Source organism: Desmodus rotundus, chromosome 9 (assembly GCF_022682495.2).
Source record: "Desmodus rotundus isolate HL8 chromosome 9, HLdesRot8A.1, whole genome shotgun sequence".
NCBI classification, from domain to species: domain Eukaryota; kingdom Metazoa; phylum Chordata; class Mammalia; order Chiroptera; family Phyllostomidae; genus Desmodus; species Desmodus rotundus.
This window is the reverse complement of record NC_071395.1, coordinates 97,804,946-97,859,732: the sequence shown is the minus strand read 5'-3', so window position 1 is coordinate 97,859,732 and position 54,787 is coordinate 97,804,946. Positions and strand designations below refer to the sequence as shown.

Below are 54,787 nucleotides of genomic sequence, written 5' to 3'. Positions count from 1 at the left end.
GCAAAGAAGCCAGCATCTTGGAGGCACATGACCGGTGCCAACCGCAACTAAGCCTAACTACGTAATTCAGTGTGATCGTCATTCTTTCATGTGCTTTTGTATTTCGTATTCTTTTTGCAAAGATGAGAAAAACAAAGGAAGGACCTAATCTTGGAACACTGAGTCAGGGCAGCCTGCCTCCACGCAGACCCTTCCCGTAAACAATGACACCTCCGCCAGGAAGCCCCCAGGGACAGACACACACCCAGGCCTGGAGGCAATATGGGTATGCACTGCCTAAAGGGACTTTTAAAACGGTAACATCAATGTTCTCTGTTATTCAGCCATTTTCTCTGTTTTTGCTGAAGAAGAAAATTGTCGAAGTTTTTACCAATACAATAGAAATACGAGGGATTTTTCTGCTGAAAGTATTTTAATAGACATTTTCAACTTTGGAGACTTTGCCATGGTGGATCCTGAAGGGCAAATAGGCATGGGCGGCATTGCGAGCCCCGGGCGTTACCGAGAGGTGGGATGTTTCATGTATCTCTGCCGAACTTGCCCTCACGCAGGTGTTGGAATTCCTATTTGTAAACCTGCTGCTTTGTGTGAAAGAAAACTTCAAAAGTAAAATTAGGAAAAAATTCCCCCCCCCAACTCTGAGTGAAGATAAGTTGACGAACCTGGCTGCGTTGTCTACTGAGTATGCAAAGAACGCCGATTTCCACAGTCATTGCCAAGTTTGCCGTAGTTCAAGCACAGACATAGAATCTGTAATACTATTCATTATTCCAACAGACCAATAGGCAAGTATACATTTTCCTTCATGAAAGAACATACATTAACATAATTAAAAAGTATTACTCTATTACTTTTTTCCTTTTTCACTCTACTTAATTTCTGTTATTTATATGATGATGTATACGATGTTCTATAGAAGAAAAATTTCATAGTTTGCCGGCTGTTGTTATTTGGTTTAATTTATGATACTGCGAATAATTGTGCTGTATATAGGAAAGGAGTTTAAAAATTACCCACTCCGCATACACCCGTGGGTGCCGCCCCCCTCCCCACTCAGGGGTGAGCACCATTTCCCCTCAATCATCCCAGGAGGGCTGTGACTCATTCCCCGCCCCCACCCCCACAGCATTTTAGAAACGAATCTTTTATGCGGCTCTGTCTCTGGCAAGTTACGCTTTATTGGTTGTGTCTTCCTTATTAAATTCTAATCACCTTGCCTCTGGGTCCTTATCCATTTTTACAGGCGTGAAAGGAGAGATATAATTTCCTCCCCTAGAATCCTCTGTAATATATCAAAGGGTTTTTCCACCTCGGCACTACAGAGTTTTAAGCCAGATAATTCTTTGCTGTGAGGGCCGTCCTATGCAACACAGGACGTTTTGCAGCATCTCTGGCCTCCACTCATCAGATGCCAGGGACAGCCACACCCCCCAGGTGTGACAACCAAAAGTGTCTCCAAAGATGGCCCCGAGAGAGAACCACTATGTTAAGCTGAAATTCAGCAGCTTGCATTAAGGCGGACTGGGAGGAAACCCTCTTCTAAGTCGTGGAGCGGGCCTTCCTGTCGTCACCGAGTCTCTGTTCCTGCATCTGTAAAGTTGGAATAAGAACATCTACTTTAATCTGAGGCGAAGTTCAAACAAGATAACGTGTGGCCGAATGCCTTGTCTGCTCTAAATCTATTTACATGTGTAAGGTCATCGTAACCAAGAGGTCAGATTTTTAGACCGCAATTCAGTCATGGAAAAAAAAATATATAGCTCGTAAAAGTACCTATAATTGATTTCATCTTTCTTTGAGTCCCCAGGAAACTCAATTGACCAATTAAAAGTAATTTCTTTTTTTCCCCGTTTCAAACAGGCTTTTTCATTCGGTGACCTCTTTGGGTTTAGAAAACACAGCTGTGCAGGGCAGATTCTCTCTCCACCTTGTCCTTCTCCAGACTCTGTCTCGTTCACAAGTCCTATGAGAGTAGGGGCTGGCTCCGTTCTGCGTGCTAACGTTTGGGTCGGGTTCCTGGGTCTTTCCCTGGGGAGGGAATCCCACTTTGTCCTTGGGAGCTTTGTGTGTGGTCCCCGACTTGGCCTCCAGAGGTGAGTCCCCACTCCCTGCAGCCACCTTATCTACCACCTGAGTCTTCTTCCAGCCTCTGCATCTCTCTGTGGCCCCAGGGGCTCCCATATGTGTTGCCTGCAGCAGGCTGGCGTCTGCAAGTCTCTGCCATCGGACTTCCAGCCCCCTCACCAGACGCCTTCCTCAGCCCTGGTACCTGCTGCTCTGGAGCCATACTGGGTGTGTGCTGGGCCCACCTAGGGCTGTCTAAACATTTGCATTTCCCAGGGGAGAGTTACCATATTTCCCTATCTGGGTGCTCCTAAACCTGCCAATCATCTTTCCCCCCTCCCATCCCAACAACCCTGGTCTTGACCTTGATTTTGAGGAGCAGAAATACCCACACCTCCTACCTCTTGCCCTGTCTTCTGTCTCTTCTGAGCCCCCTCTCAGACCTGCAAATGCTTTTCCTCCCCTTTCCTGCTGGGTGTGAGCTGAGTTCCCTTAACATCATGTCTTCCTTCTTCCCTTCTTCCATAGCTTTCCTCTGCTCCTTCCCTGGGGCAATATCGCTGAAGGATTGTGGGGAAAGAAACAAATTTATCAGCAAGAGAAATACAGTGAGATGTATTTAACAAATACTAGCAGTGGCCGAGAAGGCTCAGGGCCAGGTGACCCTCTGGAAATGAAAAGCACGCCACGAACTGTCTTCATCGTTCAGCCCACTGTCTCCCCGCAGAGACCGACGCCTGCCCTGGAACAGCAAAACCTGCCCTCAGAGAGGATGTCTCTTAAACCTTTTAAAACAACGTGTGCTTCTTAGTTTCCCTGCCTTCTTTTCCTCCTTGCTTTCCCACTGTCTTCTCTCTGTCTGGACTTGGTTTCCTGTGTCGTTTGCTCAGGGTCATTGTCCTGGAAAGAGGCGCCTGGGTGAGCAGAGGGCGTCCCACTTGCTGTTCTGTCTTGCTGTCCTGGGGAAGCTGGGTGGACACAGCTGCCCTGGAGACCAGTTTCCAAGGAGCCGCCAAGCACGCGAGCCTCCCCGGCTGGGCTGGGCCTGCACCTCCCTGTGGGAAAGCCATTCCAGTGGGTTTCTTCGGAACCACCTGCAAAGACCAAGGCCCAGTGCAGCCCGAGGCGCCTCCGGAAGCTATTTCCAGATGGTTCCATCAACAGTTTCTTTTGAAAACTCATGTCCTCCCACCTGCCTGGGGCCAACTGTGCATTCTTGGTGGCATTCCCTGAACTTACGTTACACGCAATGCACACATGCATATAATCACACGCACACACACCCGCACCTCCCCTTGGGCTCCGTGGAGAAGCCTGAATTAATATAATGGAACTTCCGTGGCCACATGGACTAAAATAACTCTGGCATCCCCTTCTGGATAGATTTTAATGAGGAAAGACACAGCATTTAAATTATGCTTATTACTTTCAGTTGCTTGGACAGGCCGTGGAGTTAGGAAAAGGCGATGAGAGTCACGTGTGCTGAATCCGTTCCTAGGATGCTCTGGAAGGGAAACAATGCGGAGGTCATCTGAACTCTCTCTCTCCCCTGCTAGGCAGCCTGGCTGAGAAAGGAGGTGCAGGCCCTATCACCATCATCACCACCATCATCATTGTCGTCACTAACATTCTTTGAGTGCCTCCTCTGTGCCAGAACCCTGGCTAGTAAGCACTTTATATGCATTATCGTATTTAATTAAATAATTAGAATTTGGCCAGTAGAACTTATTAGGAACCATGTGCTTCTAGGGGAGACCAGGGATGAACAGTCCCTTAGCAAAAATCAGGGGGTCTTCCCTGGAGCTGTCCAGTGCCTATCATCGTGCCTGACTGTTAATGGTACACGCGTGGTGAATCGATGTGTAAATAAATGAATGGCTGAGTGTAGTGGACATGCTCAGAATGAGCCGACGCAGAATAATTACATGTGGGAATGTGGCCTGTTACCCACTGGGCTGAGTCTGGGCCTCGGATTTTGCTTTTGGCTGGATCAGGTAGGTAGCAGCTTATTCCAATGGATGGGTAACTTCTTGGTGGGATTTAAAATTTGGAAGAATGGAGAGATTTTCTCTCCCCTGTTTCTCTCCCCCAAATCTCTGTTGGTATCTAAAGAAGAATATACTTCCAGGCCACCATTATGACATTAGGCAAATTATTGAACTCATGTGACTTTTCCTCAACTGTAAAGTAGCATCTGCCTCAGAGAGTTTTTTAGGGTCATCCCAGATCAGACACATAGTTGGGGGACTTGGGACTCAAATATGTTAAATGACTTTACCACCATTACTCAGTCAGTCGTTCAACAAATATTTGATTATCTATTACGAGCCGCACCTTATTCTAGATGCTGAGAATACAACCGAGACTGGGACAGACAAGGCCCATTAGTGGGGAAGAGGAGACAGACAATAAGCAGATAAACAATCATTTCCAATGACAATAAACACCACAACAGAGTAAAAGAAAGAGAGTGAAGGAGCTGGGATGGAGGTGGGGTGGGGAAATTTTAGAGGAGATCCTCAAGGAAGACCTTTCACCAAAAAAAGAAAAAGAAAAAGAAAAAGAAAAAAAAGCTGAGATCTGAATCATAAGAAGAAGCCAAGCCTAGATGGGTAAAGAGCCGCCTGGCCCACAAAAGCAGCAAATGCAAAGGCCCCGAGACAAAACCGAGACAGACAGAAGGTGAGCGAACCCATCGAGTGAGGAGGAGTGGGTCCAGCTGAGGCAGATGCCAAGTCATGGAAGGTGTTACAGGACGTGGTGAGGAGTCCGGATTGTATTCTAAGTGCAGTGAAAGTATGTGGCAAGCTTGAGGAGAGAAGTGGCATGTTCTGATTTACATTTCTAAAAGATCCCCCTGGCTGCCATGTGGAGGATGAATTATAGGGGGCGCACAGGACAGTGAGGTGGAGTAGCTGAGGGCAGAAGGGAGGGCAGCCTGGACTAGGGGTCCCATCATGGTGGGAAGACTTGGACCCAGGTGCTAAATGAGGGAACTGGGACTGGAACGCGGGCCTCCCGCAGTGTCTGCCCCTCTGGATCGCCATGTGCTCATTGATACACACATTCCTGCTCTTCTGTTCTGAAAAAAATAGATTTACCATCGAGCAGTGTTTCCGGCAGAGCCACGAGGCCGCTGGGAACTGCTCGGTCTACAGGTGAGCAAGAATGCATGCCCCTGGGTCTGCAAGATTCACTCTCCTGGAGTGCTGGATGTGACGGGGGCCTGGGGGAGCCCAGGAAGTTGCAGGAAGAGGGGCTGCTGCAGGGTATGGGACTTCCTGTCCAGAAGGAGGAGGCCTGGGGACTACATAGTAGGGGCTACAGCCAGGAAGGAGCAGGCCCATTTCTACTTAACTTCAACAAGCTTGCTGGCCGTGTAAGACAAGAGATACTGTGTGGAGGGTGTCGGGAGGGACAGGTTCTATGGGAGCCTGCAGCCTTCAGAACTATTGGGTGGGAACAAGCCCTCCACTTTGCAAACCAGAAGGGGAGCCTTAAGAAGCCCCTCCCTCTTTCCACCAACTCACGTCCCCTTTGGAGGCAAAAAGGAAATGTTGCCAGCACCTCCAGGCATTCCGTGTTCCTCCAGGGCTCTGTGTCTCCATCATTATACTTCGGACATCTCATCATAACCCTTTGTTTGCGGGTCTGTCTCTCCCATGGGAGAGTGGTCTCCTTGGAAACTGTCTTATTTCCTTTTGCATCCTTGGGCCATATCAAAGGACCGGATACACAGTAGGCAGCCAGCAAAAACTTGCTGAACAGTTCGATGTATGACCTTCCTGGACACACACAGCCAAAGGATTGCTCTGAGGTGCATAAGAATTTATAAATCAACCCAACATCTGAGAAAGTAATGAAAGCTGTGGATCCTTTCCTCAGGAAAAAAAAATCTACTATAAAAAATTATATTCAGTATACAAATTCTTTTTTTTTCTTTTTCACAGATGGGAAATTCAAGGACCAGGAAACAGAAATGACTTATCCAAAGCCACCCAACTTGTCTGTGATAGTCACACCAGGAACCCTGATGTCCTGACCTGCTGTGCCCCCTCCACCAGGCCTGGGCAGAGCTGGTGAAAATGTGGGCTCTCTCACACGTGTTCACAGAGGGGGCAAAAATAGCCATCACGACCGTGGCAGGAACTGACCCCAGGGAGAATTCTTAGAAAGCAGACAGTTGCAGAGATAATAAGATACCCTCCTCCCTCAGTGATGGAACAGCCTGGAAGGTATTTAAGTCCTGAGAATGAGTGACTACTCAATTGTTGCTGAGTATGAGGCAATAATACCAAGTGTGTGTTCAGGAATCCAAACCTAATTGTAATTGCTAATTAGTTCATTTTCAACCTCCTGGGCACAAACACCTCAGAAGCAGCAAAGCACTGTCTTTGCATAAAAGTTTATTCAGGAAAAAGTCTCAAGGGGATGCAAGGACTTGGATGCTCCTCAGAGCCTGTCCTCTCTGGATGGCTACAGCAAAAGGAACCACACATTTTTGACTGGTTAATCCCACTGTGTTCAGCAGATGGAGAAGGAGGGAGAGAGGAAGAGAGGGGGAGGGGAAGGGTCAAGCAAGGGGGGAGAGGTGGAGAGGAGGAGGAGGAAGATGAGGGAGGGGAGGGAAAGGTGGAAGGAGAGGGAGGAAGAAGGACGGAGGAGAAAGAAGGAGCAGGGACTGTGGTGTGGAAGAAAAGAAGTGAGAACACAATTGCCTAACAATGCTATGGTTTTCCAGCCTTAACACGCTTGCTCAGCCAGCACCGGTAGGAATGTCTAAGAAGAGCCGGAGGAAAAAAGGAATATTCCCTGTAACCATCCTGTCCGTGGTCTTCCTTCCAGAGCCATGAGGGTGAGTCCTTGGGAAAACAGAACAAAGCAAAACACACACAAAAAAGACAGCTCACTTCCCTCTGGGGATTGTCGTGAAACACCAGATGTCCGGCCCGTAAAAACCACCGCAGCTGTGAGGACAAAGTTCCCAAGTCACCTCTCCTTCCCACTCCTCATGCTATACAGCTCCCTGTGCCCTGCCATCTGATAGGAGCTCCATCCACACCCCGTGCAAACTGCTGTTGATGGATGGGGTTGGGTTGGTCCAGACACTGCTGTGACGGCCCCTCAGGGACAGACTCCCTTCCTTCTCCAGCCCTGCAGGCCCCTGGCAAATTTGCACACAGTTTCATTGAGCTCCAACGTTACCTCTTCCGTGTTGCTTCTATTCCTAGGCACAGTCTTCCCTCTGTGCTGGAAGACGAGGACACTTCCATTTATACATCTATTGTGTATGCGTCCTGCGCCGCAGTCTCTTCAGTCTCAGAACTAGGAACCGTGGGGGTTCTTCTTCGGCACTCCCCTGCCTTCTCCCTGGCACTCGGAATCGGTTAACGAACCAGATTTCCTTTCTTCATTGCCTCGGATGCCGAGAGGCTCAAAGCCAAAGTTGTGACCCATCACTAGCAATGACAGACTCTGACGATGTGACCTAAGACCCTAACCTTGTCCCTTGTTTTTCCTCACTCTGCTTTTCCCTCACCCTGATTTTTATAACCTGCTTTAAACGGCAAGTCACTGGGCTAATTTTTGTTGGGAGTGGGTAAACTCCAGTCCTGTCCTCAGCAGGGCATGATACGAATAAAAAGTCAAAGGTAGTCCATAAACCGTCACTTCCGTAAGAATCTTGGAACTTTCAAGGGAAGTGAAGCTCAAAGACTTTCCATAGCTTCATAGAAGCTCATAGCTCATAGCTTCTTCAAGGTCATGCAAGGTGGACGTTGAGAGCTAGAGGTCAAAGCTATGGCCACCTGACCAAAGCTCATGCTCTCGACAGTCAGAACTGCTTATATTTAGCGAGTGCTTCCTCCAGCTGGTTTCACGCCGAGTGCCCTGCATGCATTATCTCATGTATTCTCACAACATTCCTGCGAAACAGCTGCTATAATTACAACCATTTTACAGATGAAAAAAGTGAGGTTCAGAAAGACCCACTAACTCGTCCAAAGTTTCCTGAGATTCAAACCCACAGGGCCTGGGCTTTGCATTTCTGCACTCTTTCCAGTTTCTCTGACTTGTAATAGAAATAAGCATACTGAAAAAAAAATTCTAATTAAATGTTTGACTTCTGTTGAAGGCCCAACTGCCTGGTTCTACATCACAAAGGCTTATCAACTGACAAATCCCGTTGGAGAAATGGGTGTCTGGCTAGAAGTAGGTATTTCTGAGTTTCACAGTTCTTCGTGGAGCAGATGGATTAAAACCACAAAGTCTGTGTGCAGTACTGGATTTAAATGCCAGCCTGAGCATGACAGGGAGGAAGATAATTACCTAGCGCCCCAAAGGGTGGAAAGAAAAGCCTTCCGAAAGGGCAGCGCTGCTCACTGGCGCCATCTGGCAGTAAAGGTGAGAAATTGCTCTGAGAAGGAAACCAACGACTTACTGGACCCCTTGGGTGCTGAGCACTTAATACACATCTTTTTCTCTCCTACCAAACCTGCAAAGAGATGTAATTATTAAATAAATGAGAAACTCAAGGTATTCAATTACTTATCAAGAGATTTGACCACAGTCTGCTTAGCCTCCCTGGACCTCTGTTTCCACTGCACTGTGCAAACCGTCCAAGGTGGTTTTCCTCGGGAGCTCCGACCTCCTTTAGCCCCACACAGCTGGCGTCGCATACACATCACACGCGCCTCCGACAGTCAGGGAACATGTCAGCAGTGGGCACTAACAGGACTGCTGTCCTCCGCACCCACACGGCTGGCCCAGCTCACAGAAGGGGGCTCGTGCCCTGGAGACTCTGCCTGAGGCTCCAGCTCTGAATTTCAGTTCGTGCAACCCAGGCCTTTCCATCCCGCATCCACTCTCTCCGGCACAGAGGTACACCCGCCGTGTTCCAACCTTTGATTCGGTTCGGTTTTTAAACACCAGCCAACTCACCATTGTGGGGGCCGTAAGGAGATGAGAGAGAGGCCTCCTTGCTGAGGACTCAGCGCCCATACCCCTGTTTCAGCCACAGCAACAGCCTCGTTTTTATTTCTCTTAAAGTTTAGTTTTATTAAGAGGCTTTGCTTTAGCAAAGTTTGGCTCCCCGCTGGCCTACTACTGCATTGCCGGGGGCATCCCGGACTTGCACTCTGCTGCCAGCGCTCCACTCCGAGACACCACGCCAAGTTGCCTCCTCCCTGCTCCGGAACGCCTGTTGACCTTTTATCAGCCTCTGAACAGAGGTCAAGTCCTCCACCACCGCCGAGCCTCTGGGGCCTTCTTCAACCAGAACGAAAGGATCAGGGCGATGCCTTCTGCTCTTCAGTATCCTCCGTCTGTAGTGAGCATTCCGTAAGTAAACACAAACCCACTATACTGTTCCTTCGGGAAACTGCATCCTCCCAGCTCCTAGAGCCCTACCTGCCTTGTGCGCAGGAATAGTTTCCTGCAGATCGAACGAGGCCTACTTCTGGTGCGTAGCTAAGCTTCCAATTAGAAAAATGGCCTGACGATATTTAGAAAGTGCCTTCAATTTCCATTTTCTGTTGTCTGGAAAGATACCTGCTTCTGGTTGGCCAACGGATTAAGTTGGGATGAGCTCGGGAATCCCTGGAGGACTTCAGCGTTACACCCGGCTCTTGGTGCCCCCTTGTGGCTGTCTGTCACCATGCACAGGTTAACCGATGAACGACGAACATTAGGAAATATCAGTTAAGTGGGCCCCTAACTCGGAGCCAAATATGCTAGGGAGGCATTTTCCACGGAGTAGCTCACTTATCCTCACCACGGTCCACTGCGGTAGCCACTAGTTATTTAACAACTCGTTCTGAGTAACATAGCTAATGCTATTTTTTTTTAAATAAAAGCATGTATATAAATACAAACAAATTAGCAGCAATGAGTGTTAAATAACTCACAATGACATAATGTGTTGATGACATACATTTACACGTATATACAGATAATCTCCTACTCGTGCATAAAATACAGGGACTCCTGCTGGCCTCTGATTTTAGTTTACTTCGTGCTTCCTGCATTTTACATGGCTTCCTCTGCTGGCTTAGACGTGTCTGGGGCGCTTGCTGGTGGTTGGCGGCTTTGATCCTGCTCAGCCCAGCTGGAAAACAAACCGCTCGGAACCGCACTGGAGCCTCATTCTTGGGCCGGCAGGAACAGAACGAGGTCGTCTGTGTCGCCAGCACACCAAGACCTGGGGAGAGGTGAGAGCTCTCCGGAAAGAAGGGGACGCAGGACAAGGAGGGCCATGCGCCCAGCCCGCACACTCAGCAGCACTGCTTCCCAGAGCTGGTCCAACTCAGGGCGCCGGCCCGGAGAAGGCCCTCTGGTTTCGATGCCGGGACAGATACTCAGATTAAAGGCAATGTGAGGTGGGGAAGGGTTCTGTTTGGGGGAGAATAGCAGGCACATCAAAGGAAGAGCTGGGGCTCCCAAAGCAAACGAGAACAGGAGAGGGTGATGGAGAAAACAGTTTCAGCGTCCATGAGAAGAAGGCTGGGCTTGTCTACTCAGGTGCGGCTGCCCCTCGGTGGAGTCAGAACTGGGGCCAGCCATCTGCTGCCCTTAATACAGGACAACGAGCCACCTGCAATGACCCCCTTCTGATGGCCTCAGGATTGGCATTTGTTGGGACCGCGGGGACCCAGCAACTCTTCCTCTTGCTAAGGAACACTTACAGCCCTTCACCGGGGCCTTATCCAAAGGCCGTTCATTGACAAATTAAACAGAATGATATATCCAGCCTATACCTAGCACATAGGAAGGCGACTTTCTATCCACTTGTTATAAAAGCACATTGAAACAGTGGACACCCATTCTAAAGAATTGTTTTTTTTTTCTCCCCTCTGAATTCTTATTTCCCCTCTAAATATAATTGTAATAATTATAATACTGGAATTATTACTGCTATTGTTGACTCTGAATCCCTCTGTTTGCATTGGGTGGAATTCCATGGGAAGTGGGTGTCCCCTTGGCCCCTGCCCCACAGGTGCAGTTAGAGAAGCTGCCTCCCCAGGGTGCTCTCACAGCAAGAAAGACAATTGCTCTCACTGAGATGTCCTGACCAGGTGCTGCGCTGCTCATACATTACCCCCACCCCCACCACCACACCCCCGACCTCTGGGAGAGAGGTATTGGATTTCCAGCGTGATGCATCAAGAAACCGAAGTTTAGGGAGGTTCTGCTGCTTGGCCTGAGCTTTTTGTTCGTGGTCCGATTCATGAACAAAAGGTTTTCTTTAACGTCCCCCACGTCAGTAGTGAAGTATAGCTGACCTTTGGTTAGGATCTTAAGGAGGATTTTAAAGCCCTATGAAACTGTCACCTAAGCCTGGGTCACTGTGATCAAACCCAAAAACCACACAGTTAAAAATAGCAAGTAGGGGCCCTGGACAGGTAGCTCAGTTGGTTAGAGCAGTATTCCGATACACCAAGGTTGTGGGTTCGATCCCTGGACAGGGCACATATAAGAATCAACCAATAAATGTGTAAATAAGTGTGTGACAAATCAATGTTTTTCTCTTTCTCCAAATAAATTTTAAAAATGACACGTGGAAATTTGTACCTATATTATTTTTCTCGAACACTGATGATTCTAACCAACACGTAGCTTCAAGTGCAGGAATCTGCCCTTGGGCCTCTTCCCCCTCCCCACTGTCTCTCTGGCCAATCCCACTCACGATGAGGGAACTGCAGGTCGGCATGGACTTCATTCCGACTCCCTCTCCCTAGGTCTCACTGGTGGGTAGGTCCTGTGAAGGAGGGGTTCTCAGAGGAAGGCGTCCAGGTCGCCAGCAGCCATGGCATCTGGAAACAGGTTAAAAATAAAAATGCTCGGACCCCTCCCAAGTTCTCCCGGATCGGCATCTTCGGAGGTGCGGGCCGACCATCTGTGTTTGAACAGGCCCTCGAGGTGATCCGATGCCCGACCCTCCTTCATCTCTCTCCCATCACTCCCTTCCTGATGCCTCTGTGGTAAAGGAGGCCTGCACCCTCTCACACCTCAACTATTGCAATGATTTCCTAACCCGTGTTCTTTCCCGCAGCCTCAGATCCCTCCAGTCTCTCCTCCCCTTTCCGACCAGCGTGTTCCCTCTAAATGCAAACGGGATCAGGTCTCCACCCTACACCTTTGGGTGTGCCCCTCACGGGGGACTTAGGAACAGGAGGCCATAAGTTCTCCAGACGGTTGTCATTCTCTGGTGGCCTGGGCCAAGTGCCTTCACCTCTCTGGACCTTGGTTCCCTCGTCTGTAGGGTGGGGCTCGCAACACCTGCCCTCCTCGTGGAGATGTGACAGGCCGATGTATTAGAGATGCAAGATGCTTGGTAAACTGGGGCAAGTGAGACAAACCTAAGGTCCTGTTGTCACTGCATCTCCGGAGGTCCCCGACACAGACTCGAAGAGAGGGATCGCCTCTTTATGCAACAGTCTGCACTGCATGACGAGGAGCAGGCCAAGTGCAGGGTCAGGTCCCCAGGGATGAGGACAGGCTTCTGTTTTCTTCGCTACACTACGTTCCTAGAGGGAGAAATGCTGCTTTTCACTCTCATTGGTTCTGGCGTGTCGTCCGATACAGCTCTTTTTTCTCCTCCTTCAAATCTTCTTTTATTCTTCCGAGACCTTCCTGCATGCAGGCTGCTGGATGAGAGGTCTCTGGGACCCGGGTGGGACCACAAAGCAAGAACAGCCTGGTCGGAGGGCTGGGGCTTAAGGGCAACATCGCAGTCCAGGTGTAAGCCGTAAAGCTCTAACAAAACGCTCGCTGAGCGAGGCTCCCCGCGGCTCACTTCTGTCTCCCGAGAGGAGGAGTGTTAGAGGGCTGGAGTGAAAGCAAGAAAGCAGAAGGTGAGTGTGCAGAGAAGGGGCCCTCCCCCCGTCAGCTGCTGCACAGGGCTGGATGATAGCGTCCCAGGCAGGCAGGAATATCCGAGAGAGAGGAGCTCGGCCTCGGTTCCTGACTGGGACCCGGGCGGCGTGCAGGTGTTCTTCATACCTCTGCGGCCTGAGGACGGAAGGTAGAGATTGTTATACACGGGGCTGAGAGTAGTCAGGGGCTGAAGCAGCCACAGTTTTCTAGGCTCCAAGGCAGTGTGGGAGAATTGCAGATTTCTCTGTGTCTCCAAGAAGGACTGTGAGAGTCAGCCAGCAGGTGATCCTGATGGAGTCTGCGTCACGAAGCAGCCAAGGAACAGTAGCCACACCACAGGTAACCACACCGGAGGCTCAGGCAGAGGCCAGCACAGTGGTGAGAGGGGCCTCTCCCACCTCTAGTAGTCACTCAGGGCTTAGAACTCAGACACAGCCCTAGGAAGTCCCAGGAAGGAAAAGAAGGAAACATGGAACCGACTGAGACAGCCTGGTGTTGGCTGGACTGAGAATTCCGTTGGGAGGGGAGGGGGGTCGGGGGGAATGGAGACTTGTGGGGGCTGAGTTGCTGAAAATAACAAAATAGGGATGCCTTTCTGAGACCCACGAGCTGCATCCCATTCTCCATGAGTGGGTGTTCATGTGTCCGGATCCCTGCTGGATTGTACGTCTGGTGGTGGCCTGTTTTGTGTCCTCGGCATCCCTGCCTCCCCCGGGCCCACCTGAGAGGCTTGTGAACATGCTCTGAACCGAGCTGAGTTGGAAACAGCTTCTCCTGGAGCAACTGGGCCGAGTCCCCTCTTCGCCATTGCGTTCATTTGGGGATCAGCTAATGGCCATGCCCCTAACTTGACCTTTTTCACTCTCTGTTTCTTTGTCCATGAAATGGAGGTAACGCTGGTCCCTGGGGTAGTACAAGGGTAAACGGTGTAAGGCCTCTGAGAGCCTGCTGTGACCTAGAAAGGCCTGTGAAGTGTTACTTTGGAATGTCCTTGCCTTGTGGGAGACGCACACTTCCTGCGTCCTCTCTCCTTTTGAGCAGTGCCCCGGCTTACCCGCTCACTTCCATCCAACAGTCCTGTGTCAAGTGCTTTCGGCACATCAGGCGTGTCTCGAGGGGCCTCGCCTGGGTGATGGCGATCTGCCAACGTAAGGTGGTGAAACCTGGGTTTGTCAGAATCCTCGTGGGGAGCAAGGTGTGCGGTGGGATGGACCAGCTGCCTGGGGTGGGGACCGCGACCCCCAGGAGGCGCCCATCCATTAGGGGGCCTGTGGTCATTGGGCAATGAAAACCTACATCAAAATGGCCCAAGCAAGTTGTTGGTGCTCCTGACTAGCAGGTCCAGAATTCGCTGGACTTCGGGTTCAATGTCACAGTGGCTTAACCGCGGCATCGAGGGCTCTGTTGTTTGGGGTTCTTTTTTCCCCTTTTTCTGTTCTGCTGTCTACAGTGAATGCCTCACCCTATAATGAGCTGCCCTCAGGGTAAGGGATGGCTGCCAGCCAGCGGGGCTGTGAGCTTCCTGGTTCACAAGGAATTGGGGCCAGGAGGGCACTCAGAAACTGAAGCCACAGCTCAGGACCTTGACTACCCTATCTTTTTTTAAATCTTCACCCAAGGATATGGTTATTGATTTGAGAGACAGCGGGGGGGGGGGGGGGGCTGGGGAAAGAGAAAGAGAGAGAAAGAAACATCAACTGGTTGCCTCCTGTATAAGCCCCCACCAGGATGGAACTCACAACCTAGGAATGTGCCCTGACTGGGAATCAAACCTGCAAACTTTTGGTGTATGGATGATGCTCCAACCTACTGATCCATCCGGCCAGGGCTTGACCACCTTATCTTAAATAGCCGTCCCTACCTCCACTCTTGCTAGTCCCTAACTCTGCTTCACAATTTGACACATTATTTATTTTACTTATTATTTATTTATACATCTATTTGTTCATAGCCAGCCAGCTCCTCCTCTGGCTTATAAGCTCCGTGAGGTCATGGGTTTCATCTTATTCACACTGGTCCCAAAACCAGCTTCTCAAAAGAACGGGTCCCTCCCTGATGCACAGGGCAGAGGCTGACTCTGTTAAGAGGGGTCTTCTTTCCCTATCCTCCTCCCTAAGCCCACCGTGCTTCCTGCCTGGGCTCTGACTGCTGGGTAGAGCTGCTGCCAGTCAGCGTTTGGCTGGAATAAGAGGATCTCAGCTGCCACACACCTCTCTATGCAAGGTCAGCCCGAGGTGGGGTAGCCTGGGTGCGCAGATGGGACTGTTGACCAGGGGAGCTCGGGGGAAGTTGGGAAGACAAGATGGATAGGCAAGTTGTCCTTGCAGTAAGGAGGAAAAGGGGTAGTGGGCAGCAAGATCCATCATCAGGTGGGTGTGAGGTGAGTGGTTCCAACCAGGCCTGAACAGAGGGCGGGCCGAGCTCCTGTGATGGACTCTGGAGGCTGCACCCCTGAGCACGGTGGCCACACTTCGCGTGGCGATGCTCCCAGGGCCTGTGAAATGGCAACGATTGTCCTGCACTCTGTGAGAGCACCTGGTGGCTTACAGAGCAGAATCCCAGACACCACCTTATTTCCCTGTCACGGCCACTCGGGGTGGTTTGGTTATTCCTATATTGCAAATGAGGACACCGAGCCTCCAAGTGACTTTCCAGAAGCCACACAGGTAAGAGGGGGAGAAGCTGGATGAGGGAGTCTCCTTCAGCCTTGAGCGCATCCCTCCTCGGTGTGGTGGGGGAGGAAGAATGGCTACTGATTTCCTGAGGTGGAAATACACTTATTTCCCTTCAGCCTAGGGGTTTTTTTTTGTTTTGTCTTATTTGTTTTCCTGTTTAGAGCTAAGCTGCTATGTACTCTTGTATACCTATGACATTTTCCATAATGATAAAGTTAAAAAAATAAAACAAATAGGGTAGAGTTTTTGGTCAGCCCCTGGCCAAGAACAGCAAGGACAGATCCAGATCCGGTGACAAAGGGGTTGGGCTTCAGCCCTTTAAGATTGGACTTGAAAAAAGAAGAAGGAACATTTGGGAATAAGACAGACGAAAATTCATGTGTGAGCTCAAGCAGCTAAAAAAGAAGGCACAAAGGAATGAGTTGTTCCCTCTGGGTTTTATAGTCTCTTGCCAGATCCTTTAATTATGTTTCTGTTCTTTCTTCCCCAAATGTAATTTTTCCCCAGACTTAAATGAAGAGCAGATGATGCTTCATAGAAGCCTGGGAGGAACGGCCTTTCAGAATTTAGTTCAGCCTGGGTGCAGGTCCTGGCTGGAGCTCCAGCTCCCGGTGTGAGTGGGTCATTGTTTACCTCCTAGGAGGCCCACTCTCTCCAACTGTGATGGAGGAATCAGACCATTTACCACCCAAAGGCCTCCCAAGAAAACGGAGAAAGGCTTTTGGATGATGTCCAAAGCAGCCTGCCTCGGGCTGGGAGATGACGTTGCTGGATGGAGCGCTCCTCAGAGTCAGCTGGGTCTATGGACTCCGACATTCCTGCCCTCCGCTGGCCCAGAGTCAAAGCTGAAAGGGCCTTAGCGTGCCACCTGGCCTGGACCTTAGACCTTCTGTAGTTGGGGCTCTCTCTGGGGCTCCGGATGCCTCCCGGTTGATTTGATGCAGTTTCATCCCATAAGGTGTTAGCAATGTGCTCCGATGCTTCAGGAGACAGTGTCCTGAGAAAGAGGTGGGGACAGGCCGTGGTATCCACGCTAAGGGACAGAGCATAATCTCAAAGAGCAGGGCAGTTCAAGGAGTGCAGGTCATTGTAACTCAGCATGGTAATGATTTTTTTAAAAAATTTACACTGTTAATTTTGTGTTGTTCAGACTGAGCTTTGCCAGATGGAAGGGAGAGGTGGTCCAGAAAGACCTGGGGTGGTGAGGGAAGGTCATCTGGGGTTAAGCCAGGTTCCAGACTTCCTCCCTTTGCTGTCACTTTTGAAGACTTCTGTACACAGGCTGATGGCTCCTGTGACAATCACTCTCCCAGTATCCTGTCTTCTCAATACAACTGATGTTCTTTCAACAAGGGCTCCCCTTTGGTGCCAGTGACCACTGAGTCTTCATTTGACCACTCACTCACTCCTGTTTTCAATAGGCTGGTTCCAAGTAGTGCCCCGAGATGTGCCTCTGTGGTAGGCAGGTTTTTGTTTGTTTGTTTGTTTTTGAGCTAAAGGCAACCTTAGTCCTAGACTCAAGAGAAATCTCTGAAGGACTTGAATTAGGGGCCTTGCCCATAATAAGAGATTATCCAAGATAACTCTTTTTGACCTATCTCTAGGGCGGGGAAAATTCTGTTTAGTTAAATTAACACTGCTCTTCTAATCCTGCAAGGACCCTTCGAAGCCCCCAGGGCACCCTCCCTCACCCCTGGGTCAGGCTGTCCTATACCCACATATCCTCTCCGTCCTGACTCTCACATACCTGGGGTCCCCATTCATAGGTATGTGTTAAATTTGCTATTTTCTCCTGCCAACCTGTCTCATGTCTCCTTGATCATTAGGTGAGCCAGGTGAACCTTAAAGGTAGAGGGAAGTTTCTTCCTGTCCTCCAATTCGAGATGTGTGAGGGAGGAGGAGGGTGGGTGACAGAGAGGCTTTGGGGGGCGACCACGGTAAAACCAACTGAGAGTGGATGAGGGCCTGGATGCAGGCAGTGCCTGCGGAGGTGAGGAGTTGGAGACACCTGAGCAGAGAGTGTGAGGCTTGGGGACTGATGGAATGTGGGGGGCAGATGTGAGGGAGGGAGAAGTCTAGAGCGACTCCCAGCTTTCTGGTTCAGGTGACTGCGTGGATGAGCGCAGTGTCGGCCTACACAGGAGTAGAGGAGGAGCATCAAGTTTGGTTTTGGTTTTGGTTTGAAATTTTGTAAGAGTTTGAGTCAAACTGATAACATGCCCAGAAGCAAATGCTCTGAGGAGAATCAAGTTTGAGGCCAAAAAAAATGTATTTAACTTCAAAAATATTGACTTGGAGGTAGATATGGGATATGTGGGAATAGCTTACAAACATTTATATTAAAAAAAATGGATTCAACCCTGGCTGGTGTGGCTCAGTGGATTGAGCACTGGCCTGCAAACCATGATGTCACCAGTTCGATTCCCAGTCAGGGCACGTGCCTGGGTTGTGGGCCAGGTCTCCCACTGGGGTCACGCAGAGGCAACTGGTTGATGTTTCTCTCCCTTTCTTTCTCTCTCCCTTCTCCTCTCTCTAAAAAATAAAAAAAAAATGAAATAAAAAAAGAACCTGCATTGAATTGAGCAATGTAGGAAAAAATTAAACATATCCAAAAAATGGGTTTACAGATTTAGAAGACAGAAGAGAGTTTGGGGCTCAGGACCCTCCCCGTGGGCATTGGTGAGATCCAGGGACAAGTGAGGGGGGAGAGAAAAATAACAGGGCCGAGGAGGACCCTGGAAACCTGTATTTAAGGGTGAGCAGAGCAGGAGGTTGTCGATGTAAGAAATGTCCATACCTGTAGAGGATTTTGGTAAGAGTTTATTTGGCCCAAACCGAGGACACACGCTTGCCAGGGAAAAAGATCGTAAGTGCTCCAGTGAGTAACAGCTTTGCAGCTGCTTCTATACATTGGAAATTAAGGAGGGAACCTGCCGTGGGGGGAGTGCACCTGGAAGCAAGGTGGGGATCGGATTACAGGATGACTGTGTGCCCTCCTGAGGGTTGATAGCCCCTTCCAGGGCTATTACTTCTGGTATTTCAAAGGCCTGCTAACCTAGGTGCGCAGAGCAATGGATGGGGCTGGCGTAAAAGCTTTCACTAAAGAAATTAGAGTCCAGGGCGTGACTACCCACCTTGACCTGCCCAGTTAGGAATTTATGATCGGATCCACTGTGAGGTTATTTTCCATAGAAACTCTTTTTTCCATCCACGAGGTGCCAGGTAAGAAGACAGAAGGAGAGGCCAGAAAGGCATGAGGGAAAGCAGGAGGCAGCTATGTGAGGGAGGCCAGGCCGAGGGGAGACTGGGGCAGGGTAAGTGTGGCGGAGTCCGGAGGGGAGCCATGGCTGGCAGAGCAAGGCCCAGGTAGCTAACGGGCTTGGGGAAGAGCCTTCGGTAGGAACACGGCCGTGGACCAGTCAGTCGCACAGGACAAGAGGAGCTAGCGGAAATGCCATCTGCTTGTAACCCTTTGCCCTAATTTCTAGCCGAGGTTATTTCACCTTCTGAGGGAGAGAAATAGGTGGAAATGGGATTTCAGCACCCAGTAATTGTCAGGTTTGGTGCTGGACACCTGGTGCAAATACTCTCACCGTAGCCCGTGGACACGGGCTGCATAACCCTCCCTTTCCAAAGGAGGAAACAAGGGCTCAGCACCATCTGTGAAGAGCTAACCTTTCCTGTCTCACTGGCTCAAGCTTCTTAAAGGTAAAAAATAAAATAAAAAAGATAGCCTTAGGTCAGATAGAGGATACGATTTCTACCACTGAGGCCTCTGTGTGATCCAGTTAAATGAATGGGCAGGAGAGGAGAGGACAATTCATGAAGAAGCTTTCTTCTAAGGGAGCAAAGGACAGCCAGGGAGGAAGGACAGCCAGGGAGGAAGGACAACCAGGGTGACTTCAGCTCCTTCCCGGTTACCAAGCTGCACCTCTGTCCCTGCACAATCACACCGTTCGGGCTGCTTGGGGATACACTGGCCCACTTTTTATCGTTAAGATTAGTGCTCATTTTCAAGTTAATATTTTTACAGTGTTTCCCTACCCTCTGAGGTTGACGGTCATTTTACCACCAATTGCGTTTGGAAGATAAGCAAACCAAGACTCAGGGACGTGCCCATGCCCTTCCTGCTCTCTGGGAGCCATGCCTCAGACACTGGGATCTTTCTACCAGACCCAGGGATGGACGATGCCACAAGGAATGTCCTCACTAATGACAACACCCCACACATGTGCCTGTGGCCCTTACCGTGGCTGCCCAGGCCCTGTGTATCCCTGTTAAAGAAAACAATTGTTCATGTCATTGTTAAGAATGGAAAGGCAGACTTTGCTCGGGGCTGGGGGTGGGGCTACTGCATTGGGGTGTTGGAGTCTCGGAGAGAGACTGGACTCAGCTCAGGGCAACCAGGAAAAGTGGGGATACGCAGACAAGTAGCAGGGAGGAGGCAGTGGACAGGAAAATGCTAAGAGGAAACACCAGGGAGTCAGTAAGAATCCCCTCGGCAGGGGGTCAGATTCATTTTCACTGGGGCATGAGCCTCGAGGTTGCCTGCAGAATTTTAGGACTGTATAAATGTAACTACTCCCTAGCAAGGGGTAAGGAGCTCGGTGCTGCCGCCAGGTGGAAACAAGGTGCCGGGCCAGATAAAACAAGGTGGAGGGCCGGATTCTGCCCGTGGGCCTTGTGTTTGCCACCTGTGCCCTAGAGATATCAATGGTGAGGATGAGGAATTTCATTAGCTATCGAGGGTGGGGGACTTTCCACTAAGGTGACTCAGCAGGATTCTCACTAAAACTAGACCAACTGGGCCAAGCACGGATCCCAAGGTCAGGGACGAGTCAGGAAGAAAACTCAGGAACCTGATGCAAGTTTGATCAGAGGAGAGTCTTTGTCCTCGCCACCAAGGCTGCTGTCCCCATGCTCAAAACACTCAAGTCAGGGCCTCCTTCTGCACCAGGCACGCTCCCTGCGAGGGCTTTGTTGCTTCTGCTGGAGTGCCTTTCCCTGCGGGTGTCAGGGCCTTGCAGGTCTGAACTCAAGCTGCCCTTCCCAGCCAGGCCTTCCCCAAGCGGCCAGTGTACAGGCTCCTGTCCACCCTCTCCCCCCGCCTCCCTCCGGGTGAGTTTTCACCACAGAGCTCATCACCATTTAACGTAGGATTTACTCACACATTTAGCTTATCGTCTGTTTCCCCCCAATGAAGGCAGGGACTTGGGTCTGCTTTGTCCCCTGCTGTATCCCCAACACCTGGAACGGCACCTGTGACGTAGGAGGGACTCATTTTTGAACGAATGGGACACCTGAATGAAGGTCTCTATCAATAAGCCTCAGATCTCGATTATCTGTGCCAGTGATTGTCAACCGTGTTTATCTCCAGGCACACACAAACTAGTTACTGAGGTTCTGCGGCGCACCACAAATACATTTCTTGCCAATCTGACCAAGAAAATAGGTATAATTTGGATTCATTCACAGCAGGAGGCTGTTGTGTTAGTTTTTTTTTTTTTTTATTTGACAATCTAAGGGAAAATTGGTCCGTGCCCCTGACTGAATAGTCAGGTATTGCATGTTTTAAACATTCTTGGGGCACGCTGGTTGAAAATCGCTGATTTATGCCAACAGCAAAGGATAATAATCCCCCAGGATGGATGATCCATCCAACAAATTTATAATGTACTTTACCAACCATTATTTTGGTTTAATACAGGAATGAACTCAGATGAACCACGACATATGTGCCTTTCCATAAGAGTTCTACGTGTTATGTGCTTATGGGGGGGGGGTGGAAGGGGGGGAGAAGCCGGGAAATGTTGGGACAAAAAACGCCAGCTAGGATTCAGAGTTTGCTGCAGAGAATTCCACATGCATGCAAGGTCATTTGCCTCGCTCCCCAGAATAACTGAAGCGTTGATGTGCATGTATCATGTACAACAGGCCCTTGGCAGGCACCCAACCTGTATTAGCTGTTAATATTAGATTATTATTATCTCCCCTTCCAGACATCTCCTGCAGCATCACCCCAAATACACCTCATGCTGTTCCTGACACCTGCCATGCCTTCTCCTGTCCCATGAGCGGCCGTGAGCATCCAGGGCCTGGAGGGCTGTCTGGCCCCTGCCCTGTCTTTGCCCACTGCCCCCAGTAATTCCTCACTCACCCTTCCGGTCCCACAGGAATGAGCTATGCAGGGAGGACCTCTGACTCCCAGGGCGGGGCTAATCATCCCCTCCTCCGGTAACAGCATCCCATACTACCATCCCATACCATTATGTTGCATTACAATTCCTAGTTTGTTCCCAAGTCCTTCTCCCCCAGAGACAGCAGGAGCCTGGAGGGCAGAGACTTGCCTTATCCGGTGGTGTTGTATCCCCAGCCACTAACATGGGGTGACCCAGCCTAGGACTGGGGTGCATGATGGAGGGCCTATCCAGCCCAGGCGCTGCTGACAAAAAGGGAGACATCTCGGCCTAGACAGGTGTTTCTCATTCATCGTCCTTGCCCTGGGAGGCTAGGTCACCCTGCTTCCAAGGCACCTGCCCCCCGGGGAATGAAAGTGCTGCTGATGTGGAGGGAGCATCGTCCATTCTACAGGGCGGAGGTGACCGCAGGTTCCTCTCCGTGAGCCGCTTTGGGGCCTTCCCAAGCAAGAGCTGATTTCAGACGGGGATACTGAACCCAGCCCAGCAGGCGCAGATCTGCACAAAGTCAGACACCCCCGGTGAAGAGCTAGTCAAATCACCATCATTTCCACCGGCCTGCACACGCTGTCCCGTTCCCTGGCCCCGGGCAGCTGGGTGGTGAGCGGATCAGCAAAATCTCACCAGGGCCTCAGAGCCAGATTAAGGGACTGGGGGCAGGGAACCATCTGGCCCGAGCAACGGGCAGGGGTTTTGTTGGGGTTTTTTTCTTCTCCTTATAATATCCCCAGTGCCTAGGTGACTCAGTCCCTGGCACATCCTGGACACCCAGTTAGCATCTGCTGAGAGAATGTGTGACTTGGGGACCCCAACAAACCACTGAGGGTTGGTCTGGTTGGGTGAGTCTCTCAACAGGCACGCTCATGTGTGGGTCCACTCACAGTTCCTCCTTTTTCTACCCTTTCTCCATCTAGTGCTCAGCCTCTGTGTCTTAGGAAATATTGAGTATTTAAAGAATGCTTGTTACAAAAGACGCAAAATCACTGGAAAGCCTGGGGGTGACTACCTACCTCTGTAGTCTTGGCCTTGGTCAGTCCAGGACCACCATGAAGAGCTAAAAGATGCACAAGCTTTTTAAAAGAGTGCTCCTCTACTGTTCCTTCAGGTTGTTTCTCTATGAAAACTCCCTGCAGGTGGGCTGTAACCACAATGTTAAAAAGCTGGGCCATATGGGCAGGAAGCTAACATTTATCTAGTGCCAATCATACACCAGAATGTATAAGCCAGACGCTTCTGGTGTACGATTTAATCCCTATGGCTGCGTTCAAAGGCAGGTGCCATACCTCTGTAGCAGATGGGAGCTGAGGCTCAAAGGTGGTAACTTGCCTAAGCTCACCCCGCCCACCTGTCACAGGCTGGCAAGCACCACGCCCACTCAACACACAGCCCCCAGATGGGATTCAGAAAGCACTCTTGATTTTAAGAGAACCAAAGCCTTTTGCTCAATAAATCTTCCTAATTTTTGCAGGGACTGACACATTTCATCGGGTGTACTAACGTGGCCAGCTCCAGGCGGCGAGAGGACCTGGGATAAGATAAAGGTAAGGCTGCGAAGCAGATTTTCCCAAGGCCCCCTCAAGCCTGGCTGGTCTATTTTGACTAGACGACTCCTGACTGCGGTGGAAGTCAGAAGGATAATGAGCTGTGTAGGAGAATGAGTGCGTTCTGTGGTGTTGAACAGGCTCCTGATAAGAATAGCTTAATTCCCCTTGCAAAGCAGCTGAGCGCTCGGTAGCAGCACAGAGATGCCACAGGGATGTAGGTGGAAACGGGCAGCACAGAACATAAGAACATGTCTGTTTAAAATAGCAAAAGCAGCCGCAAGACACGAATGCAGCAATTCTAACCTTGTTAACCTAAAAAACATTCCTCAGGTCCTCTTGGGAACCTTCACTTTGCTCCACAAGGAAGGAGGTGAACCACAGCCTTTCAGGTCGGCCTCCTTTGGAAGCCTTCCTGTTCCACTCGGCCTCTGATTGGCACATGAGAACAGTGGATATAACCTAGACGCCAAGTAAAAATGTGGATGTTTGAATGAACTTTTTTTTAAAAAAGGTCTTCCTTTGAGTAAACCCATTAATAAACCTTTGACCCAATAATTGCTCTTCTGAGAATGAAAATAGGCTTCCTGGGAAAAAAAGAAAATTAAAAAAAAAAAAAAAGACAGGAAACTAGGTTCCTGGGTTCAGCTTGGCTCCGCCACTCACCTTGTACCAGGAAACACCTGCATCTGCTCTTGTTTCCTCATCAGTAAATTGAGTGTAAGAAAATGATCTGCCCATAAGGTTTTTTATAAAGATTAAATGAGACACTCCAAGTACACTAGCACAGTGACCAGCAGAAGCATTAATTGTTTATTATTACCTTAAAGACCCACTCTTGGACATGAGCAAAGCTAGGTACCAATGTTCACCCCAGCACCGTGTATGAAAATGAAAAATCGAAAACAATGTAAAAATCCAAAATTGAGTGAATGACTAAGCAAAATAGCACATATCCAGTCCAGAAAGATGATGGAGCCACTGAAAATTCTGGCTAGGAAAATTGCATAATATTTTAAATGCTTATGATGCAATGTGAGGAGGGCAGAGAAGCAGTATATCAAATTACATGCACGGCCTATTTTATAACTGTAAAAAATAGAAAACACATTCTATAAGTAGAGGAAGATTGACAGGAAATGCATGAAAATGCATTGGGTTGAGTAAATTCTGGGTCATTTTTAGTTTTCTGTTTTCTATTTTCCAAGGTGTTTTATATATTTCTAGAGTGAAAATATGTGACACATTTAAAGTCATGGTAAAATTGTTGTTTTTAGTATAAATCCGCCTTAAGGCTCCGAGAGTTGCAGAACTTAGTGTAGTTTATTTTATGATGTTCAGAAAAGAGGACCAGAGGGAAGTAGGGTGGGCAAAATAATTTCCCAGGCGCTGGTTCTCTGGAAGCTTCAGTAAACAAGCTTTATTTAGGACCCACTAGTGTTTCCAGGCCAATTTCTCATCCGATTTCCTGCGGTGGCTATGAATGTTCTCGCGGACCCTCGGTTGGGAAGCCGGTAGGGACAGGGAAGCTGTGAGTCAGGCTCCAGCCCGTCCCTGAAAGCCTGCCTAGGTGTTCCCCCTCTTGGAGTTCAGTGTGTCCTGAAGACTTCCCAGTCCCTCTCCTCCATCCCACCCCCCACCCCCTTCATTCACTGTGCTCCAGCTGTGAGCCCAGCCCTATGCTAGAGGCTGAGGACAGAGCTGGAGACTCAGGCCCTGCCATGAACGGGGTCAGCGCAGGGCCGCAGAGGGAGCCGGCAAGCAAACTCAGTCCCATGAAGGAATAATAGTGCTGTGGCATTAGGAGGAGGGCTCGGCTCAGTGCGCACGGGGCCTGGGCCCCCGGCACAGCAGAGGCGGCCTCCCACGGAGGTGTGGAGTACACGAGCGTTTGCCAGGGTAAAAGGGCTGGGGTAAGGTCATTCCAGGTCAAGGACACAACAGGTGCAAAAGCAATTCCAAGAGCCCTGCGAGGGCAGGGTGGTGTGGGGGAAGGCCGTGGGGTTCAGTGAGAGGGGGCGGAGCACGAGGAGTCAGCACGGGACCGACATGCTCAGATTCTCTTGCAGGAAGATGACACTGACAGCAGAGAGGAGGATGAGCCCGTCGGAGGGCTGTAACCCGTGGCAGGGGGTACAAATGAGGTGGTGGCAGTAGTCCGACTGGGGCTCCTTGGGGCCCTCCCGTGAGAAGGGAGGTGAGGACCAGATCAGGGAGTTGTGACGGGTGGAGGTGACAGCTCTGGCGGCCTTGCTGGACCTGGGCTGGGAGGTGACAGAAATGACGGATGGATGGATGGCTGTGGCCATGCCATAACAGAGGAAACGTCACAGAAATGGGCTTGGTGGGGGAAGGAAGGATAACGAACTCAGTTTGGGACAAATTGAGTGAAATGTGCCAGGGGCACGTGGGCAGTGGACTCGAGGTCCGGCCTTCAGCCAAGTTTTAAGCTGGCGATACTGACCAGGAAGGCGACAGGACGAGAGTGGGCACTGGCTCTCGACGTGGGCGAGGTCACCCTGACGGACTGGACTGGACTGGAGCGCGGAACTCTCGGGAGCGATCGCGCGGCACAAAGCCAGATTGCCGGCGGGCTGTCTGGGGTTTATCAAGGCTCTGAACTGCGCGAACAGAGTCTTCTTTTCCACGTGCACGCCTAATGCGTCTTCTGAGCAAATGCTTCGACTTGTTTGCTCTTGCTGACGGAAAATGCAATGGTGTGTGGGCCACATGAGGCTTTGGAACTGCACAGACCCGGGCTCCTGGCCCGGCTCCCCCATTCTGTTTCCCAACGGCAGAGTGAAAGAATTACATCGGACGTTCAGAGTGGGTAGGGCGGCCGTGGGATGTATGTCTCTGCTTGGTGACCTCAGCCCCGCAGCGTATTATCTAAGCTAAACCAAAGGCTTTTCTTGGTAAAGATACATCATTCATAAAATTTACATCTTTAGGCCCCAACTAGCGGGTTTTAAACTGAAAGTGTGTGTTGATTAATGTCTGAGCTGACTCTGGCATTTCGATTACTGAGAAGGGGACTGGAGCGTTCTAGACGACAGGGCACATTTGTTTTTCTTCCCACCCTGACGGTTCGAAACAAGCAAACAAACACGGCTGGTCTAGGAACTGCAAATGCCCGATCCGCTCAGGCTCTCAGAGATGCACGATCACGCTCAGCCTAATTTAGAGACGGTGGAGCAAATCCAAGGACCAGTTTTATTCTAGTCTACAGCCACAGTTCTTTACACACATCTTAGTGGTTTTGACAGTGCTACTTCTGAGCAGACTTTACATGAATCCACAAAAGTTAATATATTAAAAATAAAACACACACAATAAAACAACAGGCATCGGAGGCTCGGAATCATGCAGGGAGGGGTGGTCTGGTTGGTGTTACTACTGAGCACCTTGCCCATTTAAAAATTCACCGGCAAACATTAGTTCTGTTCCTCACTCCCATGTAATTCACCAACACGAGAGAGGTCTAAAACACACACACAACACCAATGGATAAGCCTCAATGAAATATCAAACCAACAATTCCATTGATCAAACCCATTAGAAAATAATCAATATCAGCACCTGATCTAAAGGCAAGGTTGTCTCATTTATGAAAACACCAACAGAGGATTAATCAACAGAGCAACTAATATGTCAATCTTAATATAAGACACTGAGGGAAAACCGAAAATAATACATTTAAATACCACTCCACTGAGCTAGCATATAACCCATGGACTACAGACACATGAGTTTCTGTCCGTCAAACAACGCCTTAAATATGTTTCTATCTGGAAACACAAACAAACAAGGTACACCGGGAGGTGGAGAAGGAAGGTGGAAATGTGAATGTGTGCGTCTAACTCCACAGTTTAAAAGTGAGCATCACACTGATCACACAGAGCTCAGTGACAACGGTCGGGCACCCAAGAAGCACCACCACAGTTCGCCGGGAGGCGCGAGGCTGCGCAGAAGCCTTCCGTGGACAGCCAGCCCCGCAGCACGGTGGCGCAGACTGAGCCCCGCCTGCTGCCGGGACGGCCCTGAAGGACGCATGGCAAAGGTGCAGAGAGAAAGTTGGTTCTTTTGAAAAAGTTAATGATATCAAAATACTTTTCCACCATCCGTAAACCAAACGAGGTCAAGTAGATGGCCCAAAGCAGCACGAAATTCAGAGTCACAGGTTGGCAGGAAAAGTCTGGAAATCTGCAGGTTTTAAAAATTGGCAATTTCTCCATGGCTAATAAAACTATCAGAAGAGGTACAATGTTTGTTTCTTTGTGGAATGTTGACAGCTCGCCGCAAAAATTCGCATGGATGAGGAACTGCGGAGATGTGCGTCAGTGGGACACTTTTTAAAAAGTTACAAAAAACTAAAGTTACTATTTAAAAAATAACCATGTTATGCCAAGGTGAAACATGGTGAAAGTAGTATAACTTCTGTCCATGATTCTTTACACGGCTGATGGGAACGTGATACGATTTTCTCTTAAAAAAGGAAGCTTCGCTATTGCACTGACTTCGACAACCTGCCCTAGTCATTTAGAAAAATCATGTAGTAAAATCTCTAAAATCAAAATACAAAATTCTGGTTTGTAAACATCAGTTGGCCAAGTCTACCCAGAGTCCTGCATGATAGTGGAATGGAATGAATAATTAATTTACTGCCTTATTTATGTGTTCTGGAAAATTCCAGAACACAGCGCCTACACTTTCACAGTAATTATATTCAAACTATATACGGAAAGTCAGTGCAGCTGTCTCCTCCTTCTTCTCCTCCTGTGCACCATTCGGCTCTTACCCCATTCTCAAGTGCCATAATTGAAATAATACTGGTTTGGAGACCTAGTACAGGTGGCTCACAAATGTCGCATAAAGTCCGTGGGACTTCGGTAAAGATATTTCCAAATGGCATAGTAATGCACCGCAGCTGCCGTGGCCACGAACAGGTGCCAGATGGCGTGGGCGAACGGAATGATGCCGTCGCTCTTGAAGAACACAACTCCCAGGCAATAGATTAAGCCCCCACAGGCAAGTTCATGAAGTCCATCGGTGTTATTCTGTCAACAGAGGAAACAAAAAGGTTTTGAGGTTACTCTGAAGTGACAAGGTAAAGAGATTAACTGCAATTTCCCCTGAGCACCCTAATTTTCTAGACAACAAAGGAACCCTGCATAGACAGACTCCCAATCTGGAAATATGAACTAAACTTAGAAGTCTCTCACATCCCCACCTGAATTACCCTTTGGGCTGAACACCATTTTTAAAAAATTGAGTTTACAGAGAGAGAGTAAGATGGATTTGTTGATCACTTAGTTATGCATATTCATTGGCTGATTTCCATGTGCCGTGACTGGGGATCAAACCTGCGACCCTGGCGTATTGGGACGATGCTCTAACCAACCGAGCTACCTGGCTGGGGCTGCGCTGAACGTCTTGCTGGAACCAAGTAGTGCAGTTATAGGACAGGCCCCACAGTAAAGAGCAGCACATTCTGCTCATCTAGGGCACATCCAAGCAGACTGACACAGTATCCAGACACAGTAGTTCATTTTAATACAGTACTATGTTACATAGATATTATAGTAATAGAGATCCTTGGCTTTCATCTTCCCCTTTAAAAGATTTCTTCCTACTAGGGCACACCCACACCACTCCATTTATAACCTCAGCCCAAGTTTCCACTTCCCTTTTTCTCCCTCAAGCCCTGTTCTACACTGATTGCTTTCTTGAGACTTTGTCTGCCTGTGTGTTTATGACTTCTTTACGGCTGACACAGGAAAGTCATAGCTAGACGTAGTCTCGGAGAGTAGAGATCATAGGGTACAACATACTTCCTAACCTTCCTGGTGAGGCCAGGCCTTTTTGTCTCTGAGCCTGGACTTCTTAGCTTAGCGGGAAGTTAACAGGCATGCGCACTTTAGCACAAAAAGGAGAATTTTTAGGCCACTCTTGGTTTTCAAAGACCTAGACCCATCTTCCAGATTAAGCTGGGTTCTGTGAATGAGCAGAGAGGCAGGGCTTAGGGAGCTGATGAAACAAGTCAGCCCCCTGGATTCCTGGGCACTAGGAACAGACAGGTCTTGGATTCTGCAGGGGAGGTGGAAACCTAAGCCAGGCAGTGGCAAGGCCTTGCAAGGGAACAAGTGTGTGGGTGTCCCAGAGGCCTGGGCACTGACAGGTGTGACCTTTTGAGCCTTGGAGCAGGTCCTGTGGCCAGTTTAGCCGGGAGCATGAGGAAGTTCTAATGCAGTGGCCTATTTGAACGGGCCCCATGGGCCTAGGCCAAAGCAATGGCAGCCATGGATGACCATGATTGTAAGAACCCGGCGGGAGGATCTAGGGCCGGGGGCGAGGATCAGTCTTATCTTTGAAACTCACATTAAGCTCCCACGTTTTTGGTAGGATCGAAAGATGGGAAGGAAGCCAACCCCAAAAGACCATACCAGATTTCTCATTAGTCTTGGTAAGATGGAACTCCAGCCAGGTTTATTTTTACTTAACACGTGTGCGCACACACATACACAAACACTATTTCCTAAAAGTTCTAAAGCAATTAAGATCCATTAATTATGCAAAATTCTCTGTGTATGTGCATTAGAAACATTTTTCTAGAGGTTGATTAAGGCTTTTGTTGGATTCTCAGATGGGGTATGAAGGGCAACGGGCAAGAACCACTCGTCTGACATGACCTCCATATTTTAGAGATGAAAAAAAAAGACCAGAGGAATGAAACAACCTGAACAAGGTCACATGGCTGGTCATGGACCGGGGTACCTCACTTTTTCATTCTGCTGAATCAGTAAGCAAGAGACCAAACCAGGGATGTGGGTTGGTTTTGATACATATTCTGTTAGTAGTTAGCTCCTCAAAATACCACATTTACCTTACTGACTTTCCAAGAACCAAAACATAGTTAATCCTAAAACGAAACAAAACATTTCCTTCATTGTCAATGTCATTACTGTGTTCCTAGGTACGAGGCACCGTATGAAGCCCTGAATGTACGTATCCATTTAATCTTCACAACCCTGAACTGGGTACTGTTATTACCCTAACTTTACCGCTGAAAAAAATAAAACACAGGATGAATAATTTGCCCAAGGCCATGTAACTTTTGAGTGTCAGAAGCAGGATTTGAATCAAGGTGTTTTGGTTCCTGAACTTACATTTGCGGGGCGGGGGGGGATGTTAGGAGGGGAGGAGTCATTTTAAAAACTGATGATTAATTTACAGTGTGTAATACATATATCTTAAGTGAACAGTGTAGGTTTTGATAAACATACCCACCTACGTAACCTCCTATCAAATTACAGAGTTATCCCAACCCTTCAGAAAGTTGTTGTTACCCCTACCCGATCCTAGACAGCCCCCATCCACTAACCATTGTTCTTACTGCTATTACCACAGACTAAGTCTCTCTGCTCTAGAACCTCACGTGGTAGAATTACACTGTATGTACGTTTTTCTGTCTGGCTTTTTTGCTCAAGATAACGTCTTTGAGTTTCAGGCATGTGTGCTTATGTATATTAGCCATTTGTTCTGTTCTACTGTTTAGCATTCCATGTATATATTTAACAGAATTTACTCATCAATGCTTTCCATTTGGGCGCTTATAAATAAAATTAATATTAACATTATTTTACAGGCCTTTTGTAGATATGTTTTTATTTCTGTTGGATAATACCTTTTGAGTCCTAAGTGTTTAATTTTATAATACCCTGCTAAGCAATTTTCTGAGACTTCTGGTCAAGATGGCAAAGTGGTTATGACATTTTACACGGCCCCCAACAGTGAGTCAGGGCTCCAGTTATTTTACATCCTTCCCAGTATTTGTTGTCAGTCTTTCTAATTTTCACCGCTCCACAGCGCGTACAGTGGTAGCACATCAAGGCTTTAATTTCCACTTCCTTGAAGACTAATGACTTTGGGCACTTTTTCAAAGTCTCGCTGGATACTTGCATATCTTTCTTTATGAGTGTCTATTCAACTCTTTTACCAATTTTTATAGAAGTGGCTTTTTATTACTGGAGTGTATTACATATTCAAGATACATGTCCTTTGTCAGATGCATATAGAGAAAGCAAATAATTTCTCCAGACGGTAGCTTGTGTTCATTTTCAAGTTCATCGATCTTTTCTTCTGCACTATCCAATCTGTCATCAAGCTCCTCCAATAAATTTCTTTCTTAACATATCATGGTTTTCAGATCTAGAATTTCCATTTGGTTCCTTCTTGCAGTTCCCCATCTTTTCTGAGACTCCCCACCTGGTTATTCCTCGCTTTAAAGCCCTTGTATGGCACCTCTGACATCTCCATCATCCTCGGTCTGTTTCTAATGCCCTGTATCTCCTTTGATTTGTGCGTCATGTACGTCTGCTGCTTGCTTATCTGGAAATACATGTTTGCTGTTCGTGCTGTTGCTTTGTGGGTTCCGACAGCTTGTGAGGTTCTTTTTGGTCTGGCCTCTGTCTAGCTCAACACCTTGATCACAATTTACCTGCACAGTCCCCCCCCCCAACCATGCATGTACATACTCAAACAAGTACATACACACTCACGTTCCAAACAAGGAACTACTTTCAATTCTTCAAAATGCTCGTGCATCCCCCCCGCCTGGCTGGTATCCTCTACCTATGCCAGCTGCATCACCCCTACTCTCTCGAGGCTCCCACTTGTCTTTCTGAACCAGCTCAAATAGACTTCCTTTGGCACATCTGTCTGGCGTTCCCACAGCAACCTGTGCTTCCCCCAGTCAAAGACATTGCAAAGCTTTATTATAGCTTCTTAGTTCATTTGAATTGTATTTGTTTGAGATAGAATTTGATTAGAGGCACCACTGTAAATAAGCTTATTACTTCCAGAACGTGTTTTACTATATACGCTACTTATCTTTAACCTGAAAACATGCACAAAGAGAGAAAACAAAAAGAGAATAAAAGAAAAACCAGCCCTGGCTGGTGTGGCTCAGTGGATTGAGCACCAGCCTGTGAACCGAAGGGTCGCCAGTTGATTCCCGGTCAGGGCACATGTCTGGGCTGTGGGCCAGGTCCCCAGTTGGGGGCGTGCAGGAGACAACAGACTGATGTTTCTCTCCCTCTCTCTTAAAATAAATAAATATTTTTTAAAAAAAAAAGAAAAGAAAAACCAGTCATGAAATAGTAAAGTACATGAATCTTTCAGGAAAGCAATAGTGTAGAAAACTGTTTTTTAAAAATCAAATGTACTGGGTGACATTGGTTAATAAAATGGTATAGGTTTCAAGTGAGTACAGTTCTATAATGCATCATGTATACCGGGTCCGGCAGAAGTAAGGCCTGCCTGAGTGTGGTTGGCAGGGTAATAATATGGGTGCAATAATTTACAGTTTTAATTTGAACATTTCACCTAAAATGTCATTCGGAGTGCTTGAGTGTGATATTGTTATGTTCCAGAATTACACGCTTATGAGTTTGCAATAAAAAGGGGTGTTAGTTGTGCCGGCCCCTATTTCATGGTTGATTCTAAGCTCTGCAGGGGCAAGTGTAGCGAATATCCCGCTTGATTATAACATTAGTCACCTGCTACTTACCACTTGTAAAAATGACAATTAGTGATAAAGATACCGGATAAACCTGCCTTATGATACCCAGAGGGAGTTTACTTGAAGTTCTTCTCCAACGACTGACTGATCACCTGTCTACACAGACCTCGCTTATTATGTGGCTTCGGGTGTCCTCAATCGCCCTTTAACCGCACGGCCTTGAAGACAGATTTTCTCCTTTCAGCCCTTCACCCCCACCCCCGCCCCGCCCCGCCAGTCCCAGTTGCCTTGGCACTAGGTAATAGTTCAAGCCGTCATAAACCTCATTATCTCAAAGAATACATTTTATTACATTCTCCTGAGATACATTCTCTGAAAAACACATAAGGAAACCTGCAACTCCTAAACCTTTCACAGGTGTTTTCTCGGCCGGGCCAAGAACTATGCACAGTAAAACCGCATCGTTACAAGCTGCCTGTGAGCTCAGGAGTGAAGCTCTAGGAGCAGTTCTGACCACGGCAAGCTGAGAAGAGAGTTCAAACGGAGCACTCTGTGACCCCCTTAGTGAACACGGTGGCCAGTGCCAAAAACGTAGAGGAAGACGCTGCAGTACACACGCTGGAGGCACCAGTCACCAGCCGGGCGGAATCTGAGGCTGTGATGATATGTTTTTGTTCCAAGCTGACAGATACACGTAGATCTCTCAATGGTGTTTGGGTTTGAAAGGGAGTTCAGAATGTACCCGTGCAACCGCCCCCTACCGGTGATGCGGCACTTTCACCCATCAAAGACCCCGAGGGAAATATTCAGGCAAAGTATAAAAAAATAAATAAATAAGCACCTCCCCAGAGAAAGAGAAACAATATGACTTATAACAAGTGAAAGGAAAAGTAAGGTGATGAGATTTCAGAAATATCCAATAAAACGTTGAACCAAAGAACCTTTTAAGGTCCTTCCAATTTTTAGGATTTAAGAAGTCAGTAATTTATATTCTCTCCATTGAAACAATCCTCAGAATGTGCCTTCTTCCAGTTTAGGGTTAGGACACTAAGTAATACCCACCTTCACATAACCTCACCCCTGACTGGGGTGAAGAGTGGGAGTGAGGGTGGGATGAACAGAAAGGTTATCCCAAAAGAAACAAACACAGACAGTCACCAAATAGAAATAAACACACGTAAATGCATCATTCCCCCCCCCCGACTATAGACAGTAGCTAGTATAAGTTGCTGGCTCTTGGAATTTGTATAATTTTTGTGTCTCTAGCTAATGGACATACAGCTTCAGAAAGAAATGCTACATATATCTATAGACATGTTATGAGTCCTAGTGATTTAAAACGAAGTAAGGCGGAATAACTACAATTACGAGGCCGTTCCTTACCATTGATGTCACCACCAAGGCTGGAGAGAACCCCATTGTGAGATAGAAGAACAGCTCAACCACCTTATACCTGCAGATGGAAACACAGTTAATTGAATGTGTCTATTCCTACAATACTTAGACCATTTCCACAGCAGTTTTCCCTTTTCCTTTAAGGTAAAAAGTAAACACACCTATTCAAATAATAAAATGCATCTTCCCAGGAGGACACCATCAAGCTTCTGACTAAAACACTCTAGCTGAGTCACAATAAACTAGCATTTCTTTTAGGACTGAAAAGGCGTCAGACTCCGGTGCCTCGTGGAAACTGTTTTCTGCCACAGCAGCGACTGTTGGGCCCAATCCACCACGCGTTCTCCCTTCCAGCCCCAGAGTGCCTGCCTTCACCACCATTCCTCTCCACTGCGGTGAGAAACCGGGATCATGAGGGTGGGCAGGGTGCAGCCTGGGCCTAGTGTGTAGCAGTGGCAAAGGGAAGTGGCCCTGAGAAACAAAAGGCCTGCCTTTCTGTTTGTCTCTTTACCTGCTCAGAAAACTCCAATTTGTAAGGCTCATCATCACATGAGGTTACAGAATGTCTGAAACTTAAGACGTATTGAAATGCCACTTACATTTCTGCCTAATCAAACTAGACCTTAAGTTCCTCAAAGGCAGGGGCCGAATTTATTTATGTTTGGACCTGCAGGGCCGAGAGCAGTACCTGGCACAAGGTAAGTCCTCCCTAATACCTGCCAAAGCAAATGGCCAAGTGTGCCTCGCGTCTCATTCTTGGTGTTTTATACTCAGAGTCTACCGTGAAGTAACCCTGTCAGGGAACCGGGGAAGAGTAGGTTTGTAGGCCTGGTTTACGTTAGCCGGCCTGGGATAGGAGAAAAGATAGCAGTCTTACTTCCTATTTTATATCCAAGGATATAAATTAGGGGGTTGGGTTCAAGAAACGAACTGTCTCCTTGGACTTATATATACTGCATAACACCACGCAGAGGTGCTAATTATGCTAACAAAAATGCACTGAAGTGAATTTCAACGTTGGAGAGAAGTTAGCAAAAACTACCGTTTTCTTCTGAAAAGGAAAAACAATGCAGTGCTTTGTGGTAAAGAGCCATTCCGTTCAATTCTGAGAACCGTTCTGCCAACCACAAGAGGTAAAGAACTTAATAAACTGTATCCAATGACAATGATTTCATGGGTGTGAGTCTCTCCAGTTCAGGCACGTGGAATCGCGAAAAGAGCCACGAAACAGGAACTAGGACACTTGGGTCCTAATTGCAGATGAGTCACTAATTAGATGCATGTCCTAAATGTTCTCATTTTTTAAGCATGAAGCTGGAATAGATGACTTTGAAGATCTCCTCTTGAGCTAAGATTCTAAATATATACAAGCTTTCCTTTTGATATTGCTTAACACTTAGGACAATGAGGTACAAAGAATGAATTGTAAAAACGTGCCCCATGGTTGGAATATAAAGTTTAGATGCCCTTCCAAACATCCCCCTTCTCAGGGGATCCTAGTTGGGAACATCCTCTAGGTTCCTATCTAGGTAACGGCTGTGCCAGGCACTTAATATCTGTTAGCTTCAATCTTCCTAGGAACCTTGAAAAGCAGTTCTTTTTCTCCCGTGGTAACTGTCAATCACAGAGGACAAGGCTGGTCTGCTGATAAGGCCGGTCTTCCTGAGGATGTGAAATGAGGTCCAACCGAGCCTAGAATGCCTGTCCACCTCGTCCCTCAACCGCACCACAGCACACGCATGCCAACGTACTTCTCTCCGCAGGAATCTGCTCGCCAGCAACAAATACCAAGCGGTTCTGAAGATTTGTTTAAAACGATATATTTTCTATTTATGTATTTCTACTATTTTCGAAGTGCAAATATAAATCGTGATGGAGAAGAAATGTAGGCAGTTAATTTGAAAGCTATCAAAGGTAAATCATTTTCTCTTACTTTTCATGGTAGAGAAATACATAAATGGTTCCTCCAGCTGCCATGAGCCAGATAAACCAACGCATATGAGATGCCAGGGGTCCAAGTTCACGGAGATTTAACCTAAAAATGTAAACATGACAACAAAGAACAGAAGTGATAAATGAAGGGAACTGGTAGAGCCTGTGTTTCCCCCTAGTCTTGAAGGTCAGGAGGAGGCCAGGAAGAAAAGGCCCTCAGCACCCCGGAGGCATTTGGGTAAGTTGGGTGACATTAACAAGTCAAAGATAAAACTGTCACTTGACCTGTACGACTTAGGCTAGCTCCAATGTGGTTTAAAAACAGAACTCGCTAACAGGAGGTTTGCAGAAGCAGCCCCAGCTCACCCGTGAGGCCCGACCTGCCTTACCGGGCAGACTGCCCCACAGCCTGTTGCCTCACTGTCTCAGACGATGCATTTGAGAGCAGATTACTTACAAAGCTCAGTGAGAACCCTGAACAAGCTCCCGAACTGGGGTCACGTAACCACAGCGGATCCCTAACACACAGATCAAGTGTCTCCGTTCTCCGTCTCTCTTCCAAGAGAGAACACGAGAAGAATTAGCCCAACATGTATTATAGAAGACGTTTTCTTAGAATTGTACCATGGGCTCTTGTGAAGCCTGAACGTTAAAATGTTGCAAATACACTTACACTAATTTCACATGAAGGATAGGAGAAAAAAACCGATGTTCTGACTGGCTATTACTATAAAACTAATATTTCCAAATGGAAAAAGTACCACCTGTTTATCAAAGATGACATGTGAACGAAATGTCTACTATAAATACTTGATCCCTCCGTCTCCATTTAAAATTTGTATTGACTTACTTTACACTGAGGTATACTGCACAAAAGCCTTCAAGCACTCTCCCCCCAGTGTAATGCAGACTTATAACTTAGTAACAGGTGCTGGAGAGAGATCGCACTTACTTTTTACCCCAGTAGATAATTGGGTTTCTCCTGCATGGCAGGTGCTGCGTTACTCACATCTGGAGGCCTGCTCTTTCTAATGACTATGGTAGTTGATGGCATCGTGCGAATTTCTGAGCTTTTAAAACTGGACCATGTCTTGATAGGGAACACAAATGTTTCTTTAATCACAGGTTTCAAAGCAACAAAAGATCCCATCTGCTCTCTCTACCAGAAGGGCAGCAAGATCATGGGAACTGACCAGAGGACTAGATAGTTTAAATAGCTAATAAATTTGGCTAGTTCCCCTACTCATATAGCTCAAGAAATGAGAGAAACACACCTCAAATATAGTAACTCCGGGGCTGTGAAGTGAACTGAAGACAAACGGTATAAATTTCAAAACTGAGCGTGTTTCCCTCATACATATTTACAGCATCTCCCCTTAAACGACGAGATGTCTGAGTGTTCTGAACGGCAGCAGAAGTGTACAGAGAGACTGGGGGAGGCAAACGTGATGTATATCAGAAGGGAGGGAGCTACCTAGCGCACAAGTTCAGAAACGTCCCTTGAACGCTCCAATGCCAGATACGTATTTTGGAGAGCAGTGGCATTCTCCCTTTAAAATCAGCATTCGGACCCAAGCAAGTCAACGTGGGACAAAAGTTGCATGGATGTACGTGCATGGCGGGGAAGAGGGGTGCGTATCTGCGTGGAGGCTGGACACAGGGCCAGGAGGAGGGGAGAAAGGGGGACTGGGGAATTCTATCAGCAACCCGCTATCGTCGGAATGGAGAGCCCGTATCTTACCACGGCGCGTAAGAAGCGGCGATGAAGAAGTAGATGACCATCCGGTCACACATGTGGAAACAGTGCTCCACCGTCCTACGGGGCAGAAAACCAGGTTAGGCGGCATTTACGGGAAACCGGACGGGAAGTACGGCCCCACCACGCTGCGATTCGCGTTCCCGCTCTCGGTTCCCGTGGTACGGGTGCCTGGGCCTTTGAAGCCACCGGCTGCCTTTAATACTATGAAGCCACAAGTGAGAGCTTTACATTACTGTTAAGATCACACGTGCACGACCTACTCACCGTGTATGAGAGACACGGGCCCACCCCACAACAATCAGGAACTCTCAAGTGGCCAAAATAAACGAACACCCAAAACCTGTCTTTCCTGAGGTTTTCCGTTTGTTAAAATCCCATCGACCAGAAGGTGGAATTCTCTGAGGGCAGGTCACCCTCATGCCCCCGTCCCAGTGCGGGCACTCCCCGAAGTCACAGTCGCCCGGTCTTTTCAGAATGTCTCTAGAGAAGCTGTCACTTCGAGTATCTCAGTGTGGACAATGCGTCATCATGCATCAGTCTGAGGGTACTCACACACTAATTTAGGAACAGCAGTACCAACAACAACAAGAGACGTTTGCTACAGGAGGGTGGCCGCCTGGGTTTCCACGCAAGTTCCTCCTCCCAAACCTGAATCTGCTGTGCAAAGGACTGGCTCACTGAGCTCACTGTCCACAGTGAGCATTACTGTGAACTATTGCTATTATGTGATTACTATCGCAATTACTATTGTGAAAGGACCGTCCACAAGGCGGACTCGCCGGAATCTGCCCCTTCCCGAGGAAATTTCAAAGTACTGATGCGCTGGATCGCCTCCACCCCGATTTCGGTGTCCGCGGGGTAGAAGCCATGATTTGGTGAAGCACTAGCTTGTGCCCCCCGCCCCCCACACACACACAGTGGCGACCAAATCCGGCTGCGGGTGTTTTAGTCACAGTTAGTGTTAGCGAAGAAGTGAGAATAACTTAGCTCCCGGGACGAAAAAGGCAAATACTACACTAATGCTTCTCAAACCTGACTGCCTATCAGAATCCCTTGGGGAGCTTCTAATATCCGGTCATGGGCCCCAGTCCAGAAGATTCTAACTTAAAGGGGCTAGAAAATGGAGGAGAGCATGGAGGGAAGAGGAGAGTTCTTTTTTTTTTTAACCTCCTTAAATGACTATGATCCCTAGTCAGGGTCAGGCCTTTCTCATTTTGCTTTTTGAACAGCGATTTGCAACTGGTGTGCCCCAAGAATTTTTAAAACACACAATAGCCATATCTGACTGTTCAGTCCGGGGCACTGACTTCTTTCCCTACAGATTATAGAACCAGAAAACAGCCAAACAACAGTAGCCATCTGGTGTGAATGAATAAAAATTATACCTATTTTTTGTCAGATCAGCAAAAAATATTTTGGGTGTGCTGCAGAATTTTAGTAAATTAGTTTGTGTGCCGGGAGCTGGAAAAGGTTGAAAATCGCTGTTCTGGACTGTTAAGCACTGTTACAGCAGGTACAGTCGGACCTGCAATTTTATTCGAGATTCTCCGCCCACCTCTGTGACCCTCACTTTCCTCCAGATAAAGTAGAAATAAGAACACCTGTACCGTCAAATCTGTGAGAGCATTAAATGAGATGATGTGGCTGTGTGTTCAGCACAGCACCCAGCACATAGTAGGACGTCAGTGAATGATACTTCCCTTCCCTCTTTTACTTAAATTAAGGCAGAGCAAACACCCACACGTAAACTGTGCTCCTGAAACCTAACTCTTGTTAACCAGCGTTACCCCAGTAAATGCGATCAAAAGGAAAAAAAAATCCACACGTGGCGTATGATTCTAGCAGTGTTATTTCAAGGTTCAGCGGAGTCTGGTTTCTGTTACACCTTCTCCAGCCCCTGGCAGGCAGGCCCTGGAGAGCGGAGTAGGCACCTACAACTCTTTATTGATTCCGAAATCGAGACATCAAAGCCAAGTCAGCTGAGGCAGCCACAAGCGCTGGACTGAGCCAAGAAGATAATGAAGTGTTCTGGCCTCTGGGCTCCGTGACAGTGTGTCCTGAGGAGCCAGGACAGGTACTGCTGATGCTTTGTGAGTGCGCCCCACGGCTCCCTTGTGACTCGATGCTGTGGTTTTATTTTAAGCCCAGGGACCTGTCACCGCGCAGGCAGAGGTGGCAGACTGCACAGTGTAAGCAATATTGTAAAAGATGGGGGGAAAAAACAAACAAACAAAAGCCTCCGGGCTGGGAGTGGGAAGTCCTGGGATGATCAGAGTCTGCGGGTATCACTGACCCAGGTGAGTCAGGCCACACCTCTGAGCCTGTTTCCCCAGGTGGAAATTAATGGGTTTGGATTAGGTGGTCCCTTGGGACATACCCAGCCCTAACACTCCCTGGGACTCTAGGGCTCGACATGTGAGGAAACCAGTAATTTCTCATACATCTCCTATCCGGCTCCTAAATAACGCATGTCTTTTTACCGTTAGATTGTTTGAACACTTTGGGATATTTTTGCACGTTCTGTAAAACAAAAAGGCCTGTGCTAATGTTGTTTTAAGTCACTCTGAATCTGCTCTGATTCCTCCTTTTGTGAGAAGAAATTTTGCCCTTTGGGCTGTGCCGAATCTGTTTCATAAGCAATTAAATGGTGAGCTACTCCCTTTGTATTCCCCTAAATTGCTCCTTCGCTCAGAGGAGGAATGCTTTTATGTCCTTCTCATTGAGAGGCTAGGGACCACAGTGTTTTTGAAAAGTGCCTGACAGTTAACAGTAGCAAGATACGTGAATTGTGTGTGAATAGATACAAAGGATCTAATTTGAAAAGCTGAATTTCATAAGACCACGAACCCAGGCTGATGTATACCACCTAACACCCCACGGCCCTAGAGTCTTCTGTAATTTTCAAGTCACTTTCCCACGCATAATCTCGTTCGGCTATCACAGTAACCCCATGAGTCAGGCATTATTCTCCTCACGTTAATGATGAAGAAACTGGGGCTCCACGAGATCAGGGGACTTACGCAAGATTCAAGTGGCAGGGCTGGGACTCAAACGCAGCTGCTGCTGCCGCCTCCGAGTTCAGCCTACTGGGTCACTAGCCCCCAGCTGCTGTGCCCTGACCATCAAAACATTCTCTGTATCCATGATTCTGTCTCTGTTCTTCTTTGCTTAGTTTGTTTTTTAGATTCAGCTGCTGATAGATAGGTATTGGTTGCCATGTAATTGTTCATAGTTTTGATCTCCTTACTGCACCCGACAGCCCGGGCGGACAGGTGTCAGGATTTTAACGTGTACGTTCTGGGGAAGGATTTTAACGTGTGCATTCTGGGGAAGCAGTCCGGTTTTGTAGGCGGTTTCTGAGCAAAGGCCGGCTTTCCTAGAAAGACATGGGGGCCCTCAAACTCCATCTAATCCATGGAAAACTTCCTAAATAACAGGTCAGCCCTGCCGTCTGCAAGGCAGGGAAACGTCTACTCTCTTGCTTCGTGTGACCAGAACCTGCCGGTACAGGAGGCTACCCTGAGTCGACTATTCTGATCTTCTGATCTAGCGAGCACTCCACTGTACCTTAAGTGGCTCTTTTTCCACGATACGATGTGAAAGACTGTGGAAACGATGAAGAGGGCGCAGAGGCCCATCCCATAAATCCACGCCGTTATCTTCTCCCAGCAGTCGTCAGACAGCCGGTGGAGGAGGGCACTGCCCACGATGGCCGGCACAATGAGGAACTGAGGGAGAGGCAAAGACAAGTGAATGTCCTGGCTTCACCAGACTGAGACCTTTGTTACCAACACACATCCCGTTGCCTGGCTGGACCACTGGTTACCCCTTCCCCGACTGAAGACATCTCCATTGCTTCTGAGTTTTGGCAATTGTGAATACAGTTGCTCTACATAAACACCCACGTGCAGGTTAAAAAGAAAAATGCATAGGTTTACCAGGGGTAATTTTAGAAAGGTCACTTCAAAACAAGCATGTGCCTTTCCTGGGGAGTCCCTAGAGAGACAGATGAAGTAGTCCTTTGGACAGGAAACAGGTGCTGCTGTTTAGGGCTCAGGAATTGTGCGTAACTTGAATTCAAGTCAACTGTATTCAATGGCATAGGTACATAACCTCCATGTTGTACTAACACTATAGCATGATGTAGTCTGTTTTAAACACTCTTCGTAAAGGAGTAAACTGGTCTCCTTTTCTATTTCTTCCCCTTGAAAGTCTCATTACGTGCAACTTTCAAAGGGAAAAATGAAACCACAAAAAGGGGGAAATTTATATTGACACAAAATACCAACAATATGACATTAATAGTAAAACTATGAAAATGCGTATTCACAAATATTACACACAAAATGAAGAAAAGCTCCAAAGTGTTGTTTCTGAGCAGTTTTATTTTTTATATATTTTTCAGTATTTTCTAAGTTTCTTATCATGAGCATGTTTTGATTTTGTAAGAAAAAAAATAAGAATTTAGAGTAGCTTTTTCTTCAGCAAGAAATAACATTTGTACTGAGGAGCACGGCCACCATGGGGGTGGGGAAGATGTGGCTACCAGTTTCAGGGGATCATTTAGTAATAAAAAGCACCTTTTTCTTTCTTTTTTTTTTCTTTTTTTTTTTTCAATTACAGTTGTACCAATTTTCCCCCCTCCGCCCAGCACCCCCGCTCCCTCAGGCATTCCCACACCATTGTTCATGTCCATGGGTCATGCGTAGGTTCTTTGGCTACTCCGTTTCCTACACTGTACTTTATATCCCCACAGCTATTCTGTGACTACCTATTTGTACTTTGTAATCCCCTCACCTCTTCACCCATTCCCCCAAGATCCCCCTCCCATCTGGCAACCATCAAAACGCTCTCTGTATTCATGATTCTGTCTCTGTTCTTCTTTGCTTAGTTTGTTTTTTAGATTCAACTGTTGCTAGATAGGTATTTGTTGCCATTTAATCGTTCATATTTTTGATCTTCTTTTTCTTAAATAAGGCCCTTTAACATTTCATATAACAATGGTTGGGTGATGATGAACTCCTTTAGTTTTTTTCTTGTCTGCGAAGCTGTTTATCTGCCCTTAGATTCTAAATGGTATCTTTGCTGGGTAGAGCAATCTTGGCTGTAGTTCTCTGCTTTTCATGACATTGAATGTTTCTTGCCAATTCCTTCTAGTTTGCCAAGTTTCTTCTGAGAAATCAGCTGATAGTCTTATGGAAAATCCCCTGTAGGTAACTAACTACTTTTCTCTTGCTGCTCTTAAGATTCTCTCTTTATCTTTAACCTTTGGCATTTTAATTACAGTGTTTCTTGGAGTGTGCCTCTTTGCATCCTTATTGTTTGGGATTGTGCTTCCTGGACTTGCATGTCTATTTCCTTCACTAAATTAGGGAAGTTTTTTTCATTATTTTTTCAAATAGATTTGCAATTTCTTGCTCTTTCTCTTCTTCTGGCACCCCTATGATGCAAATGTTGGACCACTTGAAGTTGTACCAGAAGCTACCTACACTATTCTTGTTTTTTTGGATACTTTTTTCTTCTTGTTGTTCTGATTGGTTGTTTTTGCTTCCTTAAGTTCCAAATCATTGATTTGATTCTTGCCTTCATCCACTCTACTGTTGTTTCCCCCTAAATTGTTTTTTATTTCAATTAGTATATGCTTTGTTTCTGACTGGATCTTTTTTATGCTGCTGAGGTCCTCACTAAGTTCCTTGAGCATCCTTATAACCAGTGTTTTAGAATCTGCACCTGGTAGATTGCTAATCTCCATTTCATTTAGTTCTTTTTCTGGAGTTTTCATCTGTTCTTTCATTTGGGCCATGTTTCTTTGTTTCCTCATTTTGGCTGCCTCCCTGTGTCTGTTTCTATGTATTAGGTAGAGCTGCTTTGACTACCTGTCTTGGTAGTGTGGCCTAATGTAGTAGGTGTCCTATAGAGTTCAGTGGCACAGCCTCCCCTATCATCCAAGCTGGGTACCCAAGGTACACCCTTCATGTGGACTGAGTACACCCTCCTCTTGTAGTTGAGCCTTGATTGCTGTTGGCAGGTCAATGGGAGGGATTTACCGAAACTAGTCAGTGGCAAGGACTGGCTGTGACCACTGACCACCAACCTCTGATGTCCGTGGAGGATCAGCTGTACGGGGACAGGGTGATGGTGCTCTGACATGGTCTGTAGATGTCCACTGGGTGTGCAGGCTCTGAGATTTCCTGATGGTTGCAGGCCAAGGTCAGTCCCCACCAGTGTTTTGCCTGGGGCCACCCTGCCTGAGCTATGAAGCAATCTGAGATGGCTGCCATTTGTGCTGGGCTTGGAGATTCCTGGGAGAAGCTAAGATATAAATCTAGGCTGGTTGCTGCTAGTGCCAGGCGTGTGGCCCCTTAGCAAGAGGCATGGGGGCTGGGGGTTCACTGAGGCTGGCTGTTGCTCATTTTAGAGGATTTAGGAAGTTGTGAACATGAGACAACGCCAGCCATTCATATGGAAAAGCAGCCTGGGTAGGAAGGAGTCTTTGGGGATCTCCAGGGTGGAGCAAACAGTGTTAGCCAGGCTGCTGGAGTCTCATATATGACACCAGCCTGACAGCTCTGTAGCTTTATGAGGGGAGGGTTCAGAAAAAGGACAATGGTCCACCTTTCTGTCTGGGAGAAGTCTGTCCCCCAGCTCTTGCCTTGATGCTAGACACTTCACTTTCCCCCTGTATGCCACTGTTTTCTCTCAAGCTGGAGCTCAGAGGGAGTGTGTCTGAGTAAGTCTGTGTGTGGGTTCTTTAAGAGGAACTGCTTGGGGCTCCAGAGGTTTCTTCCACTGACTTAATCTTTGCTGGGTTTTGTAGCCAGAAATTATGGGGGCTTATTTTCCTGGCACTGGAACCCCAGGCTGGGAGGCCTGGTGTGGGGCTGGGACTCCTCACTCCCAAGATATCCCTCCTGAATTTTTATCCACCACGTGTGGATGTGGGACCACCCTGTTGTGCACCTCCCCCCTCCTACCAGTCTTGACAGCTGTGTTTTCTTTCATCCCACAGCTGTCAGACTCCTGTTCAACTCAGTATCTTAGAACTCTGAGTGATGGTTGTTCTATATTTTAATTGTAATTTCGATGTGGTTGTGAGAGGAGGCAGGTTGTGTTTACCTGTGCTGCCCTCTTAACTGAAAGTCCCGAAAGCACCTTTTTCAACACATTGTGAGCTCTCCTTGTTAAATGGATATAGCTGACTGTCTTAGAAAGGCAACTCGTTGCATTCCAGGGTGATGGTCTTCATAAACAGATTTATTTGGTTTTCCTATGACTAGGGTACTTCCTGGTGTTTATTTTAAAGACCTGGTCAAGGAAAGCAAGTCCAGGATGAACAGAGATAACTGTAAGTCAGAGCAGGGGACACGGCCACACAGTTTCTGGTGACGCGACCCAGCACCGATACCCTGGTAGGTTAAGTCTCAGAGATGGGTAAATCTCACTAACCCGGTGAAGGTTTCCAGAGATGATTGCTCCTTCCTCCCTGCAAAGCCTCTCGGGAAGAATGGAAAAGGCGGGAAATGCATACTCACTGCATGTGTGTAACAGTTAGCAGCATGTTCGTAACAAGTTGGTTTGTAGCGGCCATTGGCTGGGGCCCGGTGGTTCATGAACCTGGAGAAACAAAGAGACATCATGCGAGAACAGCATGTGAAGAACAGCGGGTGGGCTGCCCATGGTTGTTTGGTCTGTTCTAAATGAAGAGGTGACTGCTGGGAACACCTAGTTAGGGCGACAGAACCGAAGCCACTAAACAGGTGTAAACTGAGCCCGCAGCCATGATCTGAAAGCGAGTGCCCTAGTTTATTCTTTCAGTTTATTCAAAAGAAAAACCTACCAACCCAAGGCAAACAGAAACCATATCCACCCCTTCAACTGATACCCACCACACACACACACACACACACACATACACACACACACACAGCATAACCAGATCTGAACTCTTCACGGAAAACAAAGCAAGGGGATTTTTCTAAACTGCAAATTCCAGTAATTGCCATTAAATGAAAAGGGTTACGATGCATTTGAAAGGTTTCTATTTTCTCTCCCAAAATTCATGAGGCTTTTTATACGTATAGATCTTCAAACCCCACAGCCCACGATCAGCCAGCCTGTCCAACTAGTTTCACTCTGTTGCGTTACCTGCTTTCGGCATCAGACAGCTTGAATAAATGACACTGGCTGCCCCCAAGCCACCTAAATGAGAGGTACATTTTCACCGGCATCCTTCCTGAATTAAAAGAGTCTGCTTCAAAACTCTTTGGCTAGTATATGGCTAGCAGCTGAAACTTTGACTATAAAATTCAAATATACACACAAATACGTGTTTTTCTACACATGACATGCACACATTTGTGTGTATCTAAATATCAGAATCTGCGACACATACAGACACATACCCAGATTCCACACTTCCCTTTGGGCTAACTCTGTGGCGATCGGCAACACTGTGAAAAGCATGAGTGCCACAGAACCTGGAGAGACCGACAGCATTCTTCCATTTCAGCGTGTAGGCGAGGGTCCCCCAGCCCACCCATACCCATGCCACGTGTCATGAGGGATTCTGGTTCAGGCTGCCTGTCTTCTCTGGGAAAAGGGAGATGTAAACTCAGGAACAGAAGCCAGCAGCTGCCTGAGAGAAATAGACACAGAAGAGCAAGCGGAGGTAACAGAGCCCGGGCAGCGTTCCGGTGTCAGAGGCCCCGCTGCATTCCTGTGCCCCAGCCTGCGAGGTGTCAAGACAGGCTTTGCACCATACATTATCCTTTCACTCGAGCTACTTTCGGGTGGGGGAGGGGTGGGTTTGGTTATTTGCCACAAGAGGTTCTGACCAGTCACACCTTATTCATTAACACATTGAAAAATGGTACCAGGCTGAAGCAAATGGCAGAGCCAGGTAGCCAAAAAGAGGCTAAAACACATGGTCCAGTCATTCTAAACAGTGTCCAGTTTATGAACAAAAGATCAGCACTTTTTCCCTGAATTAGGAGAGAACATTATTCTTAGAGCAAATAAATGAAAATAAAATGGCAGCCCCAACTGACCCACAATAGAGTTCAAAAGGAAAGTCCACGGGGGAGTGAACTTGGGAGAGTGAAGGACCAGCGACAGGTAGCTAACTAGTGTGTAAATACGCGGATATACTTATTGGGTGGCATTGAGCAGGTGGCCTGAGAACAGCTTATGGGAAGCACACAGTTAATGGCTTCAGAATTTATTCTCCCACATAAATAAATCTTTCTCCCCTGATAATCCCTTCAATAATTTCACTAATTTCCTAAGGGATGAGAGTGTTGCTATACAGCTCTTATTAGTAAAAAAAAATAATAATAATAATGATGCTCTTGGGAAGAATGCTTTAAACGTGCCCCAAGCATTCAAGGATGTATCGCATCATTGCCCTGAGACCAAACGACAGCACTCTGAGCAGCACGCCCCACGGGGAATTTTAAAGGGTAAAGGGCAAGGCTCCAGGATGGCAGAGGCCAGGGTAAAATGGAGAGCGCTCTGTGCAGAGCGCAGCAAGGCGGGTTTGTCTACCCACCACCAGGCTGCAGACGAAAATAGCAATTTATATCTCTGGCAGCCCCATCTAAAAATAGTCAGACCATTACACAGCAGTGGGGATAGACTTTCACATTTTCTCCTAAAAGCAGAGAAGCTGGGTGACCAGGTTTGTTACGGCTTAGTCCCTGCCCACCTGGAATCACTCAGGTTAAAAATAAACTCAGAAGTTGTGGAGAAAAATGGCCCACCCATGTGACTTCAAGGAGTTTCTGTTAGGGACAGAACCAAAACTGGGCAACAGGGACAGGTAAGAGCAACTCTGCTAAGAGCAGATCACTGTCTGGGGCCAGCGGGGTAGAGAGCTCAACCGTGTTGTTGGGGAATGCACGCTGCAATTTCCCCATTTCTCCCTGCTCTGTCAGGGTGCAGTCTAGAGACCTAAATGATGTAAAATGCAAATCAGCTCCCACACACTGAGCCTATTCTCTCCCCGCAAAAAAAAAGAATAAGGAAGGTTCTCCAATGTTGTGGAAAGCAGCACCCACTTCTGCAAGGCCCCTCTACTGAAGGCGGTGTACCCCTAATGGTTACCCAGGGCTAGACTCCAGTATCCAGCAGGCTTTGGAGGGTTTGAGGGAAAGGTGGTTTAGTCCTGGGTATGGAAACCGCACTCAATAAAGCTATTATTTAGGCAGGTTTTTTCACTCATTTCCTCACTTTCTTTTGTCCCCCCTTGCATCCCCCTTGTCCAGTGTCCTTAGGCCTATGCTGCCCTCCTACCCCCAAGACTGAATTTCAAAACTGTGTGGAGAAAGAACAGATAAGGACCTAGGGACACTTCTCAGCATACCTTAAATTTAGCCCAAAGGGCTGTGCCTGCTGAACGTACATGGATCTGCACCCCACCAGCAGATCTCAGAGGCCTAAGATCCAGTCCCGGAAGTTGTCCTGGATTCCTGTGTGTTCCTGATTCTCCAAACGCCAGTGCTGCCAACACTGCCTTCCAAATGTGTTGCACACCAGTCCACCTCTCTGCAGCCCTACAGGTCCGAGCTAAAATCAAGACAAGGACCTCTCTGGGCTATGAAAATACAGATTCTCTTGCTTGGTCTCCCTGCTCATCCCCACACAGACTCTCCTCTTCCTACAGCAGCTGCAATCCTCTGTAGAAACCAGACCACATCACACACCCTACGTTAACTTAAAGCCTGCCTTTGACTTCTCAAAGTGGTCCCTGAGTGGTCCGCAAGCCCGGAGGGGTCCAGCGCTCATTTCTTCCCCAGACGCAGGGTCCTGCCTTCCTCACTCCCCATCCTCTAGCCATACCACCTTTCTGCTCCTCAAACCACCAAGGCCTTGTCTGCCTCAGGACATCTGCATGCGCTGTGTATTTCTGCCTAGAACATTCTCTGGAAAGCTCAGCTCTCCTCCCTTTCAAGCTCAGCGGAAATGCCACCTCTTCAGGTTTTCCTCACCACCCTACCTAACGTATAACGTATCACTTCAGCCCTCTACCCTCACCATATTCAGTAAGATTTTTTAAACTTGTTTTTTTTTTTAATTTCACTTTTTTTCCCACTGTAATGTGAATTCCATGACAGCCACCTGGTCCACCATCTCCTTTCTAATCCCAAGCACAATGCCCAGTTTATTGCTGAAGCTTAATAAATAGGCGCTGAATGAATGACTAGAAAGACGGACATTGTGGCATAACTGTCTTATCTGAACTGAGAGATACCCCACGGTTATTGGGTTCACTGGGGGTGCAGCAGCTTCTGCACATAACAAAGAGAAACAGACTGTCTTGGAGCCAAAGAACTCAATCTTGCATAAAGAAAATCCTTAAAGGCCCAGACCATGGGAATTCTAAGGGCTTCTTCAACCTCACTTGAAAAACGGGGCAACATAAGCTAAACCCTACGCACCATCAATCGTTAGTTCCCCTTTATGAAATGAGCAGATTGCCAGAAGTGGGAGCAGTGGTGGGGGACATTTAATTTCATTATTAAATAAGGGAGAAGGCATTTTTAAGAACACGACCCCAAGCCTGTGATTCAGTGTGCTGAGGACATGTACAAAGAAGACAACAGGAGGTCCTGGAAGACTTGTTACTCCTCTAGAATAAGATGTTTCACCTCCTATTCCATTTGAATGGTCACGGACTGGGGCTGAGGAAAGGAGCGCCCCATTCCTTGGATGTCTGGTCGCCAGGCTGGAGAAATGAGTAGGCACCAACCAGACAGAGTAGAAGCTGCTGTGGGTCCTTGGCCTCTACACTGCGCACACAGACGTTGCAGTGCGCGCAGTGAGACAGAATGAGGTGAGCTGGCAGCGTGGGTGACAAAAGGGACAGGGAACCGAACCTTTGGATCTGCCCTTCCCTAGCTGTGTGACCAAGGCAAGTTCCCTTTTATTCTTGGACTCCACCTGTTCTTCTGGTACAGTTGAGGATTAGATGAGCAATAGACAGGGGTGGGCACAAGGAGGGTTACAGTTGTTCCTATGGAAAAAGACATGCAGGTGGCAATTATTACAACAGCTTTATTAACTCAAAACCATGTCACAACTGTAAACCCTCTTTTGCTCACCCCTGTACACAAACACCCACTACCTGGCAAAGGTTGGCTCAATGTCAGCAGTTATTCCAATCAGCCAGATGCCGTGAAAGGGAGAGGAGGACTGGGGGCGGGGAGGAGAGGAGGACAGAAATGTAGAAGGGATAGAGCGAAAAAGAGAATGTGCTGGGCCCCAGTGGAATTTTTCATATCCTAAGCTCTTTTAAGGAGCCCGGCGTGCACAGAGCCCCCCACTCGGGACGGGGGGCTGAGCCCTTGCAGCCCTCCTCCGCAGCAATGGCAGAACTCTGCCAGCTGCTCCAAAGCTACAGGGACCGCCAAGTTTCCATTGTGAACAAACCGGCAGAGTGTTCAGGTTTTCTTGTCATTGGGGCAGAGCCACAAACTACGGCCTGATAAAATGTTTCTATTGCAATCAAATGCTCTTCAACGGAGTCCTGATAAATCTATCAGAAGGAGCACACGCATTAAAGACAGTGCCTGCCTCCCTCTGTCCCTCCGTAATCTACCTACTTGCAACTGCCCTGAACGCTCAAAAGATGTATAACGAACACGGCTTTACATGTTGAGAAAATAGGACCCCTAACATTTCAGTGTGTGGACCACAAAACCCAGGACTTTTTTCATTATATTACTTTTTTCCCTTCAGGCTTCATTTCTAAGTTCAAATTGACCCTTAGAAATAATCTTTCCAGTCTAGTCTATGATACAAAAACAAGAAACTGTGGGATGACGGAGTCTTTAAAGGAAATCGGGACAGGTCTAGATGTCATGTAGAAAATAACTTAAATAGCCATTGATATTGTGCAGCCACTGGGAAAATTACAAAGTCTATGCTGCAGCAGAAGAAAATACCTCTGTTTTTCATTTTTAAATGAATAAAGTAGAGCGTAAAATCACATTACAACTGTAATGGGTTAGGGTCCAGCAAAAAAAAAAAAAAAAAAAAAAAAAGATATTTCAATCAGATGAAACAGTAGGATCCTAAATATTTTCTTTTTCATTAACACTGTTTTAATGTTTGTGCAATGAAGAGTGAAACAGGCTCTTTTCTTTCTTTCTAGAGTACAATTCAAAGGATAGGAAAGAAATACAAACACTTAATCAAATAAGGAAGGGTAGTTTCACAGAATATTGCCACTGTTCTCTGAAAACAGGAAGAACACAGACATGCAGAAATAAAACCAAATCAAACAAACCACATGCACAGGGCTTCGCCAATCACGCCTGAACGCCTGTTACATTCTCCCTTAAAAAGCCCCCCAGTCTTCATTCCTGCCTTCGTGGTCCAAAGCCAGAAGAACGTCGTGGCTCCTTTTTGCCCTTAGCAGCACTGATATGATGTTCCCAGTGGGGGAACAGTGCCAGGCATTCAACACCTTGAGTGGTATTCACAAGTTAATCCAAGTCTTCAAACTGATCGCCCTTCTCGTGGCAGAGTCCACCACAAGTCTTCCTCTGCATTTTGGGCTCCTTTAGCCTTTGGGACTTGGGGGAAGGAATAAAATAAGCATAATGGGTGAGTGGGCACTGAGGGATTAGGAAATCGGAAAGAAGACCAATGCACTTCAAACGTTTAAAATAGAAGGCCGTGCCTGCACACTCAACAATAACCGCCTGGGAAGACTGCGTGCATTCCTTTTCTCTCCGATTCCCCTGATTCCCCAAGTCACTGCACGCTTAGCTAGCTCGCTGGTGAGGTCTGGGAATGGGAACGGCTGCCAGATCCAGACAAAGAGATGGAGAATTACCACAAACACAGGGGAGGTGAACTTTCACCTACTTAAACGAAGAAGAATTAGAAAAAAAGCTCAGAGCTTCCTCTCTGAACCTTGGGCCAGCCTCCATCCACTGCTCAGAGGCAGAGACCCTGCGTCGCGGTTAAGGCCACGGTGCCTCCCCGGGCTGGCGTTCTCACGGGCTCTCCAGTCAATGAGCAGCCTGCCATCCTTCCGGTGGCGCCTCCTCGTTTCCTAATACAGGCGCCCCAACAGCAGATCTCACCACCCGAATGCTAAGTGGGCCCTTCGCAATGCCCAAAATAGCACCGCCCTGGGGCGCTAAATAAGCCTGAGGACCATCAAGGCCCGGACGTGGCCAGGCAGGCTAAATCAGTGAAGTGTGCCTCAGTTTCCCCTGTTGTCCCTTTAGAGACAAAGCACCAAAACCGCCCAGCACCCTAGCTTTACCACGGATCTCGCTGCAGGGCGCAGCAACTACCCGGCCCTGCTTCCTCCAGCACCGGGAGCCCCCCACGCGTGGGTAAAGGGGTGGCAGCCAAAGCCAGGGTCTGGGCACTCGGGGGCGGCACCTGCGGCTGGGATTCGGGTCTAGCAACAAGCAAGAGCTGGACGGGGATCGGGCGGTTAAAGCGGGTGAGCAGTGGGATCTCCTGGGAGGAGGGCAGGTTCTGGGTCCGGGATCTGGAAATCCGAGGATCGTGGGTCGAGAGGGGGAGACGCGGGTCTGGCACCAGATCTCGGTCCTCCGAAAGAGGGGGTCGCCCAGGGACTGCAGGGGCAGGGAATCCCCCGGGGGCTGGTCTCCCGCCAAGGCGCGGGATCCACGGGGGGGATGGATCCAGGTGGGGAGCAGAGACCCACACACACGGGAGGAGGTGGAATCTGGGGCCCGCTCCCAGCACAGGCGGTGGCTTGGGGGCTCCATCCCTCTCACCGCTGGAATCGATTCTTGAACCGCATTGATCCTCAGCTCCTCCTCGCGGGCCGGGAGCTCCGTCTCGTCAGCGCCAGCAGCCGGGCGCGGGGCCCTCATGGGCTTGGGCTGCTCTGGAGGCCGCCCGGGTGCCCGGCGGACCGCTTGGCAGGGCAGGGCCGGAGTGGGCCAGGCTGGTGGTCGGGATAGGGCCGGGGCCAGACCGGGCGGCTGGGGGCGGGAGGGAGGCCGCTTAAACGGCAGCACCTCCCGCCTCCTGCCTCCCGCCTCCCGGCTTCTCCGCCCACAGCACCCATGCCCCGCCCCGGAGCCGGGCTCCGTCCCGGATGGCCCCGCCCACCTGCGTGCTCCCGCGACTGTCAGTGCGTCACCTGGAGGGACAGCCAATCAGCACACCGAGCGGCGCAGGGGCAAAGCTGCCATTCATATCTGCAGAGCCGGGCAGAGGGGAGGGACCTAGCCTCGGAGGAGGGGGCCGGTGGGTGCAGGGTGGAGAGGGAGGCTAGAAGGGTGGTACGCTTCTATAAAGGGTCTTGTTGCACCGTAAAGGTCGAGGAGGCAGAGGGGAAAGAGAAATTATAAAGGAGGAGGTGGGCCAAGAATCTTAAAAGCAATAGTGAAGAAAATAGAAACAAAGAGCCCCCGTCTGTGTTGTAACCCTCGCTCTGTGTCATTCATTCATTCTTCATCACTCATTTCCTCCCCCCTCCTCCGTTCATTTATTCCTTCATCATTTTGAGTGCCAGTTTCCTCCAGGCTTGTGTGCGAGGCTCCAGGGCAGATTTAAAAACCTTCCTTGTCTGTCCTGTGGTGAGAAGGTTGAGTTTGTCTTTCCCTGAGATTCAATGGGAACCACAAACGGGGGTATCCCCTGCAGGGACACTTTAATGCTGTCCTCCAATTTTTTAATTTTTATCTTTTAATCCATGCAGCTTCCAAATAAACCAAACAGTAGGCTTGAATCGGGGTCCTGTTGCTGAATCTAAACTCAGAGGGCTTCCTGGAAGCGAGGTTCTAAGGAAAGTGGATGAGGGGTGACCTTATGATCCTTTCCTTTATCATTCCTGGAATTTAGGTGTGCTCCCCTCCAGGTAGTCTGTCCACACCTCCCCCCTCAAACCCCACACCAGCAACTCTCAAGAGGACGGAAGGCCAGCCTGGTAGGGCTGTTTACTGTGAGCAGTGGAGCGTTGATAATCTGCGAGTTCTTTCACACATAATTCCAGTTTCCTCTCCTCTCACACCTTCCAAGGTGCCAGATATGGATGGTGTTTTCCATGGTTATTTCATTAATTTCTCCCAGAACTCCAAGAGATAAACATTATTTTACTCATTTCACAGACAAAGAAGCTGAGAGGTTTAGAAACTTGCCAAAAGCAAAACCAGGATTTGTACCTAGCTTTGTCTAACATTTAAGCCTCTAAATCCTTTCAGTCTCCCTACGTTGTAAGGTAGTATATCTCTTTAAAAAAAAAACAAAACACTTTTTATTATACCAAGTCAGAAAAAATGAGCATGGATTGAAAGTTTACTAATCTGCTCTCAGTCCATGGGGCAAAATGAAATGGTGGGGGGAGGGAAAGGTTACAAGGAAAGAACTAGTAAGAACATTAAAATTAATGGTATGAAATAACATAAGAAAGGTTAAAAAAACAGTAAGCCAACAGATGCCAGGTCACATCCTATCACCTTTGGAACGTGCTGGGATAGGAAGCTATCAGAATGTGGTTCGGCTAATTAGGGACAGGGGTGCCGGAGAAGTCTCCTTCTGGAAGTCTGGCAATGGATTTTGAGAGAGATGAGGAGGCATGACTTGGCCCAGCCTTTCATGCACGGAGAATTGCTTGAGTGAAGATGAGAACTGGTGAGTACAGAGAAAATTTATGAGAGACCACTGAGGTTTAGAAACACCATTGTGAATGGTATTGACCCAAGGGGAGGGGGAATCAGTGAGATACAAGTCAGATTAAATTGATAGAATAAAATACCTTGACTGACAGTGGTCTCTTCCACAGAAATGCAGGTATATTAACCGAGAGTGGCTTGTTCAAACAGTATGATCACAAATTC

General features: G+C 48.0%; 1 protein-coding gene and 1 long non-coding RNA gene across 3 annotated transcripts; both read right to left on the bottom strand.

Annotated features, from left to right (window-relative positions):
- Positions 1–1,220: 1,220 nt before the first annotated feature.
- On the bottom strand, positions 1,221–2,995 carry LOC128779325 (uncharacterized). The gene is made up of 3 exons (XR_008425224.1): positions 2,850–2,995; positions 2,466–2,624; positions 1,221–1,590 (listed from the first exon to the last, which is right to left on the bottom strand). It is a non-coding gene; the product is annotated as an uncharacterized lncRNA (long non-coding RNA).
- Positions 2,996–26,528: 23,533 nt separating this feature from the next.
- MMD (monocyte to macrophage differentiation associated) lies at positions 26,529–53,001 on the bottom strand. Of its 2 annotated transcripts, XM_024573257.3 has the most exons (7): positions 52,718–53,001; positions 45,488–45,569; positions 41,523–41,683; positions 37,938–38,012; positions 36,198–36,299; positions 34,253–34,322; positions 26,529–28,406 (listed from the first exon to the last, which is right to left on the bottom strand). In XM_024573257.3, the coding sequence occupies exons 1-7, from the start codon at positions 52,741–52,743 to the stop codon at positions 28,206–28,208; spliced, it is 717 nt and encodes a 238-aa protein (XP_024429025.1). In that variant the 5' UTR covers positions 52,744–53,001; the 3' UTR covers positions 26,529–28,205. The 2 variants fall into 2 exon arrangements, with proteins under 2 accessions (XP_024429025.1, XP_045038269.1); XM_045182334.2 differs by lacking the exon at positions 36,198–36,299 and having other exon boundaries at positions 52,718–52,995.
- Positions 53,002–54,787: the final 1,786 nt, after the last annotated feature.

Coding starts and splice junctions, on each gene's coding strand:
- MMD (XM_024573257.3), bottom strand. CDS start 52,743: ATGCGGTTCAAGAATCGATTCCAGCG. Junction 45,570..52,717: donor TTCAAGAATCGATTCCAGCG/GTGAGAGGGATG, acceptor TTGTTTCTCCAG/GTTCATGAACCACCGGGCCC. Junction 41,684..45,487: donor CTAACTGTTACACACATGCA/GTGAGTATGCAT, acceptor CCTCTCCCTCAG/TTCCTCATTGTGCCGGCCAT.